Source organism: Hippocampus zosterae, chromosome 11, assembly GCF_025434085.1.
Source record: "Hippocampus zosterae strain Florida chromosome 11, ASM2543408v3, whole genome shotgun sequence".
Lineage (NCBI taxonomy): Eukaryota > Metazoa > Chordata > Actinopteri > Syngnathiformes > Syngnathidae > Hippocampus > Hippocampus zosterae.
The window spans coordinates 14,520,483-14,592,571 of NC_067461.1; positions in this window are offsets into that span (position 1 = coordinate 14,520,483).

Sequence of the window (72,089 nt, forward strand, 5' to 3'; positions counted from 1 at the left end):
CACTACAGAAATTCAAACCGTAAAGATTCACATAACCAACCACAAAAGACTACACATATGCAACATGTATATACCCCCCAGAGATACCACCCGACCAGACCACGCCACAGAAGACACAGACATCACCAACACCTTCCAATACATAAACTCGCTGAACAACACCATTCTAACCGCAGACATCAACGCTCACTCAACACAATGGCACTCTCCCTACGACGACCACAGAGGCACCCACATTGCAGACATACTACAAAACTCCCAACAAATCACTCTAAACGCAAACACACCCACCAGAAAACCTACAAACATCAACCAACAACCAACATCACCGGACATCACAACAGCCAGCAACAGCATCACAAACAGAACAACATGGACCACAATACACGCACTCAGTTCAGACCACCTTCCTATCAAAATCACACACAACACGCGTGCTCCTTTCCGCCTACAACAACACCTTCAAACTTACACAAATTACAGGAAAGCAGACTGGGAAGGATACACCTCTGAAATAGAATCAGCACTGGAGAACATAACCATACCTGACAACATCCACACAGCCAACACCATGCTCACAAACCTCATACTTACAGCAGACAAACACCACATACCCCACGGAAAAATAAAAAGCAAATCACTTCTCCTACCACAACACATCAGAACACTCATCAGCCAAAGAAACGACATCAGACAACAAAACCACCAAGACCCACGCATCACAGACCTAAACAAAGAAATAGACACACAAATCCAAAAACACAAACAACAGCTATGGAAAGAACACTTAACGGATGCATGGAACCACAGACACAAACAACACATACTCTGGAACACAGTAACAAGACTATCAAACAAAGAACAAAAAGCACCAGAAAACACCACAATACAGTTCGGACAACACACGGCAATATCCAACAAACAGAAAGCACGAGCATTCAACAAACAATTCACCAACATAATACAACACAAAACCAACAGAACATACAGACAACTACAACGCAAAATACGAAAACTCAACACCACGCCCATAACCATCACAGAACAACAAGTCAAACAAGCACTACAACGCTCCAAAAGCAACAACTCCACAGGCCCAGACAACATAAACATCAGACATCTGAAACACCTAGGCCCCAAAGCAATAACACTACTCACACACACTTACAACACATCACTCAACACCAACACCATCCCCGCAATATGGAAGACTGCAAAAATAATCCCAATACCAAAACCCAACAAAAACCACGCACTCGGCCCATCTTACAGACCAATAGCACTACTCAGCCCAATAGCCAAAACAATGGAAAAGGTAATACTACCCTTCATTACCAACAACACTCAACTACCCTCTCACCAACACGGCTTCCGAAAACAACACTCCACAACCACAGCACTACACCACATACACAACATCATAGCCACAGGTTTCAATCAACAAAAACCACCACAACGAACAGTTGCCATAGCCCTAGACATGTCCAAAGCCTTTGACACGGTAAACCTACACACACTCACAAACAAACTCAACAACACTAACACCCCAAACATCATCATCAAATACATCTTCAACTACATAAGGGGACGCAGACAATACACTCAATACCGGGGGGAAACATCAGAACATAGAAACACGAAAACGGGGGTACCACAGGGGGGAGTACTTTCACCAACACTATTCAACATATACATGGCAGACTTACCACAACCACCTCCAAATGTACACACAGTTACATATGCAGACGACATCACCATTCTATCCACACATGTCAAACCACAACAGGCACAACAAGTACAAAAATATCTCCACGACATATACAACTGGACAAAACAGAACCAACTCACACTCAACGCAGACAAAACCACCACCACTCTGTTCACACCGGATCCGGCAGAATACAGCAACAGGCTCACTTTACAAATAGATAACACCACCCTACCCACAGTCCGCGAACCCAAAATACTGGGATTAACATGGGACCCCAAACTCACCTTCTCAAAACACACACAACACACTCTAACCCGCGCCAAGCAATCAAACAAAATACTTAAAGCCTTAACAACCACTCACTGGGGAAAATCCAAAGAAACTATACTCACCACATACAAAGCAACCACACTCACACGCCTCGAATACGCAAACACTATATGGTCACCAACACTATCGGACACAAACAAGACAAAACTCCAGACCACACAGAACACCGCACTCAGAATAGCAACAGGATGCACACAAGACACAAACATACAACACTTGCATGAGGAAACAAAAACTCTCCCACTGAACACCCATCTAAAACTACACGCATCGCAAATCAGACAAAAAGCCCAACACCCAAACCACCCACTACACCCACTCACTCAACAACCACCACCACCCAGACAAAAGAAACAATCTTCCACAACAACAACTACACACACAACAAAGACACAGCACCACAGGACACCAACAACGACACCATAAAACAGAACATGAAAGACATACACACCCACTTTGTACAAACACACTTGGACACCAGACAACACAACAAAGTAATACATGCACCAGCACCAGAAATAGACCCATCAGAGCAAGACCTACCACACAGAACTAGACAACTCCTAGCACAACTCCGAACCAACAAATCACCAGCCCTCCACTCCTACCTACACAACATTACACCGGACACACACCCAACACCACTCTGTGCGCTATGCGGCACGCAAGTGCACGACACACAACACCTGTTCACCTGCACAAACATACCCACCACACTGACTCCGGAGGACCTCTGGCGAAACCCAAGCGGAGTGGCGGCCCTGCTCGGCCGCTGGGCGGAGGAGGGGGGTCTGGGGATCCGGGAGACGGAGTGTGGGCCCGGTCCCCCAATGTCGGGGCACGGGTGGGGTCGACGACAACAACAATAACAACAACATAAAAAAAGACTTCCCCTTTAAATATTCCTGCTGCATAATATATCTCCTTTCCTTTCGTAAAGGATGGTCAGAACCTTTCCTAAGCATTATTAAAATTTAGACGATCTTTGCTCCAGGTGCTACCGGCTCATCTCACTCGGTTAGGATAGGAAAGGAAAGTTCCTATGCCAAAATGATAATCCAAAAAGGGCCCCTGTTGGTGGATAATCAGGCCATGGGAGGTGTGAGTAAATTGTGAGGGGGTGTTGGCTGGAGCTAGAAATAATTTTGGTGTCTTGTCCCTGCAGTAGGTTCATTAAAAGAGCAACCAGTGTTTTCACCACCATGGTCGGATCTTACTCTGGAGGGTAACCCATACAGGCAGGTGGCTTGGACAAAATATTTCAACACTGTCAAAGCTGTGTTGTCTGTGCTCCAGTTGAAGGTACGTTATTAGCCTGGAATTCCCATCAATGCCGGCATGTGTCACAAACACCCACCTGTAAAACAAACATGAAAAGAATAATGATTAAATACAAGAAAACAATCAAGTTTCATATCTTGTTTGAAATATCATCTCGGTAGAGAAGGTATTGCTGTGCACTTAAGACTACATGGAGGCAATTTGGAGTTTGTGTAACTTGGATATACAAATGATAAAATTCAATTTAATCTGTGCTGTCCATACAATATGGCTTTCTAATGCTCCCACGAGTACAAATATAAGATGATCCCTTATTACCGAATGAGACGCATATGCCCATCTATGTGCCATAAACTATTGGGGAATGGCACATAGTATGTTCTTCTAGCCACAGTCTGGCTCCATCTCTGGGCTGCAGCAGCTGGCTCAATACGGTTGAGGATTTCTCGAACTCTTTTTCTTTGTACTACAATACCATCAGCACGCAGGTATGCCCTCATCATCTGCAACAGGTTCATAAAACAACACAATAAAGAAAGTACACTTTCACAATGAATATAATGATATATACATGAAGGGACAAGAGTATGTAGCAGAACACTTGCTTCCGAGCCTGATCTGGGAAATTGGCTGTGCAATCTTCTGACATGCTCTTCCAGGTCAACATCATGAATGGGAGTAAATCCATTTCTGGCTGAAATCTGAAAAAACTTCATTTTTTTATGCAGGTATGAAGAGGAACAACACAACATCTCAGTGATGGCTCTCACTGTAAAGCCCTGAGTGGGGAGCAGTTCAATTTGATCACTTGTAATGTCAAGTGCTGGTCTTCCTCGTCTACCTAAAGTATGGAAATAAAAGGATTAAGGAATTCAAGCAAACGAATCACTACGTGTTTTTTATATACTGTATACAGTACAGGCATATAGACACAGATGTACATAAAAGTATATGCAGCTTCAAAACCACGAGCAGCTATTTTCTCTAACCATTTTACTCAAGAAAAAAATAATTCAAACTTATAATTGAATAACTAAAAGATCACTAGTTATTGCTTAAAAGTGTACAGCCATCGCGTTACTTAATAGTCTACTGATTTGCAGGAAAACCACTGGTATAAAACGACGTTTGACAGGGTGATAGAAGGTAAGTCACAGCAAGTCGTCAGTAAAACCCGTGTGTAGTTTGAATAAAAATACATACGAAAAACCAATGACAAAAAATGGTAGCCATTTTACCTGTGTGCAAACGATGTGCCACATGGGAACAAACACGTCCACCATTAGGAGTGGGTCCCGCAATGATGACAGATCGGAGATCTATTGGACTTTGAATCAAACTTTGAATAGTATCAGCGCTAAACTGGTCACTAACTCTTCTTAAATTAGCAATTGAAATGTTTATCGCGCGTGCTTCACTTTCACCGGCAGACCCTTGATGACAGGCACTCTCTATTGCCCTGCACCTTCGCCGAATACGTCTCAGGACACTGTCCGCCATTGTTGTTTTAAAAAACTAAGTGGGCACAGAATTTCCAAAATCATGAGCCCTGACTGGTGGGATGACACTATTTTGAAACGTACAGCCAATAGGATACCGTTACATGTTTTCGTAATCATCCTTATTTGCATTTAATGCAAGTACAGTGTAATGTCACTAGCACTACAAGTGGGCACATTTATGGCCTTACATGTTCACTAGTAAGCGTCAAAATCATCTTACCAGTGAACTAGTGGGCACATTTATGGCCTTAAATGTTCAGTAGTAAGCGTCAAAATAATCTTATTAGTGAACTAGTGGGCGTTTTGCGGCTTACATGTTCACTAGTAAGCGTCAAAATGACCTTACTAGTGAACTAGTGAGCGTTTTGTGGCTTACATGTTCACTAGTAAGCGTCAAAATGACCTTACTAGTAAACTAGTGAGCGTTTTGTGGCTTACATGTTCACTAGTAAGCGTCAAAATGATCTTACTAGTGAACTATTGGGCGTTTTGTGGCTTACATGTTCACTAGTAAGCCTCAAAATGATCTTACTAGTGAACTAGTAGGCGATGTGTGGCTTACATGTCAACTAGTAAGCCTCAAAATGAACTTACTAGTGAACTAGTGGGCACATTTATGGCCTTACATGTTCACTAGTAAGCGTCAAAATGATCTTACTAGTGAACTAGTGGGCGTTTTGTGGCTTACATGTTCACTAGTAAGCGTCAAAATGACCTTACTAGTGAACTAGTGGGCGTTTTGTGGCTTACATGTTCACTAGTAAGCGTCAAAATGATCTTACTAGTGAACGAGTGAGCGTTTTGTGGCTGACATGTTCATAAATAAGTGTCAAAATGATCTTACTAGGGAACTAGTGGGCGTTTTGTGGCTTACATGTTCACTAGTAAGCGTCAAAATTACCTTACTAGTGAACCAGTGAGCGTTTTGTGGCTTACATGTTCACTAGTAAGCGTCAAAATGACCTTACTAGTGAACTAGTGAGCATTTTGTGGCTTACATGTTCACTAGTAAGCGTCAAAATGATCTTACTAGTGAACTAGTGGGCGTTCTGTGGCTTACATGTTCACTAGAAGCCTCAAAATTATCTTACTAGTGAACTAGCGGGCGTTTTGTGGCTTACATGTCAACTAGTAAGCCTCAAAATGATCTTACTAGTGAACTAGTGGGCACATTTATGGCCTTACATGTTCACTAGTAAGCGTCAAAATGACCTTACTAGTGAACTAGTGGGCAATATGGAATAAATACTCAAAGGGCTTGCCAGGCAAGCCCATTGAGTATTTAAAGGGTTCAAAGGGCTTGCCTGGCAAGCCCTTTGAGTATTTATTCATCCGTGATGGTATTGTAGACCAATGAGAGCACGTCCGACAGACACGTGGACTTCGGGCGGCCAATCATGATGCATTTCGAGCCAAGCCCCAACAAAAACGGAGGAGAAAACTTTCAGACGCTTTGAAAGCTTTTGGGGTACATATTACTCTTGTTGTTACACAAAATTTTGTTTTACGATTATTTTAGGCGGTAACGTTATGGTGTAAATGTCAAATACGTGGTCAATTTATCAAGATGAAGCCTGCTTAAAAATTTGCTCCAACAATTTTGGAGATGTGTCTGACTTTGACAGCAATGGCGGCAGTTCAACGCTGACAGTCGCAGTCGGGTGCAGATTTATTTCGGCAGGACTTTCTAAAATCTGCCGTTTGCTCTGACAGTTCTCTGTCTGACAGTCACATTTTGTCTTATTACTCACAAGCTAATTGACATTTAAAAAAAGAGTTAATGTTTGGAACACGATTTTGCTCTTACTGTTTGCTGCCTTAGTTCGTTTGAAATATTCGCTTCCTGCATTACATGAAGTACATTTTTTAATATTCACAAGACTGTAACTGTGCATTATAAATAATGTCACATTTGCACTATGTTTTACTGGATCTACAACTAAACTAGGTCCTCGTTTCTGGGAGAGTCCACAGCACCTCCTGTATCACAACCATTCTGCCGGCACACCTTCAGCAGCACGATGTTTCTAACGGGAGCTGGAGGGTGATCAGCTTCATTGAAGAACAGGAGGAGGAGAGGCACAACGTTTGTCATTTGTGATATGTTTTTAGACTTTTCTCCTAACTAAAAAAACTATGTTTTGTTAATTTCTTGATATAGTTCTTGTATTTAAATATTTTAACAATCAAATATTTTTCAACTGTGTTTTAGATATTAATTGTATGAAATAAATCAGTGAAGCCCCATTCAAATTCTACTCTATCTAATCTGCTCGATCACACTGCTGTCAACCCGCTGTACCTCCAAACTCCTTGGCTTACTCGCAGTTGGAGGGTTCCCCCCGAACGGGGGGACAAATCAAGGAACCAATCCCTGCACCCCAAACGGGGTGCCCTTACGGCCGTTTTTTTTTTTTTTCGGCTAACCGCCCCCTGAACCTGGCAGGGTGGCGGGCGGACCTTTTGCTCCAGGCGGGGGACATAGAGACAAATCCGGGGCCCACACAGACACTCTCACGCACGCAACAAACACACACACAACAAACTACCTGGACATGCGACATTTGCACACAACAGATTACAAGAAGACAGACATCCTTCAGATGCAACCACCACACACCACACTGAGTACACAAACATTGCACAAACATAAACACTAGACAATACAACATAACATGGAAATGCAGACTACATCCCAAAACACCACCACGAACAACAACACCTCGTAGGACACCAACAGGCAGCAGAGCACAAACAGACCAAAACAACACACTCGCCTCACCAACACTACCCTCAAACGCAACACGGACAGACAACTCCAACAGAGATACAACAAACACAAGACCACTCCCCCAAACCTGGACCTGCAATAGCTGCAATAGAATCATCACACGCAGACAAACCTCACTCAGATGCAACTCAACACACCCACACTGGATACACAGACATTGCTCCGGCATCACCACCCGCCAATACACAAACACGTGGACATGCAGAACACACACGCAAACAACAAACACCCCAACACCACAACCCCCGAACAACCCACAAAGAACAACACCCACCAACAAAAACAACAAACACACACTGACCATACTACAAATAAACATCAACGGCATCCAAAACAAGAAAACAGAACTAGAAGAACTCGCCTCACAACAGCACGCAGACATCATCACCATACAAGAAACCAAACTAGAAAAACAACACAACACACCTCGTCTCACCAACTACACCAGCATTAGGAAAGACAGAGAACACAAGGGAGGAGGAGGACTGCTCACATACATTCACAAATCAGTCACATTCACTCCCATGAACATCCCCAACAACATTAACACCAACACTACAGAAATTCAAACCGTAAAGATTCACATAACCAACCACAAAAGACTACACATATGCAACATGTATATACCCCCCAGAGATACCACCCGACCAGACCACGCCACAGAAGACACAGACATCACCAACACCTTCCAATACATAAACTCGCTGAACAACACCATTCTAACCGCAGACATCAACGCTCACTCAACACAATGGCACTCTCCCTACGACGACCACAGAGGCACCCTCATTGCAGACATACTACAGAACTCCCAACAAATCACTCTAAACGCAAACACACCTACCAGAAAACCTACAAACATCAACCAACAACCAACATCACCGGACATCACAACAGCCAGCAACAGCATCACAAACAGAACAACATGGACCACAATACACGCACTCAGTTCAGACCACCTTCCTATCAAAATCACACACAACACGCGTGCTCCTTTCCGCCTACAACAACACCTTCAAACTTACACAAATTACAGGAAAGCAGACTGGGAAGGATACACCTCTGAAATAGAATCAGCACTGGAGAACTTAACCATACCTGACAACATCCACACAGCCAACACCATGCTCACAAACCTCATACTTACAGCAGACAAACACCACATACCCCACGGAAAAATAAAAAGCAAATCACTTCTCCTACCACAACACATCAGAACACTCATCAGCCAAGGAAACGACATCAGACAACAAAACCACCAAGACCCACGCATCACAGACCTAAACAAAGAAATAGACAAACAAATCCAAAAACACAAACAAGAGCTATGGAAAGAACACTTAACGGATGCATGGAACCACAGACACAAACAATACATACTCTGGAACACAGTAACAAGACTATCTAACAAAGAACAAAAAGCACCAGAAAACACCACAATACAGTTCGGACAACACACGGCAATATCCAACAAACAGAAAGCACGAGCATTCAACAAACAATTCACCAACATAATACAACACAAAACCAACAGAACATACAGACAACTACAACGCAAAATACGAAAACTCAACACCACGCCCATAACCATCACAGAACAACAAGTCAAACAAGCACTACAACGCTCCAAAAGCAACAACTCCACAGGCCCAGACAACATAAACATCAGACATCTGAAACACCTAGGCCCCAAAGCAATAACACTACTCACACACACTTACAACACATCACTCAACACCAACACCATCCCCGCAATATGGAAGACTGCAAAAATAATCCCAATACCAAAACCCAACGAAAACCACGCACTCGGCCCATCTTACAGACCAATAGCACTACTCAGCCCAATAGCCAAAACAATGGAAAAGGTAATACTACCCTTCATTACCAACAACACTCAACTACCCTCTCACCAACACGGCTTCCGAAAACAACACTCCACAACCACAGCACTACACCACATACACAACATCATAGCCACAGGTTTCAATCAACAAAAACCACCACAACGAACAGTTGCCATAGCCCTAGACATGTCCAAAGCCTTTGACACGGTAAACCTACACACACTCACAAACAAACTCAACAACACTAACACCCCAAACATCATCATCAAATACATCTTCAACTACATAAGGGGACGCAGACAATACACTCAATACCGGGGGGAAACATCAGAACATAGAAACACGAAAACGGGGGTACCACAGGGGGGAGTACTTTCACCAACACTATTCAACATATACATGGCAGACTTACCACAACCACCTCCAAATGTACACACAGTTACATATGCAGACGACATCACCATTCTATCCACACATGCCAAACCACAACAGGCACAACAACAAGTACAAAAATATCTCCACGACATATACAACTGGACAAAACAGAACCAACTCACACTCAACGCAGACAAAACCACCACCACTCTGTTCACACCGGATCCGGCAGAATACAGCAACAGGCTCACTTTACAAATAGATAACACCACCCTACCCACAGTCCGCGAACCCAAAATACTGGGATTAACATGGGACCCCAAACTCACCTTCTCAAAACACACACAACACACTCTAACCCGCGCCAAGCAATCAAACAAAATACTTAAAGCCTTAACAACCACTCACTGGGGAAAATCCAAAGAAACTATACTCACCACATACAAAGCAACCACACTCACACGCCTCGAATACGCAAACACTATATGGTCACCAACACTATCGGACACAAACAAGACAAAACTCCAGACCACACAGAACACAGCACTCAGAATAGCAACAGGATGCACACAAGACACAAACATACAACACTTGCATGAGGAAACAAAAACTCTCCCACTGAACACCCATCTAAAACTACACGCATCGCAAATCAGACAAAAAGCCCAACACCCAACCCACCCACTACACCCACTCACTCAACAACCACCACCACCCAGACAAAAGAAACAAACAATCTTCCACAACAACAACTACACACACAACAAAGACACAGCACCACAGGACACCAACAACGACACCATAAAACAGAACATGAAAGACATACACACCCACTTTGTACAAACACACTTGGACACCAGACAACACAACAAAGTAATACATGCACCAGCACCAGAAATAGACCCATCAGAGCAAGACCTACCACACAGAACCAGACAACTCCTAGCACAACTCCGAACCAACAAATCACCAGCCCTCCACTCCTACCTACACAACATTACACCGGACACACACCCAACACCACTCTGTGCGCTATGCGGCACGCAAGTGCACGACACACAATACCTGTTCACCTGCACAAACATACCCACCACACTGACTCCGGAGGACCTCTGGCGAAACCCAAGCGGAGTGGCGGCCCTGCTCGCCCGCTGGGCGGCGGAGGGGGGTCTGGGGATCCGGGAGACGGAGTGAGGGCCCGGTCCCGGTCCCCCAATGTCGGGGCACGGGTGGGGTCGACAACAACAACAACAACAACATAAAAAAAGACTTCCCCTTTAAATATTCCTGCTGCATAATATATCTCCTTTCCTTTCGTAAAGGATGGTCAGAACCTTTCCTAAGCATTATTAAAATTTAGACGATCTTTGCTCCAGGTGCTACCGGCTCATCTCACTCGGTTAGGATAGGAAAGGAAAGTTCCTATGCCAAAATGATAATCCAAAAAGGGCCCCTGTTGGTGGATAATCAGGCCATGGGAGGTGTGAGTAAATTGTGAGGGGGTGTTGGCTGGAGCTAGAAATAATTTTGGTGTCTTGTCCCTGCAGTAGGTTCATTAAAAGAGCAACCAGTGTTTTCACCACCATGGTCGGATCTTACTCTGGAGGGTAACCCATACAGGCAGGTGGCTTGGACAAAATATTTCAACACTGTCAAAGCTGTGTTGTCTGTGCTCCAGTTGAAGGTACGTTATTAGCCTGGAATTCCCATCAATGCCGGCATGTGTCACAAACACCCACCTGTAAAACAAACATGAAAAGAATAATGATTAAATACAAGAAAACAATCAAGTTTCATATCTTGTTTGAAATATCATCTCGGTAGAGAAGGTATTGCTGTGCACTTAAGACTACATGGAGGCAATTTGGAGTTTGTGTAACTTGGATATACAAATGATAAAATTCAATTTAATCTGTGCTGTCCATACAATATGGCTTTCTAATGCTCCCACGAGTACAAATATAAGATGATCCCTTATTACCGAATGAGACGCATATGCCCATCTATGTGCCATAAACTATTGGGGAATGGCACATAGTATGTTCTTCTAGCCACAGTCTGGCTCCATCTCTGGGCTGCAGCAGCTGGCTCAATACGGTTGAGGATTTCTCGAACTCTTTTTCTTTGTACTACAATACCATCAGCACGCAGGTATGCCCTCATCATCTGCAACAGGTTCATAAAACAACACAATAAAGAAAGTACACTTTCACAATGAATATAATGATATATACATGAAGGGACAAGAGTATGTAGCAGAACACTTGCTTCCGAGCCTGATCTGGGAAATTGGCTGTGCAATCTTCTGACATGCTCTTCCAGGTCAACATCATGAATGGGAGTAAATCTATTTCTGGCTGAAATCTGAAAAAACTTCATTTTTTTATGCAGGTATGAAGAGGAACAACACAACATCTCAGTGATGGCTCTCACTGTAAAGCCCTGAGTGGGGAGCAGTTCAATTTGATCACTTGTAATGTCAAGTGCTGGTCTTCCTCGTCTACCTAAAGTATGGAAATAAAAGGATTAAGGAATTCAAGCAAACGAATCACTACGTGTTTTTTATATACTGTATACAGTACAGGCATATAGACACAGATGTACATAAAAGTATATGCAGCTTCAAAACCACGAGCAGCTATTTTCTCTAATCATTTTACTCAAGAAAAAAATAATTCAAACTTATAATTGAATAACTAAAAGATCACTAGTTATTGCTTAAAAGTGTACAGCCATCGCGTTACTTAATAGTCTACTGATTTGCAGGAAAACCACTGGTATAAAACGACGTTTGACAGGGTGATAGAAGGTAAGTCACAGCAAGTCGTCAGTAAAACCCGTGTGTAGTTTGAATAAAAATACATACGAAAAACCAATGACAAAAAATGGTAGCCATTTTACCTGTGTGCAAACGATGTGCCACATGGGAACAAACACGTCCACCATTAGGAGTGGGTCCCGCAATGATGACAGATCGGAGATCTATTGGACTTTGAATCAAACTTTGAATAGTATCAGCGCTAAACTGGTCACTAACTCTTCTTAAATTAGCAATTGAAATGTTTATCGCGCGTGCTTCACTTTCACCGGCAGACCCTTGATGACAGGCACTCTCTATTGCCCTGCACCTTCGCCGAATACGTCTCAGGACACTGTCCGCCATTGTTGTTTTAAAAAACTAAGTGGGCACAGAATTTCCAAAATCATGAGCCCTGACTGGTGGGATGACACTATTTTGAAACGTACAGCCAATAGGATACCGTTACATGTTTTCGTAATCATCCTTATTTGCATTTAATGCAAGTACAGTGTAATGTCACTAGCACTACAAGTGGGCACATTTATGGCCTTACATGTTCACTAGTAAGCGTCAAAATCATCTTACCAGTGAACTAGTGGGCACATTTATGGCCTTAAATGTTCAGTAGTAAGCGTCAAAATAATCTTATTAGTGAACTAGTGGGCGTTTTGCGGCTTACATGTTCACTAGTAAGCGTCAAAATGACCTTACTAGTGAACTAGTGAGCGTTTTGTGGCTTACATGTTCACTAGTAAGCGTCAAAATGACCTTACTAGTAAACTAGTGAGCGTTTTGTGGCTTACATGTTCACTAGTAAGCGTCAAAATGATCTTACTAGTGAACTATTGGGCGTTTTGTGGCTTACATGTTCACTAGTAAGCCTCAAAATGATCTTACTAGTGAACTAGTAGGCGATGTGTGGCTTACATGTCAACTAGTAAGCCTCAAAATGAACTTACTAGTGAACTAGTGGGCACATTTATGGCCTTACATGTTCACTAGTAAGCGTCAAAATGATCTTACTAGTGAACTAGTGGGCGTTTTGTGGCTTACATGTTCACTAGTAAGCGTCAAAATGACCTTACTAGTGAACTAGTGGGCGTTTTGTGGCTTACATGTTCACTAGTAAGCGTCAAAATGATCTTACTAGTGAACGAGTGAGCGTTTTGTGGCTGACATGTTCATAAATAAGTGTCAAAATGATCTTACTAGTGAACTAGTGAGCGTTTTGTGGCTTACATGTTCACTAGTAAGCGTCAAAATGATCTTACTAGTGAACTAGTGGGCGTTCTGTGGCTTACATGTTCACTAGAAGCCTCAAAATTATCTTACTAGTGAACTAGCGGGCGTTTTGTGGCTTACATGTCAACTAGTAAGCCTCAAAATGATCTTACTAGTGAACTAGTGGGCACATTTATGGCCTTACATGTTCACTAGTAAGCGTCAAAATGACCTTACTAGTGAACTAGTGGGCAATATGGAATAAATACTCAAAGGGCTTGCCAGGCAAGCCCTTTGAGTATTTATTCATCCGTGATGGTATTGTAGACCAATGAGAGCACGTCCGACAGACACGTGGACTTCGGGCGGCCAATCATGATGCATTTCGAGCCAAGCCCCAACAAAAACGGAGGAGAAAACTTTCAGACGCTTTGAAAGCTTTTGGGGTACATATTACTCTTGTTGTTACACAAAATTTTGTTTTACGATTATTTTAGGCGGTAACGTTATGGTGTAAATGTCAAATACGTGGTCAATTTATCAAGATGAAGCCTGCTTAAAAATTTGCTCCAACAATTTTGGAGATGTGTCTGACTTTGACAGCAATGGCGGCAGTTCAACGCTGACAGTCGCAGTCGGGTGCAGATTTATTTCGGCAGGACTTTCTAAAATCTGCCGTTTGCTCTGACAGTTCTCTGTCTGACAGTCACATTTTGTCTTATTACTCACAAGCTAATTGACATTTAAAAAAAGAGTTAATGTTTGGAACACGATTTTGCTCTTACTGTTTGCTGCCTTAGTTCGTTTGAAATATTCGCTTCCTGCATTACATGAAGTACATTTTTTAATATTCACAAGACTGTAACTGTGCATTATAAATAATGTCACATTTGCACTATGTTTTACTGGATCTACAACTAAACTAGGTCCTCGTTTCTGGGAGAGTCCACAGCACCTCCTGTATCACAACCATTCTGCCGGCACACCTTCAGCAGCACGATGTTTCTAACGGGAGCTGGAGGGTGATCAGCTTCATTGAAGAACAGGAGGAGGAGAGGCACAACGTTTGTCATTTGTGATATGTTTTTAGACTTTTCTCCTAACTAAAAAAACTATGTTTTGTTAATTTCTTGATATAGTTCTTGTATTTAAATACAAGAACTATATCGGACATCGGACATCTCAGTCCAGAAAATGTGCAGTGCTGGGAACGGCAAGGATACTGCGCAGAACCCTCAAGCTTCCTGGCCTCTGGTAGAGGACCCCAGCTGAATGAGGGATGGACACCACCTGAGGGGTGAGACGAGGATTTTTTTTATAGATATACAGTAGATACACATTCACTCCCATGAACATCCCCAACAACATTAACACCAACACTACAGAAATTCAAACCGTAAAGATTCACATAACCAACCACAAAAGACTACACATATGCAACATGTATATACCCCCCAGAGATACCACCCGACCAGACCACGCCACAGAAGACACAGACATCACCAACACCTTCCAATACATAAACTCGCTGAACAACACCATTCTAACCGCAGACATCAACGCTCACTCAACACAATGGCACTCTCCCTACGACGACCACAGAGGCACCCACATTGCAGACATACTACAAAACTCCCAACAAATCACTCTAAACGCAAACACACCCACCAGAAAACCTACAAACATCAACCAACAACCAACATCACCGGACATCACAACAGCCAGCAACAGCATCACAAACAGAACAACATGGACCACAATACACGCACTCAGTTCAGACCACCTTCCTATCAAAATCACACACAACACGCGTGCTCCTTTCCGCCTACAACAACACCTTCAAACTTACACAAATTACAGGAAAGCAGACTGGGAAGGATACACCTCTGAAATAGAATCAGCACTGGAGAACATAACCATACCTGACAACATCCACACAGCCAACACCATGCTCACAAACCTCATACTTACAGCAGACAAACACCACATACCCCACGGAAAAATAAAAAGCAAATCACTTCTCCTACCACAACACATCAGAACACTCATCAGCCAAAGAAACGACATCAGACAACAAAACCACCAAGACCCACGCATCACAGACCTAAACAAAGAAATAGACACACAAATCCAAAAACACAAACAACAGCTATGGAAAGAACACTTAACGGATGCATGGAACCACAGACACAAACAACACATACTCTGGAACACAGTAACAAGACTATCAAACAAAGAACAAAAAGCACCAGAAAACACCACAATACAGTTCGGACAACACACGGCAATATCCAACAAACAGAAAGCACGAGCATTCAACAAACAATTCACCAACATAATACAACACAAAACCAACAGAACATACAGACAACTACAACGCAAAATACGAAAACTCAACACCACGCCCATAACCATCACAGAACAACAAGTCAAACAAGCACTACAACGCTCCAAAAGCAACAACTCCACAGGCCCAGACAACATAAACATCAGACATCTGAAACACCTAGGCCCCAAAGCAATAACACTACTCACACACACTTACAACACATCACTCAACACCAACACCATCCCCGCAATATGGAAGACTGCAAAAATAACCCCAATACCAAAACCCAACAAAAACCACGCACTCGGCCCATCTTACAGACCAATAGCACTACTCAGCCCAATAGCCAAAACAATGGAAAAGGTAATACTACCCTTCATTACCAACAACACTCAACTACCCTCTCACCAACACGGCTTCCGAAAACAACACTCCACAACCACAGCACTACACCACATACACAACATCATAGCCACAGGTTTCAATCAACAAAAACCACCACAACGAACAGTTGCCATAGCCCTAGACATGTCCAAAGCCTTTGACACGGTAAACCTACACACACTCACAAACAAACTCAACAACACTAACACCCCAAACATCATCATCAAATACATCTTCAACTACATAAGGGGACGCAGACAATACACTCAATACCGGGGGGAAACATCAGAACATAGAAACACGAAAACGGGGGTACCACAGGGGGGAGTACTTTCACCAACACTATTCAACATATACATGGCAGACTTACCACAACCACCTCCAAATGTACACACAGTTACATATGCAGACGACATCACCATTCTATCCACACATGTCAAACCACAACAGGCACAACAACAAGTACAAAAATATCTCCACGACATATACAACTGGACAAAACAGAACCAACTCACACTCAACGCAGACAAAACCACCACCACTCTGTTCACACCGGATCCGGCAGAATACAGCAACAGGCTCACTTTACAAATAGATAACACCACCCTACCCACAGTCCGCGAACCCAAAATACTGGGATTAACATGGGACCCCAAACTCACCTTCTCAAAACACACACAACACACTCTAACCCGCGGCAAGCAATCAAACAAAATACTTAAAGCCTTAACAACCACTCACTGGGGAAAATCCAAAGAAACTATACTCACCACATACAAAGCAACCACACTCACACGCCTCGAATACGCAAACACTATATGGTCACCAACACTATCGGACACAAACAAGACAAAACTCCAGACCACACAGAACACCGCACTCAGAATAGCAACAGGATGCACACAAGACACAAACATACAACACTTGCATGAGGAAACAAAAACTCTCCCACTGAACACCCATCTAAAACTACACGCATCGCAAATCAGACAAAAAGCCCAACACCCAAACCACCCACTACACCCACTCACTCAACAACCACCACCACCCAGACAAAAGAAACAATCTTCCACAACAACAACTACACACACAACAAAGACACAGCACCACAGGACACCAACAACGACACCATAAAACAGAACATGAAAGACATACACACCCACTTTGTACAAACACACTTGGACACCAGACAACACAACAAAGTAATACATGCACCAGCACCAGAAATAGACCCATCAGAGCAAGACCTACCACACAGAACCAGACAACTCCTAGCACAACTCCGAACCAACAAATCACCAGCCCTCCACTCCTACCTACACAACATTACACCGGACACACACCCAACACCACTCTGTGCGCTATGCGGCACGCAAGTGCACGACACACAACACCTGTTCACCTGCACAAACATACCCACCACACTGACTCCGGAGGACCTCTGGCGAAACCCAAGCGGAGTGGCGGCCCTGCTCGGCCGCTGGGCGGAGGAGGGGGGTCTGGGGATCCGGGAGACGGAGTGTGGGCCCGGTCCCCCAATGTCGGGGCACGGGTGGGGTCGACGACAACAACAATAACAACAACATAAAAAAAGACTTCCCCTTTAAATATTCCTGCTGCATAATATATCTCCTTTCCTTTCGTAAAGGATGGTCAGAACCTTTCCTAAGCATTATTAAAATTTAGACGATCTTTGCTCCAGGTGCTACCGGCTCATCTCACTCGGTTAGGATAGGAAAGGAAAGTTCCTATGCCAAAATGATAATCCAAAAAGGGCCCCTGTTGGTGGATAATCAGGCCATGGGAGGTGTGAGTAAATTGTGAGGGGGTGTTGGCTGGAGCTAGAAATAATTTTGGTGTCTTGTCCCTGCAGTAGGTTCATTAAAAGAGCAACCAGTGTTTTCACCACCATGGTCGGATCTTACTCTGGAGGGTAACCCATACAGGCAGGTGGCTTGGACAAAATATTTCAACACTGTCAAAGCTGTGTTGTCTGTGCTCCAGTTGAAGGTACGTTATTAGCCTGGAATTCCCATCAATGCCGGCATGTGTCACAAACACCCACCTGTAAAACAAACATGAAAAGAATAATGATTAAATACAAGAAAACAATCAAGTTTCATATCTTGTTTGAAATATCATCTCGGTAGAGAAGGTATTGCTGTGCACTTAAGACTACATGGAGGCAATTTGGAGTTTGTGTAACTTGGATATACAAATGATAAAATTCAATTTAATCTGTGCTGTCCATACAATATGGCTTTCTAATGCTCCCACGAGTACAAATATAAGATGATCCCTTATTACCGAATGAGACGCATATGCCCATCTATGTGCCATAAACTATTGGGGAATGGCACATAGTATGTTCTTCTAGCCACAGTCTGGCTCCATCTCTGGGCTGCAGCAGCTGGCTCAATACGGTTGAGGATTTCTCGAACTCTTTTTCTTTGTACTACAATACCATCAGCACGCAGGTATGCCCTCATCATCTGCAACAGGTTCATAAAACAACACAATAAAGAAAGTACACTTTCACAATGAATATAATGATATATACATGAAGGGACAAGAGTATGTAGCAGAACACTTGCTTCCGAGCCTGATCTGGGAAATTGGCTGTGCAATCTTCTGACATGCTCTTCCAGGTCAACATCATGAATGGGAGTAAATCTATTTCTGTCTGAAATCTGAAAAAACTTCATTTTTTTATGCAGGTATGAAGAGGAACAACACAACATCTCAGTGATGGCTCTCACTGTAAAGCCCTGAGTGGGGAGCAGTTCAATTTGATCACTTGTAATGTCAAGTGCTGGTCTTCCTCGTCTACCTAAAGTATGGAAATAAAAGGATTAAGGAATTCAAGCAAACGAATCACTACGTGTTTTTTATATACTGTATACAGTACAGGCATATAGACACAGATGTACATAAAAGTATATGCAGCTTCAAAACCACGAGCAGCTATTTTCTCTAATCATTTTACTCAAGAAAAAAATAATTCAAACTTATAATTGAATAACTAAAAGATCACTAGTTATTGCTTAAAAGTGTACAGCCATCGCGTTACTTAATAGTCTACTGATTTGCAGGAAAACCACTGGTATAAAACGACGTTTGACAGGGTGATAGAAGGTAAGTCACAGCAAGTCGTCAGTAAAACCCGTGTGTAGTTTGAATAAAAATACATACGAAAAACCAATGACAAAAAATGGTAGCCATTTTACCTGTGTGCAAACGATGTGCCACATGGGAACAAACACGTCCACCATTAGGAGTGGGTCCCGCAATGATGACAGATCGGAGATCTATTGGACTTTGAATCAAACTTTGAATAGTATCAGCGCTAAACTGGTCACTAACTCTTCTTAAATTAGCAATTGAAATGTTTATCGCGCGTGCTTCACTTTCACCGGCAGACCCTTGATGACAGGCACTCTCTATTGCCCTGCACCTTCGCCGAATACGTCTCAGGACACTGTCCGCCATTGTTGTTTTAAAAAACTAAGTGGGCACAGAATTTCCAAAATCATGAGCCCTGACTGGTGGGATGACACTATTTTGAAACGTACAGCCAATAGGATACCGTTACATGTTTTCGTAATCATCCTTATTTGCATTTAATGCAAGTACAGTGTAATGTCACTAGCACTACAAGTGGGCACATTTATGGCCTTACATGTTCACTAGTAAGCGTCAAAATCATCTTACCAGTGAACTAGTGGGCACATTTATGGCCTTAAATGTTCAGTAGTAAGCGTCAAAATAATCTTATTAGTGAACTAGTGGGCGTTTTGCGGCTTACATGTTCACTAGTAAGCGTCAAAATGACCTTACTAGTGAACTACTGAGCGTTTTGTGGCTTACATGTTCACTAGTAAGCGTCAAAATGACCTTACTAGTAAACTAGTGAGCGTTTTGTGGCTTACATGTTCACTAGTAAGCGTCAAAATGATCTTACTAGTGAACTATTGGGCGTTTTGTGGCTTACATGTTCACTAGTAAGCCTCAAAATGATCTTACTAGTGAACTAGTAGGCGATGTGTGGCTTACATGTCAACTAGTAAGCCTCAAAATGAACTTACTAGTGAACTAGTGGGCACATTTATGGCCTTACATGTTCACTAGTAAGCGTCAAAATGATCTTACTAGTGAACTAGTGGGCGTTTTGTGGCTTACATGTTCACTAGTAAGCGTCAAAATGACCTTACTAGTGAACTAGTGGGCGTTTTGTGGCTTACATGTTCACTAGTAAGCGTCAAAATGATCTTACTAGTGAACGAGTGAGCGTTTTGTGGCTGACATGTTCATAAATAAGTGTCAAAATGATCTTACTAGGGAACTAGTGGGCGTTTTGTGGCTTACATGTTCACTAGTAAGCGTCAAAATTACCTTACTAGTGAACCAGTGAGCGTTTTGTGGCTTACATGTTCACTAGTAAGCGTCAAAATGACCTTACTAGTGAACTAGTGAGCGTTTTGTGGCTTACATGTTCACTAGTAAGCGTCAAAATGATCTTACTAGTGAACTAGTGGGCGTTCTGTGGCTTACATGTTCACTAGAAGCCTCAAAATTATCTTACTAGTGAACTAGCGGGCGTTTTGTGGCTTACATGTCAACTAGTAAGCCTCAAAATGATCTTACTAGTGAACTAGTGGGCACATTTATGGCCTTACATGTTCACTAGTAAGCGTCAAAATGACCTTACTAGTGAACTAGTGGGCAATATGGAATAAATACTCAAAGGGCTTGCCAGGCAAGCCCATTGAGTATTTAAAGGGTTCAAAGGGCTTGCCTGGCAAGCCCTTTGAGTATTTATTCATCCGTGATGGTATTGTAGACCAATGAGAGCACGTCCGACAGACACGTGGACTTCGGGCGGCCAATCATGATGCATTTCGAGCCAAGCCCCAACAAAAACGGAGGAGAAAACTTTCAGACGCTTTGAAAGCTTTTGGGGTACATATTACTCTTGTTGTTACACAAAATTTTGTTTTACGATTATTTTAGGCGGTAACGTTATGGTGTAAATGTCAAATACGTGGTCAATTTATCAAGATGAAGCCTGCTTAAAAATTTGCTCCAACAATTTTGGAGATGTGTCTGACTTTGACAGCAATGGCGGCAGTTCAACGCTGACAGTCGCAGTCGGGTGCAGATTTATTTCGGCAGGACTTTCTAAAATCTGCCGTTTGCTCTGACAGTTCTCTGTCTGACAGTCACATTTTGTCTTATTACTCACAAGCTAATTGACATTTAAAAAAAGAGTTAATGTTTGGAACACGATTTTGCTCTTACTGTTTGCTGCCTTAGTTCGTTTGAAATATTCGCTTCCTGCATTACATGAAGTACATTTTTTAATATTCACAAGACTGTAACTGTGCATTATAAATAATGTCACATTTGCACTATGTTTTACTGGATCTACAACTAAACTAGGTCCTCGTTTCTGGGAGAGTCCACAGCACCTCCTGTATCACAACCATTCTGCCGGCACACCTTCAGCAGCACGATGTTTCTAACGGGAGCTGGAGGGTGATCAGCTTCATTGAAGAACAGGAGGAGGAGAGGCACAACGTTTGTCATTTGTGATATGTTTTTAGACTTTTCTCCTAACTAAAAAAACTATGTTTTGTTAATTTCTTGATATAGTTCTTGTATTTAAATATTTTAACAATCAAATATTTTTCAACTGTGTTTTAGATATTAATTGTATGAAATAAATCAGTGAAGCCCCATTCAAATTCTACTCTATCTAATCTGCTCGATCACACTGCTGTCAACCCGCTGTACCTCCAAACTCCTTGGCTTACTCGCAGTTGGAGGGTTCCCCCCGAACGGGGGGACAAATCAAGGAACCAATCCCTGCACCCCGAACGGGGTGCCCTTACGGCCGTTTTTTTTTTTTTTCGGCTAACCGCCCCCTGAACCTGGCAGGGTGGCGGGCGGACCTTTTGCTCCAGGCGGGGGACATAGAGACAAATCCGGGGCCCACACAGACACTCTCACGCACGCAACAAACACACACACAACAAACTACCTGGACATGCGACATTTGCACACAACAGATTACAAGAAGACAGACATCCTTCAGATGCAACCACCACACACCACACTGAGTACACAAACATTGCACAAACATAAACACTAGACAATACAACATAACATGGAAATGCAGACTACATCCCAAAACACCACCACGAACAACAACACCTCGTAGGACACCAACAGGCAGCAGAGCACAAACAGACCAAAACAACACACTCGCCTCACCAACACTACCCTCAAACGCAACACGGACAGACAACTCCAACAGAGATACAACAAACACAAGACCACCCCCCCAAACCTGGACCTGCAATAGCTGCAATAGAATCATCACACGCAGACAAACCTCACTCAGATGCAACTCAACACACCCACACTGGATACACAGACATTGCTCCGGCATCACCACCCGCCAATACACAAACACGTGGACATGCAGAACACACACGCAAACAACAAACACCCCAACACCACAACCCCCGAACAACCCACAAAGAACAACACCCACCAACAAAAACAACAAACACACACTGACCATACTACAAATAAACATCAACGGCATCCAAAACAAGAAAACAGAACTAGAAGAACTCGCCTCACAACAGCACGCAGACATCATCACCATACAAGAAACCAAACTAGAAAAACAACACAACACACCTCGTCTCACCAACTACACCAGCATTAGGAAAGACAGAGAACACAAGGGAGGAGGAGGACTGCTCACATACATTCACAAATCAGTCACATTCACTCCCATGAACATCCCCAACAACATTAACACCAACACTACAGAAATTCAAACCGTAAAGATTCACATAACCAACCACAAAAGACTACACATATGCAACATGTATATACCCCCCAGAGATACCACCCGACCAGACCACGCCACAGAAGACACAGACATCACCAACACCTTCCAATACATAAACTCGCTGAACAACACCATTCTAACCGCAGACATCAACGCTCACTCAACACAATGGCACTCTCCCTACGACGACCACAGAGGCACCCACATTGCAGACATACTACAAAACTCCCAACAAATCACTCTAAACGCAAACACACCCACCAGAAAACCTACAAACATCAACCAACAACCAACATCACCGGACATCACAACAGCCAGCAACAGCATCACAAACAGAACAACATGGACCACAATACACGCACTCAGTTCAGACCACCTTCCTATCAAAATCACACACAACACGCGTGCTCCTTTCCGCCTACAACAACACCTTCAAACTTACACAAATTACAGGAAAGCAGACTGGGAAGGATACACCTCTGAAATAGAATCAGCACTGGAGAACATAACCATACCTGACAACATCCACACAGCCAACACCATGCTCACAAACCTCATACTTACAGCAGACAAACACCACATACCCCACGGAAAAATAAAAAGCAAATCACTTCTCCTACCACAACACATCAGAACACTCATCAGCCAAAGAAACGACATCAGACAACAAAACCACCAAGACCCACGCATCACAGACCTAAACAAAGAAATAGACACACAAATCCAAAAACACAAACAACAGCTATGGAAAGAACACTTAACGGATGCATGGAACCACAGACACAAACAACACATACTCTGGAACACAGTAACAAGACTATCAAACAAAGAACAAAAAGCACCAGAAAACACCACAATACAGTTCGGACAACACACGGCAATATCCAACAAACAGAAAGCACGAGCATTCAACAAACAATTCACCAACATAATACAACACAAAACCAACAGAACATACAGACAACTACAACGCAAAATACGAAAACTCAACACCACGCCCATAACCATCACAGAACAACAAGTCAAACAAGCACTACAACGCTCCAAAAGCAACAACTCCACAGGCCCAGACAACATAAACATCAGACATCTGAAACACCTAGGCCCCAAAGCAATAACACTACTCACACACACTTACAACACATCACTCAACACCAACACCATCCCCGCAATATGGAAGACTGCAAAAATAATCCCAATACCAAAACCCAACAAAAACCACGCACTCGGCCCATCTTACAGACCAATAGCACTACTCAGCCCAATAGCCAAAACAATGGAAAAGGTAATACTACCCTTCATTACCAACAACACTCAACTACCCTCTCACCAACACGGCTTCCGAAAACAACACTCCACAACCACAGCACTACACCACATACACAACATCATAGCCACAGGTTTCAATCAACAAAAACCACCACAACGAACAGTTGCCATAGCCCTAGACATGTCCAAAGCCTTTGACACGGTAAACCTACACACACTCACAAACAAACTCAACAACACTAACACCCCAAACATCATCATCAAATACATCTTCAACTACATAAGGGGACGCAGACAATACACTCAATACCGGGGGGAAACATCAGAACATAGAAACACGAAAACGGGGGTACCACAGGGGGGAGTACTTTCACCAACACTATTCAACATATACATGGCAGACTTACCACAACCACCTCCAAATGTACACACAGTTACATATGCAGACGACATCACCATTCTATCCACACATGTCAAACCACAACAGGCACAACAACAAGTACAAAAATATCTCCACGACATATACAACTGGACAAAACAGAACCAACTCACACTCAACGCAGACAAAACCACCACCACTCTGTTCACACCGGATCCGGCAGAATACAGCAACAGGCTCACTTTACAAATAGATAACACCACCCTACCCACAGTCCGCGAACCCAAAATACTGGGATTAACATGGGACCCCAAACTCACCTTCTCAAAACACACACAACACACTCTAACCCGCGCCAAGCAATCAAACAAAATACTTAAAGCCTTAACAACCACTCACTGGGGAAAATCCAAAGAAACTATACTCACCACATACAAAGCAACCACACTCACACGCCTCGAATACGCAAACACTATATGGTCACCAACACTATCGGACACAAACAAGACAAAACTCCAGACCACACAGAACACCGCACTCAGAATAGCAACAGGATGCACACAAGACACAAACATACAACACTTGCATGAGGAAACAAAAACTCTCCCACTGAACACCCATCTAAAACTACACGCATCGCAAATCAGACAAAAAGCCCAACACCCAAACCACCCACTACACCCACTCACTCAACAACCACCACCACCCAGACAAAAGAAACAATCTTCCACAACAACAACTACACACACAACAAAGACACAGCACCACAGGACACCAACAACGACACCATAAAACAGAACATGAAAGACATACACACCCACTTTGTACAAACACACTTGGACACCAGACAACACAACAAAGTAATACATGCACCAGCACCAGAAATAGACCCATCAGAGCAAGACCTACCACACAGAACCAGACAACTCCTAGCACAACTCCGAACCAACAAATCACCAGCCCTCCACTCCTACCTACACAACATTACACCGGACACACACCCAACACCACTCTGTGCGCTATGCGGCACGCAAGTGCACGACACACAACACCTGTTCACCTGCACAAACATACCCACCACACTGACTCCGGAGGACCTCTGGCGAAACCCAAGCGGAGTGGCGGCCCTGCTCGGCCGCTGGGCGGAGGAGGGGGGTCTGGGGATCCGGGAGACGGAGTGTGGGCCCGGTCCCCCAATGTCGGGGCACGGGTGGGGTCGACGACAACAACAATAACAACAACATAAAAAAAGACTTCCCCTTTAAATATTCCTGCTGCATAATATATCTCCTTTCCTTTCGTAAAGGATGGTCAGAACCTTTCCTAAGCATTATTAAAATTTAGACGATCTTTGCTCCAGGTGCTACCGGCTCATCTCACTCGGTTAGGATAGGAAAGGAAAGTTCCTATGCCAAAATGATAATCCAAAAAGGGCCCCTGTTGGTGGATAATCAGGCCATGGGAGGTGTGAGTAAATTGTGAGGGGGTGTTGGCTGGAGCTAGAAATAATTTTGGTGTCTTGTCCCTGCAGTAGGTTCATTAAAAGAGCAACCAGTGTTTTCACCACCATGGTCGGATCTTACTCTGGAGGGTAACCCATACAGGCAGGTGGCTTGGACAAAATATTTCAACACTGTCAAAGCTGTGTTGTCTGTGCTCCAGTTGAAGGTACGTTATTAGCCTGGAATTCCCATCAATGCCGGCATGTGTCACAAACACCCACCTGTAAAACAAACATGAAAAGAATAATGATTAAATACAAGAAAACAATCAAGTTTCATATCTTGTTTGAAATATCATCTCGGTAGAGAAGGTATTGCTGTGCACTTAAGACTACATGGAGGCAATTTGGAGTTTGTGTAACTTGGATATACAAATGATAAAATTCAATTTAATCTGTGCTGTCCATACAATATGGCTTTCTAATGCTCCCACGAGTACAAATATAAGATGATCCCTTATTACCGAATGAGACGCATATGCCCATCTATGTGCCATAAACTATTGGGGAATGGCACATAGTATGTTCTTCTAGCCACAGTCTGGCTCCATCTCTGGGCTGCAGCAGCTGGCTCAATACGGTTGAGGATTTCTCGAACTCTTTTTCTTTGTACTACAATACCATCAGCACGCAGGTATGCCCTCATCATCTGCAACAGGTTCATAAAACAACACAATAAAGAAAGTACACTTTCACAATGAATATAATGATATATACATGAAGGGACAAGAGTATGTAGCAGAACACTTGCTTCCGAGCCTGATCTGGGAAATTGGCTGTGCAATCTTCTGACATGCTCTTCCAGGTCAACATCATGAATGGGAGTAAATCTATTTCTGGCTGAAATCTGAAAAAACTTCATTTTTTTATGCAGGTATGAAGAGGAACAACACAACATCTCAGTGATGGCTCTCACTGTAAAGCCCTGAGTGGGGAGCAGTTCAATTTGATCACTTGTAATGTCAAGTGCTGGTCTTCCTCGTCTACCTAAAGTATGGAAATAAAAGGATTAAGGAATTCAAGCAAACGAATCACTACGTGTTTTTTATATACTGTATACAGTACAGGCATATAGACACAGATGTACATAAAAGTATATGCAGCTTCAAAACCACGAGCAGCTATTTTCTCTAACCATTTTACTCAAGAAAAAAATAATTCAAACTTATAATTGAATAACTAAAAGATCACTAGTTATTGCTTAAAAGTGTACAGCCATCGCGTTACTTAATAGTCTACTGATTTGCAGGAAAACCACTGGTATAAAACGACGTTTGACAGGGTGATAGAAGGTAAGTCACAGCAAGTCGTCAGTAAAACCCGTGTGTAGTTTGAATAAAAATACATACGAAAAACCAATGACAAAAAATGGTAGCCATTTTACCTGTGTGCAAACGATGTGCCACATGGGAACAAACACGTCCACCATTAGGAGTGGGTCCCGCAATGATGACAGATCGGAGATCTATTGGACTTTGAATCAAACTTTGAATAGTATCAGCGCTAAACTGGTCACTAACTCTTCTTAAATTAGCAATTGAAATGTTTATCGCGCGTGCTTCACTTTCACCGGCAGACCCTTGATGACAGGCACTCTCTATTGCCCTGCACCTTCGCCGAATACGTCTCAGGACACTGTCCGCCATTGTTGTTTTAAAAAACTAAGTGGGCACAGAATTTCCAAAATCATGAGCCCTGACTGGTGGGATGACACTATTTTGAAACGTACAGCCAATAGGATACCGTTACATGTTTTCGTAATCATCCTTATTTGCATTTAATGCAAGTACAGTGTAATGTCACTAGCACTACAAGTGGGCACATTTATGGCCTTACATGTTCACTAGTAAGCGTCAAAATCATCTTACCAGTGAACTAGTGGGCACATTTATGGCCTTAAATGTTCAGTAGTAAGCGTCAAAATAATCTTATTAGTGAACTAGTGGGCGTTTTGCGGCTTACATGTTAACTAGTAAGCGTCAAAATGACCTTACTAGTGAACTACTGAGCGTTTTGTGGCTTACATGTTCACTAGTAAGCGTCAAAATGATCTTACTAGTGAACTATTGGGCGTTTTGTGGCTTACATGTTCACTAGTAAGCCTCAAAATGATCTTACTAGTGAACTAGTAGGCGATGTGTGGCTTACATGTCAACTAGTAAGCCTCAAAATGAACTTACTAGTGAACTAGTGGGCACATTTATGGCCTTACATGTTCACTAGTAAGCGTCAAAATGATCTTACTAGTGAACTAGTGGGCGTTTTGTGGCTTACATGTTCACTAGTAAGCGTCAAAATGACCTTACTAGTGAACTAGTGGGCGTTTTGTGGCTTACATGTTCACTAGTAAGCGTCAAAATGATCTTACTAGTGAACGAGTGAGCGTTTTGTGGCTGACATGTTCATAAATAAGTGTCAAAATGATCTTACTAGGGAACTAGTGGGCGTTTTGTGGCTTACATGTTCACTAGTAAGCGTCAAAATTACCTTACTAGTGAACCAGTGAGCGTTTTGTGGCTTACATGTTCACTAGTAAGCGTCAAAATGACCTTACTAGTGAACTAGTGAGCGTTTTGTGGCTTACATGTTCACTAGTAAGCGTCAAAATGATCTTACTAGTGAACTAGTGGGCGTTCTGTGGCTTACATGTTCACTAGAAGCCTCAAAATTATCTTACTAGTGAACTAGCGGGCGTTTTGTGGCTTACATGTCAACTAGTAAGCCTCAAAATGATCTTACTAGTGAACTAGTGGGCACATTTATGGCCTTACATGTTCACTAGTAAGCGTCAAAATGACCTTACTAGTGAACTAGTGGGCAATATGGAATAAATACTCAAAGGGCTTGCCAGGCAAGCCCATTGAGTATTTAAAGGGTTCAAAGGGCTTGCCTGGCAAGCCCTTTGAGTATTTATTCATCCGTGATGGTATTGTAGACCAATGAGAGCACGTCCGACAGACACGTGGACTTCGGGCGGCCAATCATGATGCATTTCGAGCCAAGCCCCAACAAAAACGGAGGAGAAAACTTTCAGACGCTTTGAAAGCTTTTGGGGTACATATTACTCTTGTTGTTACACAAAATTTTGTTTTACGATTATTTTAGGCGGTAACGTTATGGTGTAAATGTCAAATACGTGGTCAATTTATCAAGATGAAGCCTGCTTAAAAATTTGCTCCAACAATTTTGGAGATGTGTCTGACTTTGACAGCAATGGCGGCAGTTCAACGCTGACAGTCGCAGTCGGGTGCAGATTTATTTCGGCAGGACTTTCTAAAATCTGCCGTTTGCTCTGACAGTTCTCTGTCTGACAGTCACATTTTGTCTTATTACTCACAAGCTAATTGACATTTAAAAAAAGAGTTAATGTTTGGAACACGATTTTGCTCTTACTGTTTGCTGCCTTAGTTCGTTTGAAATATTCGCTTCCTGCATTACATGAAGTACATTTTTTAATATTCACAAGACTGTAACTGTGCATTATAAATAATGTCACATTTGCACTATGTTTTACTGGATCTACAACTAAACTAGGTCCTCGTTTCTGGGAGAGTCCACAGCACCTCCTGTATCACAACCATTCTGCCGGCACACCTTCAGCAGCACGATGTTTCTAACGGGAGCTGGAGGGTGATCAGCTTCATTGAAGAACAGGAGGAGGAGAGGCACAACGTTTGTCATTTGTGATATGTTTTTAGACTTTTCTCCTAACTAAAAAAACTATGTTTTGTTAATTTCTTGATATAGTTCTTGTATTTAAATATTTTAACAATCAAATATTTTTCAACTGTGTTTTAGATATTAATTGTATGAAATAAATCAGTGAAGCCCCATTCAAATTCTACTCTATCTAATCTGCTCGATCACACTGCTGTCAACCCGCTGTACCTCCAAACTCCTTGGCTTACTCGCAGTTGGAGGGTTCCCCCCGAACGGGGGGACAAATCAAGGAACCAATCCCTGCACCCCGAACGGGGTGCCCTTACGGCCGTTTTTTTTTTTTTTCGGCTAACCGCCCCCTGAACCTGGCAGGGTGGCGGGCGGACCTTTTGCTCCAGGCGGGGGACATAGAGACAAATCCGGGGCCCACACAGACACTCTCACGCACGCAACAAACACACACACAACAAACTACCTGGACATGCGACATTTGCACACAACAGATTACAAGAAGACAGACATCCTTCAGATGCAACCACCACACACCACACTGAGTACACAAACATTGCACAAACATAAACACTAGACAATACAACATAACATGGAAATGCAGACTACATCCCAAAACACCACCACGAACAACAACACCTCGTAGGACACCAACAGGCAGCAGAGCACAAACAGACCAAAACAACACACTCGCCTCACCAACACTACCCTCAAACGCAACACGGACAGACAACTCCAACAGAGATACAACAAACACAAGACCACCCCCCCAAACCTGGACCTGCAATAGCTGCAATAGAATCATCACACGCAGACAAACCTCACTCAGATGCAACTCAACACACCCACACTGGATACACAGACATTGCTCCGGCATCACCACCCGCCAATACACAAACACGTGGACATGCAGAACACACACGCAAACAACAAACACCCCAACACCACAACCCCCGAACAACCCACAAAGAACAACACCCACCAACAAAAACAACAAACACACACTGACCATACTACAAATAAACATCAACGGCATCCAAAACAAGAAAACAGAACTAGAAGAACTCGCCTCACAACAGCACGCAGACATCATCACCATACAAGAAACCAAACTAGAAAAACAACACAACACACCTCGTCTCACCAACTACACCAGCATTAGGAAAGACAGAGAACACAAGGGAGGAGGAGGACTGCTCACATACATTCACAAATCAGTCACATTCACTCCCATGAACATCCCCAACAACATTAACACCAACACTACAGAAATTCAAACCGTAAAGATTCACATAACCAACCACAAAAGACTACACATATGCAACATGTATATACCCCCCAGAGATACCACCCGACCAGACCACGCCACAGAAGACACAGACATCACCAACACCTTCCAATACATAAACTCGCTGAACAACACCATTCTAACCGCAGACATCAACGCTCACTCAACACAATGGCACTCTCCCTACGACGACCACAGAGGCACCCTCATTGCAGACATACTACAGAACTCCCAACAAATCACTCTAAACGCAAACACACCTACCAGAAAACCTACAAACATCAACCAACAACCAACATCACCGGACATCACAACAGCCAGCAACAGCATCACAAACAGAACAACATGGACCACAATACACGCACTCAGTTCAGACCACCTTCCTATCAAAATCACACACAACACGCGTGCTCCTTTCCGCCTACAACAACACCTTCAAACTTACACAAATTACAGGAAAGCAGAGTGGGAAGGATACACCTCTGAAATAGAATCAGCACTGGAGAACTTAACCATACCTGACAACATCCACACAGCCAACACCATGCTCACAAACCTCATACTTACAGCAGACAAACACCACATACCCCCCGGAAAAATAAAAAGCAAATCACTTCTCCTACCACAACACATCAGAACACTCATCAGCCAAAGAAACGACATCAGACAACAAAACCACCAAGACCCACGCATCACAGACCTAAACAAAGAAATAGACAAACAAATCCAAAAACACAAACAAGAGCTATGGAAAGAACACTTAACGGATGCATGGAACCACAGACACAAACAATACATACTCTGGAACACAGTAACAAGACTATCTAACAAAGAACAAAAAGCACCAGAAAACACCACAATACAGTTCGGACAACACACGGCAATATCCAACAAACAAAAAGCACGAGCATTCAACAAACAATTCACCAACATAATACAACACAAAACCAACAGAACATACAGACAACTACAACGCAAAATACGAAAACTCAACACCACGCCCATAACCATCACAGAACAACAAGTCAAACAAGCACTACAACGCTCCAAAAGCAACAACTCCACAGGCCCAGACAACATAAACATCAGACATCTGAAACACCTAGGCCCCAAAGCAATAACACTACTCACACACACTTACAACACATCACTCAACACCAACACCATCCCCGCAATATGGAAGACTGCAAAAATAATCCCAATACCAAAACCCAACAAAAACCACGCACTCGGCCCATCCTACAGACCAATAGCACTACTCAGCCCAATAGCCAAAACAATGGAAAAGGTAATACTACCCTTCATTACCAACAACACTCAACTACCCTCTCACCAACACGGCTTCCGAAAACAACACTCCACAACCACAGCACTACACCACATACACAACATCATAGCCACAGGTTTCAATCAACAAAAACCACCACAACGAACAGTTGCCATAGCCCTAGACATGTCCAAAGCCTTTGACACGGTAAACCTACACACACTCACAAACAAACTCAACAACACTAACACCCCAAACATCATCATCAAATACATCTTCAACTACATAAGGGGACGCAGACAATACACTCAATACCGGGGGGAAACATCAGAACATAGAAACACGAAAACGGGGGTACCACAGGGGGGAGTACTTTCACCAACACTATTCAACATATACATGGCAGACTTACCACAACCACCTCCAAATGTACACACAGTTACATATGCAGACGACATCACCATTCTATCCACACATGTCAAACCACAACAGGCACAACAACAAGTACAAAAATATCTCCACGACATATACAACTGGACAAAACAGAACCAACTCACACTCAACGCAGACAAAACCACCACCACTCTGTTCACACCGGATCCGGCAGAATACAGCAACAGACTCACTTTACAAATAGATAACACCACCCTACCCACAGTCCGCGAACCCAAAATACTGGGATTAACATGGGACCCCAAACTCACCTTCTCAAAACACACACAACACACTCTAACCCGCGCCAAGCAATCAAACAAAATACTTAAAGCCTTAACAACCACTCACTGGGGAAAATCCAAAGAAACTATACTCACCACATACAAAGCAACCACACTCACACGCCTCGAATACGCAAACACTATATGGTCACCAACACTATCGGACACAAACAAGACAAAACTCCAGACCACACAGAACACCGCACTCAGAATAGCAACAGGATGCACACAAGACACAAACATACAACACTTGCATGAGGAAACAAAAACTCTCCCACTGAACACCCATCTAAAACTACACGCATCGCAAATCAGACAAAAAGCCCAACACCCAACCCACCCACTACACCCACTCACTCAACAACCACCACCACCCAGACAAAAGAAACAAACAATCTTCCACAACAACAACTACACACACAACAAAGACACAGCACCACAGGACACCAACAACGACACCATAAAACAGAACATGAAAGACATACACACCCACTTTGTACAAACACACTTGGACACCAGACAACACAACAAAGTAATACATGCACCAGCACCAGAAATAGACCCATCAGAGCAAGACATACCACACAGAACCAGACAACTCCTAGCACAACTCCGAACCAACAAATCACCAGCCCTCCACTCCTACCTACACAACATTACACCGGACACACACCCAACACCACTCTGTGCGCTATGCGGCACGCAAGTGCACGACACACAACACCTGTTCACCTGCACAAACATACCCACCACACTGACTCCGGAGGACCTCTGGCGAAACCCAAGCGGAGTGGCGGCCCTGCTCGCCCGCTGGGCGGCGGAGGGGGGTCTGGGGATCCGGGAGACGGAGTGAGGGCCCGGTCCCCCAATGTCGGGGCACGGGTGGGGTCGACAACAACAACAACAACATCAACCTGCTGTAAATAATGCCTCCATTCATGATTGTAGAAACCCCAGAACGGTAAACATGTGATTATTTTATTTTAAAATATAAGAAGCCTATGTTTTGCAATTGTGCTCATTTTCATTGTATTGCACGACAAATATAATAGATGAGCCGGTTTGGGGACATCATCAACCAAGCTGCTGCTCCAATTGCAATGCGATATATTGTCCTGCTCTCCTAAATTCGCATCTACACCACAAATTATAACATCCTAACTGATTTAGCAACAACTGAAAATTCACATCATTATTTAGGGAGTTGCATAACTGTTGCATTATATGGTGCCCTATTCATTTTATTTAGTATAGCATACATATATAAAAGTGGAAAGATACTGCAGAGCTGTGCCATTACTCTTTATCTCTGTGTACATAATAAATAAACATCACCTACAGATACATTGGTAAAAATTGCTTGATTCCTTCTGTATACTGTAGATATTACGCAAATGGCGGTAAATAATTGTGAAAGCTCAGAATCAGGTTTTAAAGGGTTAATTCTTTGCTGGGTGTAGCTCTTATCATGGAGCCAATAGGAGGTGTCCTCGGGTGGTGTCCGTCCCTCATTCAGCTCGGGTCCTCCACCAGAGGCCAGGAAGCCCGAGGGCCCCGCGCAGTACCCCCGCCGCTCCCAGCACCGCACACCTCCGGACCGAGATGTCCGACGCTGGTCCCGGGATCTGTCGCAACCACCCATCCAGTCCGGGGGTCACTGCCCCGAGCGCCCCGACCACCACAGGCACGACCGCCACCCCCACCCCCCAGGCCCTCCCCAGCCCCTCCCCGAGCCCCTGGTACCCCCCGAGCCCCCCATGCTCCCCCCTCCCGATGCCTCCACCACCTGGGACCGCCACATCCACCACAACGGCCCTCCTCCGCCCCCCATCCACGACCACGACATCTGGCTGGCTCGCCACCACCATCCCGCCAGTCTGGATCCGGAAGTCCCACAGGATCCCCGCTCCGCCACCCTCCACCACCCTCGGAGGTGCCCCCCACTCCGACCCCGGGGCCCCCAGTCCACACTCCGCACAGATGCCTCGGCAGACCACGCCAGCCACCTGGCCATGGCGCTCCACGCAGGCCCCCCCTGCCAGCATCCCACACCCCGCAGCCACGTGCCGGATCGTCCCAGGCGCCTCCCCGCACAACCCACACCCCGGGTCCTGTCCGGTGCGGCACATCCGGGCCTCGACGGCTCCGGCGCCCAAGGCCCGCTCCTGAGCAGCCAGGATGAGCGCCCCTGCGCTGTCCCCCAGGCCAGTCCCCTCCAGCCACCGATAGGACTTCTTGAGATCAGCCACCTCAGCCACGGTCCGGTGGCACATCCCGCGTAGGGGCCCGCCCCACCACGATGGTCCCCCCCCCAGCGCCCGTCCCTCCGCTCCCCACTTGGGGCAAAAAATGAGCACATAACACCATCCAGTGTGGGTCCTTGGGCAAGAGCCTTCACGCTAATGCGTACCTCATACAATGATGAGAGACAATAAAATGAATGACATGCCAGCTCAGACGTCGCCCGGCCAAACAAGGTCTGCGTCAGGTGCTGGGGAACCAGAGCACCTTGATGAAAAATGGAGCAGAGATGGGCAAGATGCAATAACATGGCTCTGTTGGAATGCTACTACTCAAGCAAGCCTAGTCAGAGAGGTTACATGGAGAGAATGTGGGCTAAATGGTTACTTCGAAACCCACAGTCACGGGTGGCCACGAAACAACTCGTAACTCAGTGTTCCAACATCCACAAACGGCAACTGCTGTCACAACTTGAGATTGATGAGGTACAACGCAGGTTCCATGGTGAGGGGCCCCAGGCTGCCAGATCAGAGGAGGAGTTCATACCAGAGTGAATGCAGATGATGAGATTGGGAGGCCAGCCCCAATGAATGAAATGCTGAGCGAGGCAGCAACTGACCTGAAAGCTAAGATCATGGCAAGAATGAAAGCTGGGAAACCTAGAATCCGATTACAACGGCTATGTGAAGTACCACCTGAAAGTCTCTTGGAAAGTGTGAATTCAGCACTGAGGGCGATCCTTACCGTAACGATCACGGAAATGAACTGATATACGCTTCAGCATCAGTGATCCTTGAGATGCTTGGCTATAAGAGCAACCATGGAAGCCATGAGATACATTACCGACCATGGAAAAGACGGTTGGAGGCTAAGATCAAGGCGGCTCGGAAAGATGTGAGTCAATTGACTGAGGTCCAGAGAGGTGTGATGAAAAGGCCGATCCTGAGAGGTACATCCAGATGACCATATATGAAGCACTCGAAACAAAGGCTCCAAGCCTTGTCCAGCCGCCTAAAGCGGTACACGAAAGAGAATGAGGCCAGACGAATAAACAGGCTGTTTGCAACACAACCTGCGAAAGTGTACGCTCAGTGGCAGGGTCCTAACAACAGAGCTGATCCACCAAGACTGGAAACTGAAAGGTACTGGAGAGGCAGATGGGAGAAGGAGGTTGCACATAACAGCAGTGCACAATGGCTGGTCACCCAAAGAGAGGAGCACAGACACGTCCCTGAACAGAACCCAATTACCATAACAGTGGCAGACATAAAGGAAATAGTCTCAAATATGAAGAACTGGACAGCACCAGGCCCGGACATGGTCCACACTTACTGGCTAAAGAGACTCACAGCACTCCATGAGCGCCCAGCAGCACAAATGAACCAGCTGCCTAGGGATGGGACTCACCCAGGATGGCTAACCGAAGGGCGAACGATCCTTATCATGAAAGATCCCTCAAAGGGTGCAGTCGCATCCAACTATCGGCCAATAACCTGTCCCTCCACAATTTTGGAAGCTCATGTTGCGGCTAAGATAAGTGCACACATGGATCAATACATGAGCGAAGCACGGAAGGGCATTGGTAGAGATACCAGGGGAGCCAAACATCAGCTCCTGGTTGACAGAACAGTCGCACAAGACTGCAGGTCCCGATGTACCAACCTGTGCACAGCCTGGATTGATTAAAAGAAAGCCTATGACTCGATGCCACATACATGGATCACTGAATGCTTGGATGTGTATAAGGTGAACAGGACCCTAAGAGCCTTCGTTGCGAACTTGATGAGGATGTGGAAAACCACACTTGAAGCCAATGGCAAGCCACTTACCCAAGTGTCCATCAAATGTGGCATATACCAAGGTGATGCACTCTCCCCATTGCTGTTCTGCATAGGACTGAACTCCCTAAGCCAAGTAATCACCAAGACAGGCTATGGATACAGCCTCAGAAATGAAGCTACGATCAGTCACCTCCTCTACATGGATGACATAAAGCTGTATGCTAAGAGTGAAAGGGACATAGACTCCCTGATCCACACAACCAGGATCTACAGCAGCGACATCGGGATGTGATAGTCGGATGGTGACTAAGAGAGGAACGGTAGTCCGGACTGAAGGGGTCTCACTCCCCGAAGGAACAATAGCAGACATTGAGGACAGCTACAAGTACCTCGGTGTACCACAAGCCAATGGCAACCTTGAACTGGCAACAAGGAAAGCGGCTGGGGACTAGTGAGTGTGAGAGCCACTGTCCAGGATGAAACATCCAAGCTCCATGAATACATCAAGGAGAAGGCTCCAACGGATGACGTACTCAGAGAATGTCTCAGACAATGGGCAACAGAGGATGAGGCGCTGGAAGAGGGACCATCATCGGAGGACAAGCCCCTACACGGGATGTACCACCGGACCATAACTGAAGTGGCCGATCTCAAGAATTCCCATCAGTGGCTAGAGAGGGCTGGCCTGAAGGACAGTACAGAGGCACTCATCCTGGCTGCTCAGGAGCAGGCCCTGAGCACTAGAGCCATTGAGGCCCAGATATACCACACCAGACAAGACCCAAGGTGTAGGTTGTGCAAAGAGGCACCTGAGACGATCTAACACATAACTGCAGGGTGTAAGGTGCTGGCAGGGAAAGCCTATATGGAACGCCATAACCAGGTGGCTGGCATAGTCTACCGAAACATCTGTGCGGAGTACGGACTGGAAACCCCAAGGTCAAAATGGGAAACACCTCCGAAGGTGGTGGAGAATGACAGAGCGAAGATCCTATGGGACTTCCAGATCCAGACTGACAAGATGGTAATGGCGAACCAACCAGATATCCTGATGATAGATAAAGGGCAGAGGAAAGCCGTTGTAGTGGATGTAGCGGTCCCAAGTGCTGGAAACATCAGAAAGAAGGAACACGAGAAACTCGAGAAATCCCAAGGGCTCAGAGAGGAGCTGGAGAGAGCCTGGAAGGTAAAGGGGACAGTCGTGCCTGTGGTGGTCGGAGCACTCGGGGCAGTGACCCCCAAACTAGATGATGAGTGGTTGCAACAGATCCCGGGAACAACATCGGACATCTCAGTCCAGAAATGTGCAGTGCTGGGAACGGCAAGGATACTGCGCAGAACCCTCAAGCTTCCTGGCCTCTGGTAGAGGACCCCAGCTGAATGAGGGATGGACACCACCTGAGGGGTGAGACGAGGATTTTTTTTATAGATATACAGTAGATACACATTCACTCCCATGAACATCCCCAACAACATTAACACCAACACTACAGAAATTCAAACCGTAAAGATTCACATAACCAACCACAAAAGACTACACATATGCAACATGTATATACCCCCCAGAGATACCACCCGACCAGACCACGCCACAGAAGACACAGACATCACCAACACCTTCCAATACATAAACTCGCTGAACAACACCATTCTAACCGCAGACATCAACGCTCACTCAACACAATGGCACTCTCCCTACGACGACCACAGAGGCACCCACATTGCAGACATACTACAAAACTCCCAACAAATCACTCTAAACGCAAACACACCCACCAGAAAACCTACAAACATCAACCAACAACCAACATCACCGGACATCACAACAGCCAGCAACAGCATCACAAACAGAACAACATGGACCACAATACACGCACTCAGTTCAGACCACCTTCCTATCAAAATCACACACAACACGCGTGCTCCTTTCCGCCTACAACAACACCTTCAAACTTACACAAATTACAGGAAAGCAGACTGGGAAGGATACACCTCTGAAATAGAATCAGCACTGGAGAACATAACCATACCTGACAACATCCACACAGCCAACACCATGCTCACAAACCTCATACTTACAGCAGACAAACACCACATACCCCACGGAAAAATAAAAAGCAAATCACTTCTCCTACCACAACACATTAGAACACTCATCAGCCAAAGAAACGACATCAGACAACAAAACCACCAAGACCCACGCATCACAGACCTAAACAAAGAAATAGACACACAAATCCAAAAACACAAACAAGAGCTATGGAAAGAACACTTAACGGATGCATGGAACCACAGACACAAACAACACATACTCTGGAACACAGTAACAAGACTATCAAACAAAGAACAAAAAGCACCAGAAAACACCACAATACAGTTCGGACAACACACGGCAATATCCAACAAACAGAAAGCACGAGCATTCAACAAACAATTCACCAACATAATACAACACAAAACCAACAGAACATACAGACAACTACAACGCAAAATACGAAAACTCAACACCACGCCCATAACCATCACAGAACAACAAGTCAAACAAGCACTACAACGCTCCAAAAGCAACAACTCCACAGGCCCAGACAACATAAACATCAGACATCTGAAACACCTAGGCCCCAAAGCAATAACACTACTCACACACACTTACAACACATCACTCAACACCAACACCATCCCCGCAATATGGAAGACTGCAAAAATAATCCCAATACCAAAACCCAACAAAAACCACGCACTCGGCCCATCTTACAGACCAATAGCACTACTCAGCCCAATAGCCAAAACAATGGAAAAGGTAATACTACCCTTCATTACCAACAACACTCAACTACCCTCTCACCAACACGGCTTCCGAAAACAACACTCCACAACCACAGCACTACACCACATACACAACATCATAGCCACAGGTTTCAATCAACAAAAACCACCACAACGAACAGTTGCCATAGCCCTAGACATGTCCAAAGCCTTTGACACGGTAAACCTACACACACTCACAAACAAACTCAACAACACTAACACCCCAAACATCATCATCAAATACATCTTCAACTACATAAGGGGACGCAGACAATACACTCAATACCGGGGGGAAACATCAGAACATAGAAACACGAAAACGGGGGTACCACAGGGGGGAGTACTTTCACCAAACACTATTCAACATATACATGGCAGACTTACCACAACCACCTCCAAATGTACACACAGTTACATATGCAGACGACATCACCATTCTATCCACACATGTCAAACCACAACAGGCACAACAACAAGTACAAAAATATCTCCACGACATATACAACTGGACAAAACAGAACCAACTCACACTCAACGCAGACAAAACCACCACCACTCTGTTCACACCGGATCCGGCAGAATACAGCAACAGGCTCACTTTACAAATAGATAACACCACCCTACCCACAGTCCGCGAACCCAAAATACTGGGATTAACATGGGACCCCAAACTCACCTTCTCAAAACACACACAACACACTCTAACCCGCGCCAAGCAATCAAACAAAATACTTAAAGCCTTAACAACCACTCACTGGGGAAAATCCAAAGAAACTATACTCACCACATACAAAGCAACCACACTCACACGCCTCGAATACGCAAACACTATATGGTCACCAACACTATCGGACACAAACAAGACAAAACTCCAGACCACACAGAACACAGCACTCAGAATAGCAACAGGATGCACACAAGACACAAACATACAACACTTGCATGAGGAAACAAAAACTCTCCCACTGAACACCCATCTAAAACTACACGCATCGCAAATCAGACAAAAAGCCCAACACCCAACCCACCCACTACACCCACTCACTCAACAACCACCACCACCCAGACAAAAGAAACAAACAATCTTCCACAACAACAACTACACACACAACAAAGACACAGCACCACAGGACACCAACAACGACACCATAAAACAGAACATGAAAGACATACACACCCACTTTGTACAAACACACTTGGACACCAGACAACACAACAAAGTAATACATGCACCAGCACCAGAAATAGACCCATCAGAGCAAGACCTACCACACAGAACCAGACAACTCCTAGCACAACTCCGAACCAACAAATCACCAGCCCTCCACTCCTACCTACACAACATTACACCGGACACACACCCAACACCACTCTGTGCGCTATGCGGCACGCAAGTGCACGACACACAACACCTGTTCACCTGCACAAACATACCCACCACACTGACTCCGGAGGACCTCTGGCGAAACCCAAGCGGAGTGGCGGCCCTGCTCGCCCGCTGGGCGGCGGAGGGGGGTCTGGGGATCCGGGAGACGGAGTGAGGGCCCGGTCCCGGTCCCCCAATGTCGGGGCACGGGTGGGGTCGACAACAACAACAACAACAACATAAAAAAAGACTTCCCCTTTAAATATTCCTGCTGCATAATATATCTCCTTTCCTTTCGTAAAGGATGGTCAGAACCTTTCCTAAGCATTATTAAAATTTAGACGATCTTTGCTCCAGGTGCTACCGGCTCATCTCACTCGGTTAGGATAGGAAAGGAAAGTTCCTATGCCAAAATGATAATCCAAAAAGGGCCCCTGTTGGTGGATAATCAGGCCATGGGAGGTGTGAGTAAATTGTGAGGGGGTGTTGGCTGGAGCTAGAAATAATTTTGGTGTCTTGTCCCTGCAGTAGGTTCATTAAAAGAGCAACCAGTGTTTTCACCACCATGGTCGGATCTTACTCTGGAGGGTAACCCATACAGGCAGGTGGCTTGGACAAAATATTTCAACACTGTCAAAGCTGTGTTGTCTGTGCTCCAGTTGAAGGTACGTTATTAGCCTGGAATTCCCATCAATGCCGGCATGTGTCACAAACACCCACCTGTAAAACAAACATGAAAAGAATAATGATTAAATACAAGAAAACAATCAAGTTTCATATCTTGTTTGAAATATCATCTCGGTAGAGAAGGTATTGCTGTGCACTTAAGACTACATGGAGGCAATTTGGAGTTTGTGTAACTTGGATATACAAATGATAAAATTCAATTTAATCTGTGCTGTCCATACAATATGGCTTTCTAATGCTCCCACGAGTACAAATATAAGATGATCCCTTATTACCGAATGAGACGCATATGCCCATCTATGTGCCATAAACTATTGGGGAATGGCACATAGTATGTTCTTCTAGCCACAGTCTGGCTCCATCTCTGGGCTGCAGCAGCTGGCTCAATACGGTTGAGGATTTCTCGAACTCTTTTTCTTTGTACTACAATACCATCAGCACGCAGGTATGCCCTCATCATCTGCAACAGGTTCATAAAACAACACAATAAAGAAAGTACACTTTCACAATGAATATAATGATATATACATGAAGGGACAAGAGTATGTAGCAGAACACTTGCTTCCGAGCCTGATCTGGGAAATTGGCTGTGCAATCTTCTGACATGCTCTTCCAGGTCAACATCATGAATGGGAGTAAATCTATTTCTGGCTGAAATCTGAAAAAACTTCATTTTTTTATGCAGGTATGAAGAGGAACAACACAACATCTCAGTGATGGCTCTCACTGTAAAGCCCTGAGTGGGGAGCAGTTCAATTTGATCACTTGTAATGTCAAGTGCTGGTCTTCCTCGTCTACCTAAAGTATGGAAATAAAAGGATTAAGGAATTCAAGCAAACGAATCACTACGTGTTTTTTATATACTGTATACAGTACAGGCATATAGACACAGATGTACATAAAAGTATATGCAGCTTCAAAACCACGAGCAGCTATTTTCTCTAACCATTTTACTCAAGAAAAAAATAATTCAAACTTATAATTGAATAACTAAAAGATCACTAGTTATTGCTTAAAAGTGTACAGCCATCGCGTTACTTAATAGTCTACTGATTTGCAGGAAAACCACTGGTATAAAACGACGTTTGACAGGGTGATAGAAGGTAAGTCACAGCAAGTCGTCAGTAAAACCCGTGTGTAGTTTGAATAAAAATACATACGAAAAACCAATGACAAAAAATGGTAGCCATTTTACCTGTGTGCAAACGATGTGCCACATGGGAACAAACACGTCCACCATTAGGAGTGGGTCCCGCAATGATGACAGATCGGAGATCTATTGGACTTTGAATCAAACTTTGAATAGTATCAGCGCTAAACTGGTCACTAACTCTTCTTAAATTAGCAATTGAAATGTTTATCGCGCGTGCTTCACTTTCACCGGCAGACCCTTGATGACAGGCACTCTCTATTGCCCTGCACCTTCGCCGAATACGTCTCAGGACACTGTCCGCCATTGTTGTTTTAAAAAACTAAGTGGGCACAGAATTTCCAAAATCATGAGCCCTGACTGGTGGGATGACACTATTTTGAAACGTACAGCCAATAGGATACCGTTACATGTTTTCGTAATCATCCTTATTTGCATTTAATGCAAGTACAGTGTAATGTCACTAGCACTACAAGTGGGCACATTTATGGCCTTACATGTTCACTAGTAAGCGTCAAAATCATCTTACCAGTGAACTAGTGGGCACATTTATGGCCTTAAATGTTCAGTAGTAAGCGTCAAAATAATCTTATTAGTGAACTAGTGGGCGTTTTGCGGCTTACATGTTCACTAGTAAGCGTCAAAATGACCTTACTAGTGAACTAGTGAGCGTTTTGTGGCTTACATGTTCACTAGTAAGCGTCAAAATGACCTTACTAGTAAACTAGTGAGCGTTTTGTGGCTTACATGTTCACTAGTAAGCGTCAAAATGATCTTACTAGTGAACTATTGGGCGTTTTGTGGCTTACATGTTCACTAGTAAGCCTCAAAATGATCTTACTAGTGAACTAGTAGGCGATGTGTGGCTTACATGTCAACTAGTAAGCCTCAAAATGAACTTACTAGTGAACTAGTGGGCACATTTATGGCCTTACATGTTCACTAGTAAGCGTCAAAATGATCTTACTAGTGAACTAGTGGGCGTTTTGTGGCTTACATGTTCACTAGTAAGCGTCAAAATGACCTTACTAGTGAACTAGTGGGCGTTTTGTGGCTTACATGTTCACTAGTAAGCGTCAAAATGATCTTACTAGTGAACGAGTGAGCGTTTTGTGGCTGACATGTTCATAAATAAGTGTCAAAATGATCTTACTAGTGAACTAGTGAGCGTTTTGTGGCTTACATGTTCACTAGTAAGCGTCAAAATGATCTTACTAGTGAACTAGTGGGCGTTCTGTGGCTTACATGTTCACTAGAAGCCTCAAAATTATCTTACTAGTGAACTAGCGGGCGTTTTGTGGCTTACATGTCAACTAGTAAGCCTCAAAATGATCTTACTAGTGAACTAGTGGGCACATTTATGGCCTTACATGTTCACTAGTAAGCGTCAAAATGACCTTACTAGTGAACTAGTGGGCAATATGGAATAAATACTCAAAGGGCTTGCCAGGCAAGCCCATTGAGTATTTAAAGGGTTCAAAGGGCTTGCCTGGCAAGCCCTTTGAGTATTTATTCATCCGTGATGGTATTGTAGACCAATGAGAGCACGTCCGACAGACACGTGGACTTCGGGCGGCCAATCATGATGCATTTCGAGCCAAGCCCCAACAAAAACGGAGGAGAAAACTTTCAGACGCTTTGAAAGCTTTTGGGGTACATATTACTCTTGTTGTTACACAAAATTTTGTTTTACGATTATTTTAGGCGGTAACGTTATGGTGTAAATGTCAAATACGTGGTCAATTTATCAAGATGAAGCCTGCTTAAAAATTTGCTCCAACAATTTTGGAGATGTGTCTGACTTTGACAGCAATGGCGGCAGTTCAACGCTGACAGTCGCAGTCGGGTGCAGATTTATTTCGGCAGGACTTTCTAAAATCTGCCGTTTGCTCTGACAGTTCTCTGTCTGACAGTCACATTTTGTCTTATTACTCACAAGCTAATTGACATTTAAAAAAAGAGTTAATGTTTGGAACACGATTTTGCTCTTACTGTTTGCTGCCTTAGTTCGTTTGAAATATTCGCTTCCTGCATTACATGAAGTACATTTTTTAATATTCACAAGACTGTAACTGTGCATTATAAATAATGTCACATTTGCACTATGTTTTACTGGATCTACAACTAAACTAGGTCCTCGTTTCTGGAAGAGTCCACAGCACCTCCTGTATCACAACCATTCTGCCGGCACACCTTCAGCAGCACGATGTTTCTAACGGGAGCTGGAGGGTGATCAGCTTCATTGAAGAACAGGAGGAGGAGAGGCACAACGTTTGTCATTTGTGATATGTTTTTAGACTTTTCTCCTAACTAAAAAAACTATGTTTTGTTAATTTCTTGATATAGTTCTTGTATTTAAATATTTTAACAATCAAATATTTTTCAACTGTGTTTTAGATATTAATTGTATGAAATAAATCAGTGAAGCCCCATTCAAATTCTACTCTATCTAATCTGCTCGATCACACTGCTGTCAACCCGCTGTACCTCCAAACTCCTTGGCTTACTCGCAGTTGGAGGGTTCCCCCCGAACGGGGGGACAAATCAAGGAACCAATCCCTGCACCCCGAACGGGGTGCCCTTACGGCCGTTTTTTTTTTTTTCGGCTAACCGCCCCCTGAACCTGGCAGGGTGGCGGGCGGACCTTTTGCTCCAGGCGGGGGACATAGAGACAAATCCGGGGCCCACACAGACACTCTCACGCACGCAACAAACACACACACAACAAACTACCTGGACATGCGACATTTGCACACAACAGATTACAAGAAGACAGACATCCTTCAGATGCAACCACCACACACCACACTGGGTACACAAACATTGCACAAACATAAACACTAGACAATACAACATAACATGGAAATGCAGACTACATCCCAAAACACCACCACGAACAACAACACCTCGTAGGACACCAACAGGCAGCAGAGCACAAACAGACCAAAACAACACACTCGCCTCACCAACACTACCCTCACACTACCGCCACCCCCACCCCCCAGGCCCTCCCCAGCCCCTCCCCGAGCCCCTGGTACCCCCCGAGCCCCCCCATGCTCCCCCCTCCCGATGCCTCCACCACCTGGGACCGCCACATCCACCACAACGGCCCTCCTCCGCCCCCCATCCACGACCACGACATCTGGCTGGCTCGCCACCACCATCCCACCAGTCTGGATCCGGAAGTCCCACAGGATCCCCGCTCCGCCACCCTCCACCACCCTCGGAGGTGCCCCCCACTCCGACCCCGGGGCCCCCAGTCCACACTCCGCACAGATGCCTCGGCAGACCACGCCAGCCACCTGGCCATGGCGCTCCACGCAGGCCCCCCCTGCCAGCATCCCACACCCCGCAGCCACGTGCCGGATCGTCCCAGGCGCCTCCCCGCACAACCCACACCCCGGGTCCTGTCCGGCGCGGCACATCCGGGCCTCGACGGCTCCGGCGCCCAAGGCCCGCTCCTGAGCAGCCAGGATGAGCGCCCCTGCGCTGTCCCCCAGGCCAGTCCCCTCCAGCCACCGATAGGACTTCTTGAGATCAGCCACCTCAGCCACGGTCCGGTGGCACATCCCGCGTAGGGGCCCGCCCCACCACGATGGTCCCCCCCCCAGCGCCCGTCCCTCCGCTCCCCACTTGGGGCAAAAAATGAGCACATAACACCATCCAGTGTGGGTCCTTGGGCAAGAGCCTTCACGCTAATGCGTACCTCATACAATGATGAGAGACAATAAAATGAATGACATGCCAGCTCAGACGTCGCCCGGCCAAACAAGGTCTGCGTCAGGTGCTGGGGAACCAGAGCACCTTGATGAAAAATGGAGCAGAGATGGGCAAGATGCAATAACATGGCTCTGTTGGAATGCTACTACTCAAGCAAGCCTAGTCAGAGAGGTTACATGGAGAGAATGTGGGCTAAATGGTTACTTCGAAACCCACAGTCACGGGTGGCCACGAAACAACTCGTAACTCAGTGTTCCAACATCCACAAACGGCAACTGCTGTCACAACTTGAGATTGATGAGGTACAACGCAGGTTCCATGGTGAGGGGCCCCAGGCTGCCAGATCAGAGGAGGAGTTCATACCAGAGTGAATGCAGATGATGAGATTGGGAGGCCAGCCCCAATGAATGAAATGCTGAGCGAGGCAGCAACTGACCTGAAGGCTAAGATCATGGCAAGAATGAAAGCTGGGAAACCTAGAATCCGATTACAACGGCTATGTGAAGTACCACCTAAAAGTCTCTTGGAAAGTGTGAATTCAGCACTGAGGGCGATCCTTACCGTAACGATCACGGAAATGAACTGATATACGCTTCAGCATCAGTGATCCTTGAGATGCTTGGCTATAAGAGCAACCATGGAAGCCATGAGATACATTACCGACCATGGAAAAGACGGTTGGAGGCTAAGATCAAGGCGGCTCGGAAAGATGTGAGTCAATTGACTGAGGTCCAGAGAGGTGTGATGAAAAGGCCGATCCTGAGAGGTACATCCAGATGACCATATATGAAACACTCGAAACAAAGGCTCCAAGCCTTGTCCAGCCGCCTAAAGCGGTACACGAAAGAGAATGAGGCCAGACGAATAAACAGGCTGTTTGCAACACAACCTGCGAAAGTGTACGCTCAGTGGCAGGGTCCTAACAACAGAGCTGATCCACCAAGACTGGAAACTGAAAGGTACTGGAGAGGCAGATGGGAGAAGGAGGTTGCACATAACAGCAGTGCACAATGGCTGGTCACCCAACGAGAGGAGCACAGACACCTCCCTGAACAGAACCCAATTACCATAACAGTGGCAGACATAAAGGAAATAGTCTCAAATATGAAGAACTGGACAGCACCAGGCCCGGACATGGTCCACACTTACTGGCTAAAGAGACTCACAGCACTCCATGAGCGCCCAGCAGCACAAATGAACCAGCTGCCTAGGGATGGGACTCACCCAGGATGGCTAACCGAAGGGCGAACGATCCTTATCATGAAAGATCCCTCAAAGGGTGCAGTCGCATCCAACTATCGGCCAATAACCTGTCCCTCCACAATTTTGGAAGCTCATGTTGCGGCTAAGATAAGTGCACACATGGATCAATACATGAGCGAAGCACGGAAGGGCATTGGTAGAGATACCAGGGGAGCCAAACATCAGCTCCTGGTTGACAGAACAGTCGCACAAGACTGCAGGTCCCGATGTACCAACCTGTGCACAGCCTGGATTGATTAAAAGAAAGCCTATGACTCGATGCCACATACATGGATCACTGAATGCTTGGATGTGTATAAGGTGAACAGGACCCTAAGAGCCTTCGTTGCGAACTTGATGAGGATGTGGAAAACCACACTTGAAGCCAATGGCAAGCCACTTACCCAAGTGTCCATCAAATGTGGCATATACCAAGGTGATGCACTCTCCCCATTGCTGTTCTGCATAGGACTGAACTCCCTAAGCCAAGTAATCACCAAGACAGGCTATGGATACAGCCTCAGAAATGAAGCTACGATCAGTCACCTCCTCTACATGGATGACATAAAGCTGTATGCTAAGAGTGAAAGGGACATAGACTCCCTGATCCACACAACCAGGATCTACAGCAGCGACATCGGGATGTGATAGTCGGATGGTGACTAAGAGAGGAACGGTAGTCCGGACTGAAGGGGTCTCACTCCCCGAAGGAACAATAGCAGACATTGAGGACAGCTACAAGTACCTCGGTGTACCACAAGCCAATGGCAACCTTGAACTGGCAACAAGGAAAGCGGCTGGGGACTAGTGAGTGTGAGAGCCACTGTCCAGGATGAAACATCCAAGCTCCATGAATACATCAAGGAGAAGGCTCCAACGGATGACGTACTCAGAGAATGTCTCAGACAATGGGCAACAGAGGATGAGGCGCTGGAAGAGGGACCATCATCGGAGGACAAGCCCCTACACGGGATGTACCACCGGACCATAACTGAAGTGGCCGATCTCAAGAATTCCCATCAGTGGCTAGAGAGGGCTGGCCTGAAGGACAGTACAGAGGCACTCATCCTGGCTGCTCAGGAGCAGGCCCTGAGCACTAGAGCCATTGAGGCCCAGATATACCACACCAGACAAGACCCAAGGTGTAGGTTGTGCAAAGAGGCACCTGAGACGATCTAACACATAACTGCAGGGTGTAAGGTGCTGGCAGGGAAAGCCTATATGGAACGCCATAACCAGGTGGCTGGCATAGTCTACCGAAACATCTGTGCGGAGTACGGACTGGAAACCCCAAGGTCAAAATGGGAAACACCTCCGAAGGTGGTGGAGAATGACAGAGCGAAGATCCTATGGGACTTCCAGATCCAGACTGACAAGATGGTAATGGCGAACCAACCAGATATCCTGATGATAGATAAAGGGCAGAGGAAAGCCGTTGTAGTGGATGTAGCGGTCCCAAGTGCTGGAAACATCAGAAAGAAGGAACACGAGAAACTCGAGAAATCCCAAGGGCTCAGAGAGGAGCTGGAGAGAGCCTGGAAGGTAAAGGGGACAGTCGTGCCTGTGGTGGTCGGAGCACTCGGGGCAGTGACCCCCAAACTAGATGATGAGTGGTTGCAACAGATCCCGGGAACAACATCGGACATCTCAGTCCAGAAATGTGCAGTGCTGGGAACGGCAAGGATACTGCGCAGAACCCTCAAGTTTCCTGGCCTCTGGTAGAGGACCCCAGCTGAATGAGGGATGGACACCACCTGAGGGGTGAGACGAGGATTTTTTTTATAGATATACAGTAGATACACATTCACTCCCATGAACATCCCCAACAACATTAACACCAACACTACAGAAATTCAAACCGTAAAGATTCACATAACCAACCACAAAAGACTACACATATGCAACATGTATATACCCCCCAGAGATACCACCCGACCAGACCACGCCACAGAAGACACAGACATCACCAACACCTTCCAATACATAAACTCGCTGAACAACACCATTCTAACCGCAGACATCAACGCTCACTCAACACAATGGCACTCTCCCTACGACGACCACAGAGGCACCCACATTGCAGACATACTACAAAACTCCCAACAAATCACTCTAAACGCAAACACACCCACCAGAAAACCTACAAACATCAACCAACAACCAACATCACAACAGCCAGCAACAGCATCACAAACAGAACAACATGGACCACAATACACGCACTCAGTTCAGACCACCTTCCTATCAAAATCACACACAACACGCGTGCTCCTTTCCGCCTACAACAACACCTTCAAACTTACACAAATTACAGGAAAGCAGACTGGGAAGGATACACCTCTGAAATAGAATCAGCACTGGAGAACATAACCATACCTGACAACATCCACACAGCCAACACCATGCTCACAAACCTCATACTTACAGCAGACAAACACCACATACCCCACGGAAAAATAAAAAGCAAATCACTTCTCCTACCACAACACATCAGAACACTCATCAGCCAAAGAAACGACATCAGACAACAAAACCACCAAGACCCACGCATCACAGACCTAAACAAAGAAATAGACACACAAATCCAAAAACACAAACAACAGCTATGGAAAGAACACTTAACGGATGCATGGAACCACAGACACAAACAACACATACTCTGGAACACAGTAACAAGACTATCAAACAAAGAACAAAAAGCACCAGAAAACACCACAATACAGTTCGGACAACACACGGCAATATCCAACAAACAGAAAGCACGAGCATTCAACAAACAATTCACCAACATAATACAACACAAAACCAACAGAACATACAGACAACTACAACGCAAAATACGAAAACTCAACACCACGCCCATAACCATCACAGAACAACAAGTCAAACAAGCACTACAACGCTCCAAAAGCAACAACTCCACAGGCCCAGACAACATAAACATCAGACATCTGAAACACCTAGGCCCCAAACCAATAACACTACTCACACACACTTACAACACATCACTCAACACCAACACCATCCCCGCAATATGGAAGACTGCAAAAATAATCCCAATACCAAAACCCAACAAAAACCACGCACTCGGCCCATCTTACAGACCAATAGCACTACTCAGCCCAATAGCCAAAACAATGGAAAAGGTAATACTACCCTTCATTACCAACAACACTCAACTACCCTCTCACCAACACGGCTTCCGAAAACAACACTCCACAACCACAGCACTACACCACATACACAACATCATAGCCACAGGTTTCAATCAACAAAAACCACCACAACAAACAGTTGCCATAGCCCTAGACATGTCCAAAGCCTTTGACACGGTAAACCTACACACACTCACAAACAAACTCAACAACACTAACACCCCAAACATCATCATCAAATACATCTTCAACTACATAAGGGGACGCAGACAATACACTCAATACCGGGGGGAAACATCAGAACATAGAAACACGAAAACGGGGGTACCACAGGGGGGAGTACTTTCACCAACACTATTCAACATATACATGGCAGACTTACCACAACCACCTCCAAATGTACACACAGTTACATATGCAGACGACATCACCATTCTATCCACACATGTCAAACCACAACAGGCACAACAACAAGTACAAAAATATCTCCACGACATATACAACTGGACAAAACAGAACCAACTCACACTCAACGCAGACAAAACCACCACCACTCTGTTCACACCGGATCCGGCAGAATACAGCAACAGGCTCACTTTACAAATAGATAACACCACCCTACCCACAGTCCGCGAACCCAAAATACTGGGATTAACATGGGACCCCAAACTCACCTTCTCAAAACACACACAACACACTCTAACCCGCGCCAAGCAATCAAACAAAATACTTAAAGCCTTAACAACCACTCACTGGGGAAAATCCAAAGAAACTATACTCACCACATACAAAGCAACCACACTCACACGCCTCGAATACGCAAACACTATATGGTCACCAACACTATCGGACACAAACAAGACAAAACTCCAGACCACACAGAACACAGCACTCAGAATAGCAACAGGATGCACACAAGACACAAACATACAACACTTGCATGAGGAAACAAAAACTCTCCCACTGAACACCCATCTAAAACTACACGCATCGCAAATCAGACAAAAAGCCCAACACCCAACCCACCCACTACACCCACTCACTCAACAACCACCACCACCCAGACAAAAGAAACAAACAATCTTCCACAACAACAACTACACACACAACAAAGACACAGCACCACAGGACACCAACAACGACACCATAAAACAGAACATGAAAGACATACACACCCACTTTGTACAAACACACTTGGACACCAGACAACACAACAAAGTAATACATGCACCAGCACCAGAAATAGACCCATCAGAGCAAGACCTACCACACAGAACCAGACAACTCCTAGCACAACTCCGAACCAACAAATCACCAGCCCTCCACTCCTACCTACACAACATTACACCGGACACACACCCAACACCACTCTGTGCGCTATGCGGCACGCAAGTGCACGACACACAATACCTGTTCACCTGCACAAACATACCCACCACACTGACTCCGGAGGACCTCTGGCGAAACCCAAGCGGAGTGGCGGCCCTGCTCGCCCGCTGGGCGGAGGAGGGGGGTCTGGGGATCCGGGAGACGGAGTGTGGGCCCGGTCCCCCAATGTCGGGGCACGGGTGGGGTCGACGACAACAACAATAACAACAACATAAAAAAAGACTTCCCCTTTAAATATTCCTGCTGCATAATATATCTCCTTTCCTTTCGTAAAGGATGGTCAGAACCTTTCCTAAGCATTATTAAAATTTAGACGATCTTTGCTCCAGGTGCTACCGGCTCATCTCACTCGGTTAGGATAGGAAAGGAAAGTTCCTATGCCAAAATGATAATCCAAAAAGGGCCCCTGTTGGTGGATAATCAGGCCATGGGAGGTGTGAGTAAATTGTGAGGGGGTGTTGGCTGGAGCTAGAAATAATTTTGGTGTCTTGTCCCTGCAGTAGGTTCATTAAAAGAGCAACCAGTGTTTTCACCACCATGGTCGGATCTTACTCTGGAGGGTAACCCATACAGGCAGGTGGCTTGGACAAAATATTTCAACACTGTCAAAGCTGTGTTGTCTGTGCTCCAGTTGAAGGTACGTTATTAGCCTGGAATTCCCATCAATGCCGGCATGTGTCACAAACACCCACCTGTAAAACAAACATGAAAAGAATAATGATTAAATACAAGAAAACAATCAAGTTTCATATCTTGTTTGAAATATCATCTCGGTAGAGAAGGTATTGCTGTGCACTTAAGACTACATGGAGGCAATTTGGAGTTTGTGTAACTTGGATATACAAATGATAAAATTCAATTTAATCTGTGCTGTCCATACAATATGGCTTTCTAATGCTCCCACGAGTACAAATATAAGATGATCCCTTATTACCGAATGAGACGCATATGCCCATCTATGTGCCATAAACTATTGGGGAATGGCACATAGTATGTTCTTCTAGCCACAGTCTGGCTCCATCTCTGGGCTGCAGCAGCTGGCTCAATACGGTTGAGGATTTCTCGAACTCTTTTTCTTTGTACTACAATACCATCAGCACGCAGGTATGCCCTCATCATCTGCAACAGGTTCATAAAACAACACAATAAAGAAAGTACACTTTCACAATGAATATAATGATATATACATGAAGGGACAAGAGTATGTAGCAGAACACTTGCTTCCGAGCCTGATCTGGGAAATTGGCTGTGCAATCTTCTGACATGCTCTTCCAGGTCAACATCATGAATGGGAGTAAATCTATTTCTGGCTGAAATCTGAAAAAACTTCATTTTTTTATGCAGGTATGAAGAGGAACAACACAACATCTCAGTGATGGCTCTCACTGTAAAGCCCTGAGTGGGGAGCAGTTCAATTTGATCACTTGTAATGTCAAGTGCTGGTCTTCCTCGTCTACCTAAAGTATGGAAATAAAAGGATTAAGGAATTCAAGCAAACGAATCACTACGTGTTTTTTATATACTGTATACAGTACAGGCATATAGACACAGATGTACATAAAAGTATATGCAGCTTCAAAACCACGAGCAGCTATTTTCTCTAACCATTTTACTCAAGAAAAAAATAATTCAAACTTATAATTGAATAACTAAAAGATCACTAGTTATTGCTTAAAAGTGTACAGCCATCGCGTTACTTAATAGTCTACTGATTTGCAGGAAAACCACTGGTATAAAACGACGTTTGACAGGGTGATAGAAGGTAAGTCACAGCAAGTCGTCAGTAAAACCCGTGTGTAGTTTGAATAAAAATACATACGAAAAACCAATGACAAAAAATGGTAGCCATTTTACCTGTGTGCAAACGATGTGCCACATGGGAACAAACACGTCCACCATTAGGAGTGGGTCCCGCAATGATGACAGATCGGAGATCTATTGGACTTTGAATCAAACTTTGAATAGTATCAGCGCTAAACTGGTCACCAACTCTTCTTAAATTAGCAATTGAAATGTTTATCGCGCGTGCTTCACTTTCACCGGCAGACCCTTGATGACAGGCACTCTCTATTGCCCTGCACCTTCGCCGAATACGTCTCAGGACACTGTCCGCCATTGTTGTTTTAAAAAACTAAGTGGGCACAGAATTTCCAAAATCATGAGCCCTGACTGGTGGGATGACACTATTTTGAAACGTACAGCCAATAGGATACCGTTACATGTTTTCGTAATCATCCTTATTTGCATTTAATGCAAGTACAGTGTAATGTCACTAGCACTACAAGTGGGCACATTTATGGCCTTACATGTTCACTAGTAAGCGTCAAAATCATCTTACCAGTGAACTAGTGGGCACATTTATGGCCTTAAATGTTCAGTAGTAAGCGTCAAAATAATCTTATTAGTGAACTAGTGGGCGTTTTGCGGCTTACATGTTCACTAGTAAGCGTCAAAATGACCTTACTAGTGAACTAGTGAGCGTTTTGTGGCTTACATGTTCACTAGTAAGCGTCAAAATGACCTTACTAGTAAACTAGTGAGCGTTTTGTGGCTTACATGTTCACTAGTAAGCGTCAAAATGATCTTACTAGTGAACTATTGGGCGTTTTGTGGCTTACATGTTCACTAGTAAGCCTCAAAATGATCTTACTAGTGAACTAGTAGGCGATGTGTGGCTTACATGTCAACTAGTAAGCCTCAAAATGAACTTACTAGTGAACTAGTGGGCACATTTATGGCCTTACATGTTCACTAGTAAGCGTCAAAATGATCTTACTAGTGAACTAGTGGGCGTTTTGTGGCTTACATGTTCACTAGTAAGCGTCAAAATGACCTTACTAGTGAACTAGTGGGCGTTTTGTGGCTTACATGTTCACTAGTAAGCGTCAAAATGATCTTACTAGTGAACGAGTGAGCGTTTTGTGGCTGACATGTTCATAAATAAGTGTCAAAATGATCTTACTAGTGAACTAGTGAGCGTTTTGTGGCTTACATGTTCACTAGAAGCCTCAAAATTATCTTACTAGTGAACTAGCGGGCGTTTTGTGGCTTACATGTCAACTAGTAAGCCTCAAAATGATCTTACTAGTGAACTAGTGGGCACATTTATGGCCTTACATGTTCACTAGTAAGCGTCAAAATGACCTTACTAGTGAACTAGTGGGCAATATGGAATAAATACTCAAAGGGCTTGCCAGGCAAGCCCATTGAGTATTTAAAGGGTTCAAAGGGCTTGCCTGGCAAGCCCTTTGAGTATTTATTCATCCGTGATGGTATTGTAGACCAATGAGAGCACGTCCGACAGACACGTGGACTTCGGGCGGCCAAACATGATGCATTTCGAGCCAAGCCCCAACAAAAACGGAGGAGAAAACTTTCAGACGCTTTGAAAGCTTTTGGGGTACATATTACTCTTGTTGTTACACAAAATTTTGTTTTACGATTATTTTAGGCGGTAACGTTATGGTGTAAATGTCAAATACGTGGTCAATTTATCAAGATGAAGCCTGCTTAAAAATTTGCTCCAACAATTTTGGAGATGTGTCTGACTTTGACAGCAATGGCGGCAGTTCAACGCTGACAGTCGCAGTCGGGTGCAGATTTATTTCGGCAGGACTTTCTAAAATCTGCCGTTTGCTCTGACAGTTCTCTGTCTGACAGTCACATTTTGTCTTATTACTCACAAGCTAATTGACATTTAAAAAAAGAGTTAATGTTTGGAACACGATTTTGCTCTTACTGTTTGCTGCCTTAGTTCGTTTGAAATATTCGCTTCCTGCATTACATGAAGTACATTTTTTAATATTCACAAGACTGTAACTGTGCATTATAAATAATGTCACATTTGCACTATGTTTTACTGGATCTACAACTAAACTAGGTCCTCGTTTCTGGGAGAGTCCACAGCACCTCCTGTATCACAACCATTCTGCCGGCACACCTTCAGCAGCACGATGTTTCTAACGGGAGCTGGAGGGTGATCAGCTTCATTGAAGAACAGGAGGAGGAGAGGCACAACGTTTGTCATTTGTGATATGTTTTTAGACTTTTCTCCTAACTAAAAAAACTATGTTTTGTTAATTTCTTGATATAGTTCTTGTATTTAAATATTTTAACAATCAAATATTTTTCAACTGTGTTTTAGATATGAATTGTATGAAATAAATCAGTGAAGCCCCATTCAAATTCTACTCTATCTAATCTGCTCGATCACACTGCTGTCAACCCGCTGTACCTCCAAACTCCTTGGCTTACTCGCAGTTGGAGGGTTCCCCCCGAACGGGGGGACAAATCAAGGAACCAATCCCTGCACCCCGAACGGGGTGCCCTTACGGCCGTTTTTTTTTTTTTTCGGCTAACCGCCCCCTGAACCTGGCAGGGTGGCGGGCGGACCTTTTGCTCCAGGCGGGGGACATAGAGACAAATCCGGGGCCCACACAGACACTCTCACGCACGCAACAAACACACACACAACAAACTACCTGGACATGCGACATTTGCACACAACAGATTACAAGAAGACAGACATCCTTCAGATGCAACCACCACACACCACACTGGGTACACAAACATTGCACAAACATAAACACTAGACAATACAACATAACATGGAAATGCAGACTACATCCCAAAACACCACCACGAACAACAACACCTCGTAGGACACCAACAGGCAGCAGAGCACAAACAGACCAAAACAACACACTCGCCTCACCAACACTACCCTCAAACGCAACACGGACAGACAACTCCAACAGAGATACAACAAACACAAGACCACCCCCCCAAACCTGGACCTGCAATAGCTGCAATAGAATCATCACACGCAGACAAACCTCACTCAGATGCAACTCAACACACCCACACTGGATACACAGACATTGCTCCGGCATCACCACCCGCCAATACACAAACACGTGGACATGCAGAACACACACGCAAACAACAAACACCCCAACACCACAACCCCCGAACAACCCACAAAGAACAACACCCACCAACAAAAACAACAAACACACACTGACCATACTACAAATAAACATCAACGGCATCCAAAACAAGAAAACAGAACTAGAAGAACTCGCCTCACAACAGCACGCAGACATCATCACCATACAAGAAACCAAACTAGAAAAACAACACAACACACCTCGTCTCACCAACTACACCAGCATTAGGAAAGACAGAGAACACAAGGGAGGAGGAGGACTGCTCACATACATTCACAAATCAGTCACATTCACTCCCATGAACATCCCCAACAACATTAACACCAACACTACAGAAATTCAAACCGTAAAGATTCACATAACCAACCACAAAAGACTACACATATGCAACATGTATATACCCCCCAGAGATACCACCCGACCAGACCACGCCACAGAAGACACAGACATCACCAACACCTTCCAATACATAAACTCGCTGAACAACACCATTCTAACCGCAGACATCAACGCTCACTCAACACAATGGCACTCTCCCTACGACGACCACAGAGGCACCCACATTGCAGACATACTACAAAACTCCCAACAAATCACTCTAAACGCAAACACACCCACCAGAAAACCTACAAACATCAACCAACAACCAACATCACAACAGCCAGCAACAGCATCACAAACAGAACAACATGGACCACAATACACGCACTCAGTTCAGACCACCTTCCTATCAAAATCACACACAACACGCGTGCTCCTTTCCGCCTACAACAACACCTTCAAACTTACACAAATTACAGGAAAGCAGACTGGGAAGGATACACCTCTGAAATAGAATCAGCACTGGAGAACATAACCATACCTGACAACATCCACACAGCCAACACCATGCTCACAAACCTCATACTTACAGCAGACAAACACCACATACCCCACGGAAAAATAAAAAGCAAATCACTTCTCCTACCACAACACATCAGAACACTCATCAGCCAAAGAAACGACATCAGACAACAAAACCACCAAGACCCACGCATCACAGACCTAAACAAAGAAATAGACACACAAATCCAAAAACACAAACAACAGCTATGGAAAGAACACTTAACGGATGCATGGAACCACAGACACAAACAACACATACTCTGGAACACAGTAACAAGACTATCAAACAAAGAACAAAAAGCACCAGAAAACACCACAATACAGTTCGGACAACACACGGCAATATCCAACAAACAGAAAGCACGAGCATTCAACAAACAATTCACCAACATAATACAACACAAAACCAACAGAACATACAGACAACTACAACGCAAAATACGAAAACTCAACACCACGCCCATAACCATCACAGAACAACAAGTCAAACAAGCACTACAACGCTCCAAAAGCAACAACTCCACAGGCCCAGACAACATAAACATCAGACATCTGAAACACCTAGGCCCCAAACCAATAACACTACTCACACACACTTACAACACATCACTCAACACCAACACCATCCCCGCAATATGGAAGACTGCAAAAATAATCCCAATACCAAAACCCAACAAAAACCACGCACTCGGCCCATCTTACAGACCAATAGCACTACTCAGCCCAATAGCCAAAACAATGGAAAAGGTAATACTACCCTTCATTACCAACAACACTCAACTACCCTCTCACCAACACGGCTTCCGAAAACAACACTCCACAACCACAGCACTACACCACATACACAACATCATAGCCACAGGTTTCAATCAACAAAAACCACCACAACAAACAGTTGCCATAGCCCTAGACATGTCCAAAGCCTTTGACACGGTAAACCTACACACACTCACAAACAAACTCAACAACACTAACACCCCAAACATCATCATCAAATACATCTTCAACTACATAAGGGGACGCAGACAATACACTCAATACCGGGGGGAAACATCAGAACATAGAAACACGAAAACGGGGGTACCACAGGGGGGAGTACTTTCACCAACACTATTCAACATATACATGGCAGACTTACCACAACCACCTCCAAATGTACACACAGTTACATATGCAGACGACATCACCATTCTATCCACACATGTCAAACCACAACAGGCACAACAACAAGTACAAAAATATCTCCACGACATATACAACTGGACAAAACAGAACCAACTCACACTCAACGCAGACAAAACCACCACCACTCTGTTCACACCGGATCCGGCAGAATACAGCAACAGGCTCACTTTACAAATAGATAACACCACCCTACCCACAGTCCGCGAACCCAAAATACTGGGATTAACATGGGACCCCAAACTCACCTTCTCAAAACACACACAACACACTCTAACCCGCGCCAAGCAATCAAACAAAATACTTAAAGCCTTAACAACCACTCACTGGGGAAAATCCAAAGAAACTATACTCACCACATACAAAGCAACCACACTCACACGCCTCGAATACGCAAACACTATATGGTCACCAACACTATCGGACACAAACAAGACAAAACTCCAGACCACACAGAACACAGCACTCAGAATAGCAACAGGATGCACACAAGACACAAACATACAACACTTGCATGAGGAAACAAAAACTCTCCCACTGAACACCCATCTAAAACTACACGCATCGCAAATCAGACAAAAAGCCCAACACCCAACCCACCCACTACACCCACTCACTCAACAACCACCACCACCCAGACAAAAGAAACAAACAATCTTCCACAACAACAACTACACACACAACAAAGACACAGCACCACAGGACACCAACAACGACACCATAAAACAGAACATGAAAGACATACACACCCACTTTGTACAAACACACTTGGACACCAGACAACACAACAAAGTAATACATGCACCAGCACCAGAAATAGACCCATCAGAGCAAGACCTACCACACAGAACCAGACAACTCCTAGCACAACTCCGAACCAACAAATCACCAGCCCTCCACTCCTACCTACACAACATTACACCGGACACACACCCAACACCACTCTGTGCGCTATGCGGCACGCAAGTGCACGACACACAATACCTGTTCACCTGCACAAACATACCCACCACACTGACTCCGGAGGACCTCTGGCGAAACCCAAGCGGAGTGGCGGCCCTGCTCGCCCGCTGGGCGGAGGAGGGGGGTCTGGGGATCCGGGAGACGGAGTGTGGGCCCGGTCCCCCAATGTCGGGGCACGGGTGGGGTCGACGACAACAACAATAACAACAACATAAAAAAAGACTTCCCCTTTAAATATTCCTGCTGCATAATATATCTCCTTTCCTTTCGTAAAGGATGGTCAGAACCTTTCCTAAGCATTATTAAAATTTAGACGATCTTTGCTCCAGGTGCTACCGGCTCATCTCACTCGGTTAGGATAGGAAAGGAAAGTTCCTATGCCAAAATGATAATCCAAAAAGGGCCCCTGTTGGTGGATAATCAGGCCATGGGAGGTGTGAGTAAATTGTGAGGGGGTGTTGGCTGGAGCTAGAAATAATTTTGGTGTCTTGTCCCTGCAGTAGGTTCATTAAAAGAGCAACCAGTGTTTTCACCACCATGGTCGGATCTTACTCTGGAGGGTAACCCATACAGGCAGGTGGCTTGGACAAAATATTTCAACACTGTCAAAGCTGTGTTGTCTGTGCTCCAGTTGAAGGTACGTTATTAGCCTGGAATTCCCATCAATGCCGGCATGTGTCACAAACACCCACCTGTAAAACAAACATGAAAAGAATAATGATTAAATACAAGAAAACAATCAAGTTTCATATCTTGTTTGAAATATCATCTCGGTAGAGAAGGTATTGCTGTGCACTTAAGACTACATGGAGGCAATTTGGAGTTTGTGTAACTTGGATATACAAATGATAAAATTCAATTTAATCTGTGCTGTCCATACAATATGGCTTTCTAATGCTCCCACGAGTACAAATATAAGATGATCCCTTATTACCGAATGAGACGCATATGCCCATCTATGTGCCATAAACTATTGGGGAATGGCACATAGTATGTTCTTCTAGCCACAGTCTGGCTCCATCTCTGGGCTGCAGCAGCTGGCTCAATACGGTTGAGGATTTCTCGAACTCTTTTTCTTTGTACTACAATACCATCAGCACGCAGGTATGCCCTCATCATCTGCAACAGGTTCATAAAACAACACAATAAAGAAAGTACACTTTCACAATGAATATAATGATATATACATGAAGGGACAAGAGTATGTAGCAGAACACTTGCTTCCGAGCCTGATCTGGGAAATTGGCTGTGCAATCTTCTGACATGCTCTTCCAGGTCAACATCATGAATGGGAGTAAATCTATTTCTGGCTGAAATCTGAAAAAACTTCATTTTTTTATGCAGGTATGAAGAGGAACAACACAACATCTCAGTGATGGCTCTCACTGTAAAGCCCTGAGTGGGGAGCAGTTCAATTTGATCACTTGTAATGTCAAGTGCTGGTCTTCCTCGTCTACCTAAAGTATGGAAATAAAAGGATTAAGGAATTCAAGCAAACGAATCACTACGTGTTTTTTATATACTGTATACAGTACAGGCATATAGACACAGATGTACATAAAAGTATATGCAGCTTCAAAACCACGAGCAGCTATTTTCTCTAACCATTTTACTCAAGAAAAAAATAATTCAAACTTATAATTGAATAACTAAAAGATCACTAGTTATTGCTTAAAAGTGTACAGCCATCGCGTTACTTAATAGTCTACTGATTTGCAGGAAAACCACTGGTATAAAACGACGTTTGACAGGGTGATAGAAGGTAAGTCACAGCAAGTCGTCAGTAAAACCCGTGTGTAGTTTGAATAAAAATACATACGAAAAACCAATGACAAAAAATGGTAGCCATTTTACCTGTGTGCAAACGATGTGCCACATGGGAACAAACACGTCCACCATTAGGAGTGGGTCCCGCAATGATGACAGATCGGAGATCTATTGGACTTTGAATCAAACTTTGAATAGTATCAGCGCTAAACTGGTCACTAACTCTTCTTAAATTAGCAATTGAAATGTTTATCGCGCGTGCTTCACTTTCACCGGCAGACCCTTGATGACAGGCACTCTCTATTGCCCTGCACCTTCGCCGAATACGTCTCAGGACACTGTCCGCCATTGTTGTTTTAAAAAACTAAGTGGGCACAGAATTTCCAAAATCATGAGCCCTGACTGGTGGGATGACACTATTTTGAAACGTACAGCCAATAGGATACCGTTACATGTTTTCGTAATCATCCTTATTTGCATTTAATGCAAGTACAGTGTAATGTCACTAGCACTACAAGTGGGCACATTTATGGCCTTACATGTTCACTAGTAAGCGTCAAAATCATCTTACCAGTGAACTAGTGGGCACATTTATGGCCTTAAATGTTCAGTAGTAAGCGTCAAAATAATCTTATTAGTGAACTAGTGGGCGTTTTGCGGCTTACATGTTCACTAGTAAGCGTTAAAATGACCTTACTAGTGAACTACTGAGCGTTTTGTGGCTTACATGTTCACTAGTAAGCGTCAAAATGACCTTACTAGTAAACTAGTGAGCGTTTTGTGGCTTACATGTTCACTAGTAAGCGTCAAAATGATCTTACTAGTGAACTATTGGGCGTTTTGTGGCTTACATGTTCACTAGTAAGCCTCAAAATGATCTTACTAGTGAACTAGTAGGCGATGTGTGGCTTACATGTCAACTAGTAAGCCTCAAAATGAACTTACTAGTGAACTAGTGGGCACATTTATGGCCTTACATGTTCACTAGTAAGCGTCAAAATGATCTTACTAGTGAACTAGTGGGCGTTTTGTGGCTTACATGTTCACTAGTAAGCGTCAAAATGACCTTACTAGTGAACTAGTGGGCGTTTTGTGGCTTACATGTTCACTAGTAAGCGTCAAAATGATCTTACTAGTGAACGAGTGAGCGTTTTGTGGCTGACATGTTCATAAATAAGTGTCAAAATGATCTTACTAGGGAACTAGTGGGCGTTTTGTGGCTTACATGTTCACTAGTAAGCGTCAAAATTACCTTACTAGTGAACCAGTGAGCGTTTTGTGGCTTACATGTTCACTAGTAAGCGTCAAAATGACCTTACTAGTGAACTAGTGAGCGTTTTGTGGCTTACATGTTCACTAGTAAGCGTCAAAATGATCTTACTAGTGAACTAGTGGGCGTTCTGTGGCTTACATGTTCACTAGAAGCCTCAAAATTATCTTACTAGTGAACTAGCGGGCGTTTTGTGGCTTACATGTCAACTAGTAAGCCTCAAAATGATCTTACTAGTGAACTAGTGGGCACATTTATGGCCTTACATGTTCACTAGTAAGCGTCAAAATGACCTTACTAGTGAACTAGTGGGCAATATGGAATAAATACTCAAAGGGCTTGCCAGGCAAGCCCATTGAGTATTTAAAGGGTTCAAAGGGCTTGCCTGGCAAGCCCTTTGAGTATTTATTCATCCGTGATGGTATTGTAGACCAATGAGAGCACGTCCGACAGACACGTGGACTTCGGGCGGCCAATCATGATGCATTTCGAGCCAAGCCCCAACAAAAACGGAGGAGAAAACTTTCAGACGCTTTGAAAGCTTTTGGGGTACATATTACTCTTGTTGTTACACAAAATTTTGTTTTACGATTATTTTAGGCGGTAACGTTATGGTGTAAATGTCAAATACGTGGTCAATTTATCAAGATGAAGCCTGCTTAAAAATTTGCTCCAACAATTTTGGAGATGTGTCTGACTTTGACAGCAATGGCGGCAGTTCAACGCTGACAGTCGCAGTCGGGTGCAGATTTATTTCGGCAGGACTTTCTAAAATCTGCCGTTTGCTCTGACAGTTCTCTGTCTGACAGTCACATTTTGTCTTATTACTCACAAGCTAATTGACATTTAAAAAAAGAGTTAATGTTTGGAACACGATTTTGCTCTTACTGTTTGCTGCCTTAGTTCGTTTGAAATATTCGCTCCCTGCATTACATGAAGTACATTTTTTAATATTCACAAGACTGTAACTGTGCATTATAAATAATGTCACATTTGCACTATGTTTTACTGGATCTACAACTAAACTAGGTCCTCGTTTCTGGGAGAGTCCACAGCACCTCCTGTATCACAACCATTCTGCCGGCACACCTTCAGCAGCACGATGTTTCTAACGGGAGCTGGAGGGTGATCAGCTTCATTGAAGAACAGGAGGAGGAGAGGCACAACGTTTGTCATTTGTGATATGTTTTTAGACTTTTCTCCTAACTAAAAAAACTATGTTTTGTTAATTTCTTGATATAGTTCTTGTATTTAAATACAAGAACTATATCGGACATCGGACATCTCAGTCCAGAAAATGTGCAGTGCTGGGAACGGCAAGGATACTGCGCAGAACCCTCAAGCTTCCTGGCCTCTGGTAGAGGACCCCAGCTGAATGAGGGATGGACACCACCTGAGGGGTGAGACGAGGATTTTTTTTATAGATATACAGTAGATACACATTCACTCCCATGAACATCCCCAACAACATTAACACCAACACTACAGAAATTCAAACCGTAAAGATTCACATAACCAACCACAAAAGACTACACATATGCAACATGTATATACCCCCCAGAGATACCACCCGACCAGACCACGCCACAGAAGACACAGACATCACCAACACCTTCCAATACATAAACTCGCTGAACAACACCATTCTAACCGCAGACATCAACGCTCACTCAACACAATGGCACTCTCCCTACGACGACCACAGAGGCACCCACATTGCAGACATACTACAAAACTCCCAACAAATCACTCTAAACGCAAACACACCCACCAGAAAACCTACAAACATCAACCAACAACCAACATCAGCGGACATCACAACAGCCAGCAACAGCATCACAAACAGAACAACATGGACCACAATACACGCACTCAGTTCAGACCACCTTCCTATCAAAATCACACACAACACGCGTGCTCCTTTCCGCCTACAACAACACCTTCAAACTTACACAAATTACAGGAAAGCAGACTGGGAAGGATACACCTCTGAAATAGAATCAGCACTGGAGAACTTAACCATACCTGACAACATCCACACAGCCAACACCATGCTCACAAACCTCATACTTACAGCAGACAAACACCACATACCCCACGGAAAAATAAAAAGCAAATCACTTCTCCTACCACAACACATCAGAACACTCATCAGCCAAAGAAACGACATCAGACAACAAAACCACCAAGACCCACGCATCACAGACCTAAACAAAGAAATAGACAAACAAATCCAAAAACACAAACAAGAGCTATGGAAAGAACACTTAACGGATGCATGGAACCACAGACACAAACAATACATACTCTGGAACACAGTAACAAGACTATCTAACAAAGAACAAAAAGCACCAGAAAACACCACAATACAGTTCGGACAACACACGGCAATATCCAACAAACAGAAAGCACGAGCATTCAACAAACAATTCACCAACATAATACAACACAAAACCAACAGAACATACAGACAACTACAACGCAAAATACGAAAACTCAACACCACGCCCATAACCATCACAGAACAACAAGTCAAACAAGCACTACAACGCTCCAAAAGCAACAACTCCACAGGCCCAGACAACATAAACATCAGACATCTGAAACACCTAGGCCCCAAAGCAATAACACTACTCACACACACTTACAACACATCACTCAACACCAACACCATCCCCGCAATATGGAAGACTGCAAAAATAATCCCAATACCAAAACCCAACAAAAACCACGCACTCGGCCCATCCTACAGACCAATAGCACTACTCAGCCCAATAGCCAAAACAATGGAAAAGGTAATACTACCCTTCATTACCAACAACACTCAACTACCCTCTCACCAACACGGCTTCCGAAAACAACACTCCACAACCACAGCACTACACCACATACACAACATCATAGCCACAGGTTTCAATCAACAAAAACCACCACAACGAACAGTTGCCATAGCCCTAGACATGTCCAAAGCCTTTGACACGGTAAACCTACACACACTCACAAACAAACTCAACAACACTAACACCCCAAACATCATCATCAAATACATCTTCAACTACATAAGGGGACGCAGACAATACACTCAATACCGGGGGGAAACATCAGAACATAGAAACACGAAAACGGGGGTACCACAGGGGGGAGTACTTTCACCAACACTATTCAACATATACATGGCAGACTTACCACAACCACCTCCAAATGTACACACAGTTACATATGCAGACGACATCACCATTCTATCCACACATGTCAAACCACAACAGGCACAACAACAAGTACAAAAATATCTCCACGACATATACAACTGGACAAAACAGAACCAACTCACACTCAACGCAGACAAAACCACCACCACTCTGTTCACACCGGATCCGGCAGAATACAGCAACAGGCTCACTTTACAAATAGATAACACCACCCTACCCACAGTCCGCGAACCCAAAATACTGGGATTAACATGGGACCCCAAACTCACCTTCTCAAAACACACACAACACACTCTAACCCGCGCCAAGCAATCAAACAAAATACTTAAAGCCTTAACAACCACTCACTGGGGAAAATCCAAAGAAACTATACTCACCACATACAAAGCAACCACACTCACACGCCTCGAATACGCAAACACTATATGGTCACCAACACTATCGGACACAAACAAGACAAAACTCCAGACCACACAGAACACAGCACTCAGAATAGCAACAGGATGCACACAAGACACAAACATACAACACTTGCATGAGGAAACAAAAACTCTCCCACTGAACACCCATCTAAAACTACACGCATCGCAAATCAGACAAAAAGCCCAACACCCAACCCACCCACTACACCCACTCACTCAACAACCACCACCACCCAGACAAAAGAAACAAACAATCTTCCACAACAACAACTACACACACAACAAAGACACAGCACCACAGGACACCAACAACGACACCATAAAACAGAACATGAAAGACATACACACCCACTTTGTACAAACACACTTGGACACCAGACAACACAACAAAGTAATACATGCACCAGCACCAAAAATAGACCCATCAGAGCAAGACCTACCACACAGAACCAGACAACTCCTAGCACAACTCCGAACCAACAAATCACCAGCCCTCCACTCCTACCTACACAACATTACACCGGACACACACCCAACACCACTCTGTGCGCTATGCGGCACGCAAGTGCACGACACACAACACCTGTTCACCTGCACAAACATACCCACCACACTGACTCCGGAGGACCTCTGGCGAAACCCAAGCGGAGTGGCGGCCCTGCTCGCCCGCTGGGCGGCGGAGGGGGGTCTGGGGATCCGGGAGACGGAGTGAGGGCCCGGTCCCCCAATGTCGGGGCACGGGTGGGGTCGACAACAACAACAACAACAACATAAAAAAAGACTTCCCCTTTAAATATTCCTGCTGCATAATATATCTCCTTTCCTTTCGTAAAGGATGGTCAGAACCTTTCCTAAGCATTATTAAAATTTAGACGATCTTTGCTCCAGGTGCTACCGGCTCATCTCACTCGGTTAGGATAGGAAAGGAAAGTTCCTATGCCAAAATGATAATCCAAAAAGGGCCCCTGTTGGTGGATAATCAGGCCATGGGAGGTGTGAGTAAATTGTGAGGGGGTGTTGGCTGGAGCTAGAAATAATTTCGGTGTCTTGTCCCTGCAGTAGGTTCATTAAAAGAGCAACCAGTGTTTTCACCACCATGGTCGGATCTTACTCTGGAGGGTAACCCATACAGGCAGGTGGCTTGGACAAAATATTTCAACACTGTCAAAGCTGTGTTGTCTGTGCTCCAGTTGAAGGTACGTTATTAGCCTGGAATTCCCATCAATGCCGGCATGTGTCACAAACACCCACCTGTAAAACAAACATGAAAAGAATAATGATTAAATACAAGAAAACAATCAAGTTTCATATCTTGTTTGAAATATCATCTCGGTAGAGAAGGTATTGCTGTGCACTTAAGACTACATGGAGGCAATTTGGAGTTTGTGTAACTTGGATATACAAATGATAAAATTCAATTTAATCTGTGCTGTCCATACAATATGGCTTTCTAATGCTCCCACGAGTACAAATATAAGATGATCCCTTATTACCGAATGAGACGCATATGCCCATCTATGTGCCATAAACTATTGGGGAATGGCACATAGTATGTTCTTCTAGCCACAGTCTGGCTCCATCTCTGGGCTGCAGCAGCTGGCTCAATACGGTTGAGGATTTCTCGAACTCTTTTTCTTTGTACTACAGTACCATCAGCACGCAGGTATGCCCTCATCATCTGCAACAGGTTCATAAAACAACACAATAAAGAAAGTACACTTTCACAATGAATATAATGATATATACATGAAGGGACAAGAGTATGTAGCAGAACACTTGCTTCCGAGCCTGATCTGGGAAATTGGCTGTGCAATCTTCTGACATGCTCTTCCAGGTCAACATCATGAATGGGAGTAAATCTATTTCTGGCTGAAATCTGAAAAAACTTCATTTTTTTATGCAGGTATGAAGAGGAACAACACAACATCTCAGTGATGGCTCTCACTGTAAAGCCCTGAGTGGGGAGCAGTTCAATTTGATCACTTGTAATGTCAAGTGCTGGTCTTCCTCGTCTACCTAAAGTATGGAAATAAAAGGATTAAGGAATTCAAGCAAACGAATCACTACGTGTTTTTTATATACTGTATACAGTACAGGCATATAGACACAGATGTACATAAAAGTATATGCAGCTTCAAAACCACGAGCAGCTATTTTCTCTAACCATTTTACTCAAGAAAAAAATAATTCAAACTTATAATTGAATAACTAAAAGATCACTAGTTATTGCTTAAAAGTGTACAGCCATCGCGTTACTTAATAGTCTACTGATTTGCAGGAAAACCACTGGTATAAAACGACGTTTGACAGGGTGATAGAAGGTAAGTCACAGCAAGTCGTCAGTAAAACCCGTGTGTAGTTTGAATAAAAATACATACGAAAAACCAATGACAAAAAATGGTAGCCATTTTACCTGTGTGCAAACGATGTGCCACATGGGAACAAACACGTCCACCATTAGGAGTGGGTCCCGCAATGATGACAGATCGGAGATCTATTGGACTTTGAATCAAACTTTGAATAGTATCAGCGCTAAACTGGTCACTAACAATTCTTAAATTAGCAATTGAAATGTTTATCGCGCGTGCTTCACTTTCACCGGCAGACCCTTGATGACAGGCACTCTCTATTGCCCTGCACCTTCGCCGAATACGTCTCAGGACACTGTCCGCCATTGTTGTTTTAAAAAACTAAGTGGGCACAGAATTTCCAAAATCATGAGCCCTGACTGGTGGGATGACACTATTTTGAAACGTACAGCCAATAGGATACCGTTACATGTTTTCGTAATCATCCTTATTTGCATTTAATGCAAGTACAGTGTAATGTCACTAGCACTACAAGTGGGCACACTTATGGCCTTACATGTTCACTAGTAAGCGTCAAAATCATCTTACCAGTGAACTAGTGGGCACATTTATGGCCTTAAATGTTCAGTAGTAAGCGTCAAAATAATCTTATTAGTGAACTAGTGGGCGTTTTGCGGCTTACATGTTCACTAGTAAGCGTCAAAATGACCTTACTAGTGAACTACTGAGCGTTTTGTGGCTTACATGTTCACTAGTAAGCGTCAAAATGACCTTACTAGTAAACTAGTGAGCGTTTTGTGGCTTACATGTTCACTAGTAAGCGTCAAAATGATCTTACTAGTGAACTATTGGGCGTTTTGTGGCTTACATGTTCACTAGTAAGCCTCAAAATGATCTTACTAGTGAACTAGTAGGCGATGTGTGGCTTACATGTCAACTAGTAAGCCTCAAAATGAACTTACTAGTGAACTAGTGGGCACATTTATGGCCTTACATGTTCACTAGTAAGCGTCAAAATGATCTTACTAGTGAACTAGTGGGCGTTTTGTGGCTTACATGTTCACTAGTAAGCGTCAAAATGACCTTACTAGTGAACTAGTGGGCGTTTTGTGGCTTACATGTTCACTAGTAAGCGTCAAAATGATCTTACTAGTGAACGAGTGAGCGTTTTGTGGCTGACATGTTCATAAATAAGTGTCAAAATGATCTTACTAGGGAACTAGTGGGCGTTTTGTGGCTAACATGTTCACTAGTAAGCGTCAAAATTACCTTACTAGTGAACCAGTGAGCGTTTTGTGGCTTACATGTTCACTAGTAAGCGTCAAAATGACCTTACTAGTGAACTAGTGAGCGTTTTGTGGCTTACATGTTCACTAGTAAGCGTCAAAATGATCTTACTAGTGAACTAGTGGGCGTTCTGTGGCTTACATGTTCACTAGAAGCCTCAAAATTATCTTACTAGTGAACTAGCGGGCGTTTTGTGGCTTACATGTCAACTAGTAAGCCTCAAAATGATCTTACTAGTGAACTAGTGGGCACATTTATGGCCTTACATGTTCACTAGTAAGCGTCAAAATGACCTTACTAGTGAACTAGTGGGCAATATGGAATAAATACTCAAAGGGCTTGCCAGGCAAGCCCATTGAGTATTTAAAGGGTTCAAAGGGCTTGCCTGGCAAGCCCTTTGAGTATTTATTCATCCGTGATGGTATTGTAGACCAATGAGAGCACGTCCGACAGACACGTGGACTTCGGGCGGCCAATCATGATGCATTTCGAGCCAAGCCCCAACAAAAACGGAGGAGAAAACTTTCAGACGCTTTGAAAGCTTTTGGGGTACATATTACTCTTGTTGTTACACAAAATTTTGTTTTACGATTATTTTAGGCGGTAACGTTATGGTGTAAATGTCAAATACGTGGTCAATTTATCAAGATGAAGCCTGCTTAAAAATTTGCTCCAACAATTTTGGAGATGTGTCTGACTTTGACAGCAATGGCGGCAGTTCAACGCTGACAGTCGCAGTCGGGTGCAGATTTATTTCGGCAGGACTTTCTAAAATCTGCCGT